Source organism: Gallinula chloropus (genome assembly GCF_964237585.1).
Source record: "Gallinula chloropus genome assembly, chromosome: 27".
NCBI classification, from domain to species: domain Eukaryota; kingdom Metazoa; phylum Chordata; class Aves; order Gruiformes; family Rallidae; genus Gallinula; species Gallinula chloropus.
In genome coordinates, this window is record NC_140112.1 from 4,665,328 (window position 1) to 4,717,408 (window position 52,081).

The 52,081-nt window shown below is 49.8% G+C and overlaps 3 protein-coding genes and 1 long non-coding RNA gene across 5 annotated transcripts; 3 read left to right on the forward strand and 1 right to left on the reverse strand.

Annotated features, from left to right (window-relative positions):
- Positions 1-271: 271 nt before the first annotated feature.
- On the forward strand, positions 272-4,599 carry LOC311201587 (specifically androgen-regulated gene protein). The gene is made up of 3 exons (XM_084276000.1): positions 272-367; positions 1,726-1,903; positions 2,395-4,599. Exons 1-3 carry the CDS (start codon positions 275-277, stop codon positions 3,627-3,629), a joined length of 1,506 nt encoding a protein of 501 aa, XP_084132126.1. The 5' UTR covers positions 272-274; the 3' UTR covers positions 3,630-4,599.
- A 16,424-nt stretch (positions 4,600-21,023) lies between these two features.
- Positions 21,024-22,867, forward strand: LOC311201482. 2 transcript variants are annotated; one of them, XR_014617862.1, is made up of 3 exons: positions 21,024-21,115; positions 21,551-21,632; positions 22,629-22,867. It is a non-coding gene; the product is annotated as an uncharacterized lncRNA (long non-coding RNA). The 2 variants fall into 2 exon arrangements; XR_014617863.1 differs by having other exon boundaries at positions 21,551-21,596.
- A 2,455-nt stretch (positions 22,868-25,322) lies between these two features.
- PIGR (polymeric immunoglobulin receptor) lies at positions 25,323-40,242 on the forward strand. The gene is made up of 11 exons (XM_084275981.1): positions 25,323-25,375; positions 33,087-33,179; positions 33,422-33,754; positions 34,404-34,733; positions 35,479-35,811; positions 36,270-36,584; positions 37,521-37,683; positions 38,201-38,316; positions 38,457-38,582; positions 38,693-38,751; positions 39,600-40,242. The coding sequence occupies exons 2-11, from the start codon at positions 33,101-33,103 to the stop codon at positions 39,717-39,719; spliced, it is 1,974 nt and encodes a 657-aa protein (XP_084132107.1). The 5' UTR covers positions 25,323-25,375; positions 33,087-33,100; the 3' UTR covers positions 39,720-40,242.
- A 4,314-nt stretch (positions 40,243-44,556) lies between these two features.
- Positions 44,557-50,366, reverse strand: LOC311201447 (interleukin-20-like; the record flags this gene model as incomplete). The annotated part of the gene is made up of 6 exons (XM_084275834.1): positions 44,557-44,634; positions 44,740-44,814; positions 45,254-45,406; positions 46,191-46,256; positions 46,368-46,566; positions 50,335-50,366. 6 exons carry the CDS (start codon positions 50,364-50,366, stop codon positions 44,557-44,559), a joined length of 603 nt encoding a protein of 200 aa, XP_084131960.1.
- Between the last annotated feature and the right edge of the window lie 1,715 nt (positions 50,367-52,081).

Here is a 52,081-nt window from a genome sequence, read left to right on the forward strand (position 1 = left end):
AGCCCAGAGCTTTCACTATTTCCGATTCTTTTGGGGAACACTTTGGTTCCAAGGGGCATCCTGGCTTTTGTAAAGCATCCTTCTCCTGGAGACAGCAGCCTAAGACCAAGCACATTCTCCTCCTCCACCCCATAACCTTCAAATCTCACCTGTCCTCCCTCCAGCTGAGCCAGCACGCTTTGCATCGCCCCAGGTCTCGCAGCTTAACGCCTCTCCTTTCTTCTGCTTCAGCCGGGATATTGCCCCCGCGCCGGACACCGCGGCAGCCTGTGATATGCCTAAGAAGGAGCTGGGGCTGGGGATGGCTGGCTGCAACTCTGGCAGCTGCGACAGCATGGTCAGCACGGCTTCCAACCACTCGCAGCGTGTAAGTAACCCCATTGCACCCAGCCCAGGCACGACAGGGGCTCAGCTCTCCTCTCTTGGTGGTCGAGGAGGGATTTTTGTCAAATCTCTGCTCAAAACTGCTCTCCATCCCTGCTTTGGGCCTCCGGGGGCCCTGATACAGCACCATGCCAAGGGCAGCGCAAGGAGCAAATTAATTCCTGCCCCAAAACGCTCCCAGACTTTCAATCCTGCCATGATTAAGAGGCCAAGCTCCTGCAAGGTCTCCTTGGGGAAACAATCCTGAGAGCCCAGCAGCTCCTGCTTTGCCTGAAGATGCAGAAGCAGATAGCACAGGCACTGGGCAAGTTTCCCAGCGAGGGGTTAGACCAGTTGGATAACTGGGTCAGACTGGCTCCAAGGAGGGTGGCTTCACCTGGAAGAGGCAGCAAGCTGTACTCCTCCCGGCTGACAAGAGATTAGTTTCCTAGTTAAGGCAGAGAGGAGTTTGGTCCATGGGTGTAGATGTGTAATTTTTCACTATCTGTCCATTAAAGCCTGTTTGTCTCCAAACGCTGATTCCAAGATTGATGGGCTAATTACATCCTGTCTGACTTGGAGCATAATTGATATGTGTAAGCACAATGCTCAGTCCTGAAACAGGTTTTCCATGGGATGTTCTGCAAACCAGGACCAAACCCTCTGAAATTTATTAGGGATGGAAAAGCTGGTTGCAATATTGCACAGTAAAAGATATGGATAGGTGTCTCTCTGCAAAACAACTCCACCTAGGGCACCTTTTCCTCTGGGGTTGTTAATCTGATGTGGGATCCATCCTCTGCTGGACCTCAGGGTTTTTTTCAGGATATATTGCATGTTATCACCCTGTAACTTGGCACCACCACAGTGTCCCCTGGGACTTAAAATGCAACAAAAACTAAACTTGATCTTGCTGTACTCCTTTCTAAGCTGGGGTATGACCAGCAGAACAAGGAGAGGCCACAGATAAGCCTTTAGTTTATGGCATTTAGAGAAGTGCCTAAGATTCAGCATGGCTCATGAGTACAGCTGTCTGTATCTACAGATCCCCACATCACCCATCTGCTCTTATCTCCAAGTAAACTACAGAACTAAACAGTAGCAGCCACATTTCCAAGTTAAGAACCCATTGTCTGATGTTCATGGTAGGGTAATATAAAAAAAGACTTTAACATATATATTTAGAGGATGTTGTCTAGTTTTCTGCAGCTCTAGTCCCAATGTTTGAACAGTTCCTGGCCAGGAGCTGTGCCAGGTCTCTCCTTACCTGTTTGTCAGGGCTGGGAATTATTATTCACCATGTCTCCTACCAGTATTATAATAATTATTATTATTACCTGTACTGCTTTTTTCCTTTTTCAGAGTGATAACAGCTATGACTACTTATCTGTGGAAGAGAAAGAGTGTTTGATGTTCTTAGAAGAAACTATTGGCTCACTGGATGCCGAAGCAGACAGCGGGGTCTCTACTGATGAGACTGACTACGTGGAGCCCTCAGAGCTGCCCGGGACGTGGCTGAAGAAAGACTCTGTTCCCCAGGGTAAGCTGGCATCCTGTGCTCCAGCCCTTGTTTGCAAGGGGGCTGCCTCACTGGGGTGGGTTCCCTTGGCAGGCAGGGAAGGAGCACTGCCCAGTTGCATTAGCTGAAGGGGGCTTGTTCGTGTTGCTCCACAAGGAGAGGTGGCTGTAGGCAGCGAGGCAGGAGCGCTTTCTGACTGCATTTTCCACCTCCTCACTTGCAAGAGCTGCCAGCAGCTGTGGAGGGGGCCAGCAGAACCACGGGGCAGAGTATCTTTGCTCGTGCTCCAGATTGCAGGGACTAATGAGGTTCCTGGCTCCCTGTGCACTTTGTCAACCCCAAACTATCTGGCTTTCTTAGCTGTCAAAGCAGATTAGCTGGGGTCAGGGGGAACTCTCTGGGCACAGGACACGGCCACGCTGGTTTAGCAGGCATGCAGAAGCGAGTCCTGCCCAGGGGCAGGTGTCCTGTGCACAGAGCAGTGTGTGACTTCACATTGTCTCTCTGTCTAGATCTGGAAAATGGGGCTCCTTCTCTAAGTGCCACTCAGCAGCATGCAGCTGAACAAAAGAGCAGTAAGAACATCTCCACCTTCTCAAGCTCGGGTCCAGCAGTGGTTCCAAGCCCGGGGTATTTCAGTCTTCCAAGGAGCATCACTGTGGCAAACACACAAAGAGCAAACGGAGCTTCTGACAGCAAAATGACTGCCCATGCAGGGGAGGACCCAGTGCCTGTTGGTAAATCTTCACCAGAGATGGCCAAGGAGGATGGGCTTGGCCAAGCCAACACAAAAAGCCAGATGAAGTCCCTAGAATCTTTGATTATCCAACCTCCAGATCCCTTCCAGGATGACCTGGTGAGCCATGAGTGGTCACGTACCAATCGCTCAGATGCCAAGAGGGAAACAGCTAAAGAGACCAAAACTTGGATATCATGGGGCCAGCCAGAGAAACCCATGTTGGAAGTGGCCCCTCAGGACCCAGAGGCCAAGCGTGGGCCTCCAACTGCCCCCAAGCCAAGAAAATTGCCCCCGAATATCATCCTGAAAACCAGCAAAAACAGCTCAGTGCCGCTTCCTGCAGAGCCCAGCCAGAAGGCAAAAGCACCCCTGCCACCCTCAGCCAGCTCCCAGCCCAGCTGTCCCAGTGATGCAGCTGCTGAAAAGGCAAATTCAGGGCACCTGGACCCCAAGGAGAGGGAGAAAGCCCGGCAGGAGGCATTGGAGAAGCTCGGACTGTCGCACAACAGGAGGGAGCCCAGCACCCACCTTCAACCTGCCACTCATCCCCAACCAAAGGAGATGCCATTCCCTGGCCCTGGGGAGCCCGAGGCACGCTCTGGGGCAGCAGAGAGGTTGGTGCCTGGTATCCGGCAGATGAACTTCAAATCCAACACCCTGGAGCGCTCGGGCGTGGGGCTGAGCAGCTACATGGCCAGCACCAAGGAGCAGAGCGTCAAGACCAGCAGCTCCCTGGGGAAGATGTCCTTCATCGAGCGGCTTGCCCCCAGCTTCCTCAGGAGCAACCGCCCCCGGCCAGCATCCCTTGGAGCAGGGAAGGACTTTGCTGGGCTGAAGGATCCTGGGCAGGTAGAGCAGGAGAAGAGCAGCAAGCGGCGATCCCACCCGCTGCAGAACTTCCCCAGGGCCTCCCGCTCCTCCTGTGTCAGCGTGACCATCTCCCCCAAGGGCACAACCGATGAGAACCGGCGAGAGGCACTGAAGAAGCTGGGTCTGCTGAAGGAATAGCTCTGCAGGCAGCAGGGCTGCTGGAAAAGGGGTGTTCCATCCTAAATCCACTGCCTGTCCCCCGGAGCAACACAAAAATAAGCATCTTCTGCCATAATCTCCTGCCCCAGCATCCTAGGAGCGGTTCCACCAGAGATATTCAGAGCTTCACGCCAAATAAAGTAACACCACGTGTACAGACTGGTTTGTACATAGCAAGTGTATATGAGCTATTTAATTTAAAGCATCACCCAGCACGTGGATGGGGCATGTTCTGCCATAAGGTCTTTAATGCATTCGGGAATTCATCGCAACAGGGAAGCCATGGAATCAGGGGGTTGCCTTATCTTCAAAGGGGTTACCTGTGGATAAAGACTCTCTGGGAAGAACTGCAGGACGCTGTCGTTCCTTTAGGGATTGATGGGTTTATGTTACATTGATCCAACGCCTCTGATGTCTGAGCACTGACCTGCCCTGTGCAAGCACCTCCCAAAAGCTGTACCAGCCACACACAAAACTGTCAGAGCAAGGGGCAACGGAGGGGGCTCAGCAAGTGCTCCCTTGTGCATGAGTGCTCCTCTCTAGAGTAATCTACTCAGCATTATTATGTATCACTGACTGCTTTGGCAGGGGGTTGGACCCAATGATCTCTTGAGGTCCCTTCCAACCCCTACAATTCTGGGATTCTGTGATTACAGCGCCCACAGGTGAGGGGCTGGATGGGTGCTCAGACATCCTGCTACTGGCTATAGCACTTAACAGCAAGACAAGCAAGCACCCGTGTTCACTGCGAAGTGACACCAAGAAGTGACACTGTGTCAGTGGCAGAACCAGAGGTGCTGCCTGAAAGGAGAGATGCAAGTCTGAGACATCCTTTCATCCCCTTGCAAACTCTCCTTGCACCTCTCGGACCCAGCTGACGCTGTCTATGTTTATGCTGTGCACCTTTTATGGCAAAGGTGGTTTGTTTCTATAATAAACTTGTATATGATGAGAAAACCACTGTGTAATATGGAATTACTCATGTTGCAGTCAAAACTAATGAGTTTTAACCTTCAATATGTCCAGAGTTGAGGAGCACAGTGACCTAGGCAGCAGCTGGGCACTGAAACGATAAGGTCTGAGCCAGGGACTTCTCCTTCTCCACCCAGGACCCACATGAGATGGGATTTCAAGTAAGCTTTTCCAGTACAATAAGCAGACACAAAGTCTGCTTTGGCATTGCCAGACTGGGACTGGTGACACAACCTGCTGCCTGTCCAGTCGACCCCTTACAACCAGCACGAGCTCCTACAAAAGGATCCACAGAGCTGAGAGGTGACCAAGCTCCCCCACAAGAGCAGGATGCAGCCACCAGCAGCAGGGCTTGACTCCGGGTGGCACCGAGCAGAAGGATGTGTCAGCTCTTGCGTCAGGTCCCAGCCCAGGAGTGACACAGCCCATGAGGATAAACACCTTCCTTTCTAATGGCTGCAGATGTACCTGGCCTGTGAAAGGTCATATTTTCACTCGCAGGATTAAACAGGAACACCTACTTTCAGGGCAGGGCTGGCCTGCTGCAAAGGGTTCAGCCCAGAGAGCCCAACTGCAGCAGGGGAAGGTGGAGGTCTGGAGTTCATTCCCAGAGGAATGACCCCAATCTCCTCTCCAGGGCAGCTAATTTAATCTCTTCTCCTTTGTTTACATTTCATACCAACTCCTGTTAAGGAACTTCACCTGTTGAGGAACTTAACCCTTACCAACTCCTGTTAAGGAGCTTCACCCCACCCCATCACACCTTAACCAGCAACCTTTGGGAGCGAGATTTCTGCCAGGGAGTCTGATCAAAGCCCAGCTTTCACACCCCACACCTATGTTACACTGTAGTACTCCCTGATTTTAACTAAATAAGCCAAGGATTGGAAGAGAGTCCTTTGCTTTGAAAGCAGTCTGGCTTTAGGAGAAGTTCAGCTTTTTTCACACCCCCCCAAAAAGCTGCTTTGAGACAGACCTTAATGCTCTCCTCCTTTCTCATTAGATAAACAGGGTGAGACTGCCTTTGAGTCCTGTTGTGCAAGTGATGTGCAGTGAGCCAGGGCGTTGGGCAGCACCACTAAGAATCAGCAGCGGGCGCAAAGGAGTGGTCAGAGACAAGGAGCATGTAGATGAGGACACACCATTAAAGCACACAAGAGCTGGCTTCAGGCTGCTGATCCCCTCACTCACACCCTAACCTGGCATTTTCCTGCCTCATTCACATCGGAGCTCTCACTGATTTTAAGGTCAGTCATTTGCACTTGAAGGTCTCCAGCCTGAGGAGCCTGCTGCTGGGTGGGAACCTCTCCTGCTGCCTGTCTGCACATCAGGCTGGTTGAAGCTTGCCAGCTCACACCAGCAGCACCCAACACTCCCCATTTTTGTTTGCAGGGGGAGCCAGGAAGCAGCACCAGCCACAGCAGCCCTTCATTCAAAGCCACTCAGATAACTGCAGGAGCACTCCCTCCACTCCACACAGCGAGGGCTGCAGGCAGCAAAGCTCTCCTGATGTAACCCATAACCCACAGGCTCCCAAGATGAGATTTACCTTCACCCCAGGCCAGTAGAGTCTCCAGCAACAAGCTGCTCTTCAGCCAAACGTCTGTGGGATCCCCACCATCACCTGGTGCAGGAGCAACAAATCCTGCCCCAGTCTGCAGACTGCGGGGAGCCTGAGCAGGTGGTGAGCTTCTCTTTTATAAGGGGATATGATGAGCTACTGGCTGCTGCAACTGTGCTCCTCCTGCCCACCAGCACAGCTGAGGTGAGATGATGCAGGGATGATGCTGTCCTTCCAGAGAGGCAAGGGAAAGGCTGCTCCTGCCTTTTAATGGCATCTGGGGGTGCCTGGGAGATGGACAGGAGAAAAACAAGAACAGAATTAAAATCCATCTCCAGGTTCAGCCAATTTCCTGGGCTCTTGTCTGGTTACCCCTGAAAACAGACATCATACTACTACTTGATTCTGAGCATAATTTGCCTGGTTTCTGCCTAGAAGGCAAAATCTTAGCAGACCCCAGCCAAAACCACAGCCATGAAGAGAGGTAATAATATTTCAGAAGTAACCTGAAGAGCTGGTAGATGTACCTACCCTGTCTCCTTAACACAGATTGTACAGGCTGTGCTTCCACAGCACAATGATGTTAGAAAAGACCCAAAGAAAACACTCAGCTTTGCATGTTGCACGGAGTATTCATCTACTTCTTAACTATCAGTCCCATGCTGGAGCAGACGTATCATTTCCACGTCTGCGTGAGCCTGTCAAGCCCTGCTATCCCAATTAAAAACATTCCTGTGCACATCTTTCATTACAGAGGTCAAATTCAGGAGAAGTGGTTTTGTTAAATCCTGATGGTATCAAAGAACATCAGTAATACGAGGCCACAGACTCCAGGAGAAATCGGTTGTCTTAATAACAGGTGTCGTCACTGTGCCGCAGCTCTGGTGTGGGTGTCAGCGGGGAGCCTTGGGGCTGGTGTCCCATGGGAGCTCAGGGGTGGGGTGGTCTGTGGCTGGAGAACATCAAACCTGGGCTGCGAGAGCCAGGGTCATGCTGGAGTCGCTCCAGCTCGGTGGGTGGGAGAGGAGTGTAGGTCTCCAGGGGTTTTTAACCACATCCCAGCGGGTTTGTGCACCAGCCGGTAGCTGAGGTGCTGCCCTGTCCTCGCTCAGGTGCAGATGGAGAGAAGGACCCTCTCCATCTCCAGCTACTCCAGCATGAAGGAGGGATAAACATCCCCTATTTCAAGGAGTATCACATCTCTCTCTCCTTCACAAAGTCACCAGGATAATCCCCATGTGTTGCCTGGCCTGTTTCTATTCCCCTTCAGCTCTTTGTGTCAGTGTTTACAGGGATGCACGGCAAGTGGAGGAGGTGTAGGAGGGGTTCCTATGCTGGTGCAATGCCCCTTTTCATTCCTGTCATCCCAGCCTGCAGAAATGACCACACAAGGAGGAAAGCAGTGGGACTTGGACCCTGGGTCTGTGTGGGACTTCAAGGTGGGGACTCACCTGTGTTTAATCCAACAGGCTGCCGCTTCGGCTGAACTTGGGGGTGATGTTGTAATCCACACTGGAAAGCTGTGAGCCTCCTGGGGTGGTGATAAACAAAGCAAGGCTTTGTGGAGTCAGGCACGGCAGAAATACCACTGGGTTCAGCTCATGTCACCCTGACCCAGGTCCCCATGCCCCAAAGCCAGGCGCAGAGCTGAGCCCAGCCTGCTCACCAGCCCCCAGCACTGGGGGCATCTCTCCAGTTTACACCACACAGTCATTGCAAACCCTGGGCATTCACAGTTATTAAGATGGGAAAAAAATTAAGGTACAGCAGACTAAAACCTAGGAGCCACGTTCCCTGAGAGCTGGTGTCCTCCTAACTCCCCTCAGCCAGGGCGCTGAGTCCTGCTAAGGCCACACACCCCCCCAGCTCTTGCCATGCTGCTCCCACCGTGCAGGGCTCAGCTGTGCAGGACTAATGACCTGCAGATATGGAAAAGCCAGACTGCAAAGCCGAGCTCCACCGAACGAATCCTCCACAGAACACATCTGAGCCCTTTACTGCTGACTCCTGCTGTGCTCCAACAGCTAGGGCTTTGTTTTCCTTCACTGGCCAGCAATGCAAATTGACCTGATTATCTTAAAACCCAACTAGAACCAATGCTCCTTGTTCCTGCTCCTAAAACCTGTGCTCTGGCTCTGCCACAGCAACCACCAGTTCAGCCTGGGTGAGCTGCTGGGCTGCTCCTGCTTCCCCAAAATCCCAGCTGCCCTTTCTTTCCAAATTGCCCTTAATTTTGCAGTCCTGTCACTGCTGCTCCTTGCATGGGGGGGTTACTCAGCGATAGCATATATGGTTTATTCCAAGGACTGCCCTAGCTATGTTTAATCATTAACTCCTCCAGGCACCGCAGAGCAAGCAGGGGTCGTTACGGTTTATTAATGACAACTCTGGACCACAGACAAGCTGTGCTGAGATGCTGACAGCAACATCAACAACTGTTTGCCAGTAAAACACATGGGCCCAGAGCGCCAGCGCAATGCCCAGTGCCACACAGTGCCCACCGTGACACTCAGGCTGGGTGCAGGGAAGGGATTCACCAGCCAGGACACACATTTGTTATGGGAAGGATGAGGAATTCCCATACCACAGCCCAGAAAACCAAATTCTGTAATTTGTTCATCATCTTCCCCTTCCCTGCCAGCTCCTCGCAGGGTGATGGCCCCTTTCCATAACCTGAAGGAGATGCAGAGCCAGGTCCCTCCAAGTACCCAGAGAGGTCTGGGATCAGCATCCAAATAAAAACCAACATAACTCCTACAAGAGCCATGTTCCAGCTGTGGTCTTGTGGACTGATGGGTGTCCCTCTGCTAATGGACCCACAAGAAAACCAGCAGAAAGCAGCTCAGCCTGCTCGTGAGCGCTCAGGGCTACAGGGCAGATGCTCCAACCTTCTCCAGAGGCAAACTGGAGCTCTGGAGAGAAGAACAGCCTCTTCACTGGGGCTTAACAAGTTAGATGTGAACAGCAAAGACCATGCACGGTGCTGGGAAGCACTGAGCCGAAGGAGCCGCCGAGCCCTGGGGATGAGCAGGGGACTCGTGGCTGTTCCCCCGCTCCGTCCGTCCCTGCACAGGACCCTCACCCTTCCTCCCAGACCCTCCTCTCCGGAGCTTCTTCGTGCCGAGAGCAGCTCTGGACCGGCTCCTCGGGATGCGCGGCGGTGCCCGGCAGCCCCACGGACGCGGGGGGGCACTGCACGCCCGGCGCCGCTCAGCTCCGCGCCCGGGACCCGGCTGCCTTTGCCGGGGAGGCGGGGATGATGGCACACGACACACACTGGGGATGCGGCGGGGAGAAGGGAGCGAAGGGTGCTGCTGGGGTGAGGGATTTCCACCCCGGGAGCCTGTGAGAGGCAAGGGAGGAGGGGGGGGGGGGTGTTGCTGCTGGGGGGTGGCACGCTCAGAGTGCTCCCCCTTGGGATGCAGCGGGGTGAAACACTCCCTAAGCGGCAAGGTGACTCATAAATAGTAAATAATAAACAAACCCCAAGAAGTAATAATTAAGAAACAATGCATAATACATAATAAACACCGCTCAGGGATGGTCTTTCCCGTGGCCACCCACATCCAGCTCAGACCTGCATCCTTGGGCTGGGACGGGCAGGGATGGGGACAAGGTGCAGCTGCCCCACTGTGGAGGCGACTACATCTGTCCCAGCAATAAGGTTATACAAATAGTCTAGGGCAGGAGAAGACAAGACAGACGCGGTAGGTAACCTGGTACCACAGTTAAAATGAATTATTAACGCCGCTGAGGAGTCATGGAAGCTTTGCCTTATCAGAGTCAATAAAACAATTATGAGAACAACCTTTGAGCACACAGAACACTTCCTAAACTCAGCACACAGACTTGCCCCAGACCTTCCGGTGTGTCTCCAGAGCAGAGGTCTCCCCATAGCAACAGCAGCTCCCCGCAGCACTCAGTCTGCCTGTCCTCACCACCCTATCGCGGGGTCAGCTTTACCCCATCCTCACCACCTCACACAGGGTCCTGTAGTGACACTGTGGCTGGGCTTCACCAGCTGTCACCCAGGCAAGGACAACTGGGGTGACCAGGCTGTTGGAGACCCCTCTTGTCCCAGGGTATCCTTACCTGCAGGTCAAGGATGAGGACCACCAGCTCAGCTCCGGTCCTGAGCTCAGCCGTGCAAATCCCTCTCTGCCTCAGGGAGGTGGTGTCAGCTCAGCTTCTCCTTTGTGCCTTTGAACAGAGACACGCAGAGGCATCTCTGAGCACCGAAGGAAGGACCCGCACCCCAAACCAGCAGCTTCCCCTTCAGCATCGCATGGCAGGGTCTCACCAGAGAGGATATTTGTCAGGGGTTTCAGACTGAACATTCCAGGCACATTTGCAACAGGGAGAAACCAGTCAGTTTTCTTAGGGGATTCCCACTATCAGTTGTGTGCATCACATTTTATTGGTAATATAATAGCAATCCTATTGCTTTACTAGTGATGTGGCAATAAATGTTCTTAGACAGATTAATCCTGCTGAAGCCTAATCAGTATTGGGAAGTTAATTGCCCAGGTTTGGTGCAAAACAGCAATCATAACTGCACTAGGAGTAATCATATCATGACAAAGAAAACAGGACTGCGAAACAGAGATTTAACTTCATCCAGGGGGATGCCAAAGTAATTGACCTACACAAAATGTCATCTGCCTTCAAAGCTGGCTTGCACTCAAGCAAGGGAAGAGCCTTTGGACCCCACGAGCGCACCACCAGATCAGAACAAAGTCATTACTATCACCCTGCCACGAGCACTGGGAATCACGTGCCATTTCTCACACATTGGATGTTATCCTGCAAGCCCTGGAGATCTGCAGAGTGGTGGGACCAGCCTGGGTCATTCTCAGAACTGCCATGAATAGGTTTTCTTCAATCAGTCATCTTTTATTTGAAGGGAAACGAGGCCAAAGTTGCTCACAATAACCCAACTGTTACTACGCCTACATGGCTTTCAAGTAACCATCACCACCTCTGCGCTTCTCTCAATGGATTTTGGTTGCAAAGAGAAATTGTGTTGTGGGTCCATGAGCAAACTGCCCTTAGTGGCATCTTCAGGTCCTGAGAGGCAATGAGCAGGATTCTCACAGAACAACCTGTAGCTGCTCACAGTGAGCATCCCTCAAACATGCCCCGGTTCTGGTTGTACCCGTGCGGAGCTCTGGGTTCGATGGTGGGTGATGGTGCCTTTGCTGTGGCAGTGAAACCCAATGCCTGGCAAATTTTAGGTATGAAATGGTTAGAATGCAGCAAGATCTGGAGATATTCAAGACTCATCTGACTCCTACCTGTGCAACCTGTCCTAGGGAACCTGCTTTGGAGGGGGGGGGTTGGACTTGATGGTCTCTGGAGGTCCTTCCCAACCCCTACAATCCTGTGTATCAAATATTTAGAGAAAATAATGACCACAAATGACAACTTTTTGAGTGACTTTACAGATACTTTCAAGTACAGACCCCATGCCTTGGCGATACACCGACTTCATTTCCCAGCTCTGATCTGGCTAATTGGCAATTTGGTTCAATCAGGCCACGCTGCCATGATCTGATACAACCCCAGTAATGGGAGAAGACTGCAACTGAAACTGCCTCCCTGGGAATTACAACAGGAATGCTAAGGGGCATTTATCACTGTAGAGCTGGCCTGGTGTGTGCTTGACCACCAGTCCCTTGAGCTTCCTGGGACCAGTTCCCATCCACGTCCAGACCTCGCCGGGGGAACAGTTCAACATCAGAGGAGAAAGTTGCTGTGAGAGTTGGGGATTGGTGGAGCCCTCCAAGCAGGGACTGGCAGTGCAAGAAAGCAAACAGACAAACAGGCCAACCCTTAAGCAGGAACCTAAAACCTCATTTTACAGCACTGGAAAGGGTCACTGGAGCTGTGCTGGTTACGGAGCTGATGTCCTTGTGGGAGAGGCATGCTATGCAGTGCAAAGGAGGCCTTACAGGGAAGAGAAAGACCTGCCTGAAAAATAACCCATCTTTGTTGGTTAAGCAGCGCTTGTTGCCAGCATGGCATCACCCCTGCCTCCATTCTCACTGCAGAGGTTGCTTTTTAGCAGACTTTTTGAAGCAGAAACCATATTTTTGCCCTGTTTTCACAAAGAGCATGGGACCAAAAACAGGGTGTGAGTTAGATGGAGCTCTCAGGCTCGTTCAAACTGCAGATGTTTGCGGAACCACACACCAAGTTCTTACTTCAAGTGTAGTTCTGCCTGGAAGCACTTCACAGCAAGTAGCATCTTACTACTCTTACTTAGGAACTGTTGCTTCTTGTTAAAACTCTGCAAGGTGGCTGTAAAGCAGGGGATTTCCTCTCAAACTCTTGCAATTTCTGCTCCAGGCCTCTTCACTTTTTTATTTTCCCCTTTCCATGGTGCCACCTGCATCATCACGTGGCTAAAAATGACCATTTTTGGCTTTGATACTCAGTGTGTTGGTAGCAACTCTGTTATTCCTGTAAGTATTTTGACCATCTCCCATTTGCTCAGCAATGGGCATCTAGACTTGTGAAAGATTTTCGGTGCATCCATTTTTAAACCCTGGACATCAATATCATAAGGAAACAATTCAATCCCAAGGCCAAGCCAAGCCTAACTGAACAGCAAGCTGCAAAACCCACTTGATTAAATTAAATGCAGGTTGGAGCCAGAGCAGGAGAAAATTCCCAGCAACAGAAGCATCACGATCTGAGGTAGGTGATCCTCAATTTGCCCTTATTGTTTGGAGTGCAATGCTATTGCACAGCCATTATATATGAGCTACATCTCATTGCCCATGAGATGTAACAGATCTGAAATTTAAAATCATTGTTTCTTGTAAAAAGGTAAAGTGCCTTTTCTGTTTTATTTTCTTTTTAAAGCTATAAATTAGATTTCTGGCTTCTAGTTGTACACAAAAATAACGTGGAGAAGGTAAATTCTGATGCAAACCCATAGAGAGAGACTCTGTTCAGCTACAGATCAGGGCTGGCTCACTTTGGATGGTGGCAGGATAATGGTTTAATCAGGTGCAGAAAATTGAGTGTATAAACATTTTCACAATACAAAATGGGAATGAAGATGGGGTGAAAACCCCAACCATACATGGTTTGCTTCTTAGGAGAGCCTGCATCCCTGGGATTTAGAATTCTAGCTCTTTTTTTTTCTCTTTCTGCTTTTTTTTTTCTTGAATGCCTATTTGTTGGTTAGAAAATTCACGTGAAGTTGGAGATTCAGTGAGATTAGACCTTATCTGCCAGCTCTGTCCTGCAGATAGGAAGCCAAACTGACTCTGCTCCATCAGCGCTCAGCCTACACGTGCATTTTCATGCAGACCCCACAGAGAGCTCAGCTAAAGCAGCTCAATAACCTGCAGGAGGAGGTGAGAAAGACCGAGCTGAGTGTGTGTTATTTCAGCTTCCATCTAACCCATAAACTGCTTGACACCCGGGCCAGCTCCCTGCTCACAGAGCCCCCTGAGCATCAGCCACCATCTCGTACCTGCATCACGTCATTCACCACCAGCGTGGGTGGCCCAGGAAAGGCAGCTTTAGTGCTGCAAGGCTGCATGGGGGTGCCTGATGTTATCCAAGATGAGTGGATTAATTTTTCCCCTGGAAAAACAGCCTGAAGGCCCCTCAGGGTGGTCACAGCAAGCACAGCTCATGCTCTCCAAGTCTTTCTGCTCACACTCTGTCTGTTGCTGCAGGGTGGGAAAAGGAGCTGGGGGGATAAGGGGCTTGTGCAGGAGCTGTAAGTGATCTTCAAAGATTGCAGCTGGGGATGGGGGGACTGTCTAAGCATGGCACCCACCTCCTAATGGGACAAAGAGCTTGCAGGAGCTTCCCAGCTCTGCTGTGCATGGACTGATGCTGGGCAGCGTGTAGCACGCAGCCCAGAACACATCTGCCTAGGAGAAAAGCCTCCTCCAGATGCTGAGCCCAACATTGGGATCACATCAGCTGGGCCAGCATGTGATGAAATTTTGGCCTCCAGCTGACAAACTGGCAGCTCCTTCTTTGTTTTCAGCATGCCAGGGCTTCTCCTGCCCCTGTTCCTAGGCCAAAAACAAGGAAAAGGGGGAGTGCACTTGCTCAGCTGTAGCTGTGCACACCAGAAAAGAGGAGATGAATGTAGGGACAGTATTTTTCCTGATTTCTGGGTGTAAATAAGGAATTTCAGCTTTTCCTGGGCATTTTTGTTAACTCAGGTCATCCAGATTGGTGGGCAGTATGGTGGTGAATAAAACTCACCATTTTTTAAACTGGCCACTCCCAGAGAAAGATTTTCACACAGTTTTGCCCAGTCTGTGTCCAGCTGCAAGGAGGAAACTCCTGAGGCTCTGTTGAAGTCACCTCAGTGTCAGAACCACGCAGAGCTGAGCTGACCCCAACCTCTTCGGAGTTCTTTGCTGAGGTCAGAGAAAGTTCTTTAGCACAGGCAGATGTGGTCAGACACACACATCTCCATGGGAGAGCTACTTCCACTGCCCCACAGATGGAGGAAGACAAGGGGGAAGACAGAGGGGAACCTGCCCAAAGAGGATGCCCAACCAGCTGCACTACTGCAGTGCTGTGAAAAGGGAAGGGAACATTTCTGCAGTCCCATCCCACACTTCCTACCGCAGAGCAGCAGCGAAGGGGAGAGTTGGATGGGCACTGAGCTTGCAAGCTGGGAGTTTGCAGCTGGGGGAGATGCACATCAACCCCAAGCCCAGGCATACAAGGAGCAGCAAGCGATGGGTGCTCGTCTCCCACTCCTCTGCAGCACTGAGGGCAGAGCGGGCAAGCGGTGGGCTTCCATGGGCATCCAGCCCAGGATGCTGCTCTCAGCAGCTGGCAGGACGCATCGCAGTGCAGGAATAGGGCACTTAGCTTCTGTCCTTTCCTTGTTCCCATTTCCTGCCTGCTTTGAAGTGATTCTCAGGCACTAATGAGTATGAAATAAACTGTGTGATTTGCTCCTAACCAAGGTTTTAACTGCAGTGGGGGTTAGGCAACCATCAAGCAAAGAATTTCAGTAGAGACTTTGGGATAAAACACTGCAGCAATCAAGTCAATTTTTAACTTAAACAAGGAAGTAATCCCTGTCTGAAACAGAGACACACAAGCAGTGTTTCTCTTGAGATCCGAGAGTGGATAACAACAGTCTGTACAAAGATAAATTGCAGGGAAGCAAAATAAAAAAAGAAAGAAAGATAGATAGGGTGTGGAGATGTTTAAGGATGTTGGCATTCCTGAGACCCACAGAGTTTCCTGTTGTTTCCTGAGCTGAGGAAAAAAACAAACCAAAAAAAAAAAAGAAGAAACCAAAAGAAATGACTCGATGCCCCAGACCCGTCTGCGGGCAGCTGTCTGGGTGGCTGGGCAGGACCAAGGCAAATGCCACATCTCATGGCTGCTGCCGGCTACCCAGCGCTGGGTTTGGCAACCACCAAAGCAACCGTTGGTTGCCCGTGTTGCCACACGCACTCATGTGGGTCACAGCAAGACCTGGCCCAGCAGTGCCGGCGTAGGCCGCGCTTGGCCACGGCACTGCAATGTGTCCCTCACCAGCCCAACAGAGCCCGGCCTTCGTCTGCCAGTGGGCCCATTATGGCCAGCAATGCCTTTGCTACCTGCATAGCAAAGGGTTTAGTGCAGAGTGTGAGTGCTGCAGAGTACTGTTAGCACTTCTTTGTTTTCTCTTTAATATTCCCTTATCTCTGGGCTAGGCCATGTCCCAGGCTGGGAGCCGTGACGTGCTCTGCTCCGGAGGGCCAGCAGAGCCATGTGAGCGGTTTACCTTGGCAGCTCCCAGCCACCCTTTCTCTCTCTTCTGTTTGATAACACAGACATCAGCAAAATCCCCTCTCCAAAGCGAGATTCTTTTGGAAATTCGCCAAGCGAACGTTCGCGAAGGCTGGACATGGCGGCTCTCTTTCTCTTAGCAGCTTTGCTGCAAGGTGAGTCACCAAGAAACCAGCTTTCCAGCCACTTAACACTGGTGAGAACAGGCAAAGCTAGAACTGGGGACACGGGTACATCCCTGGCTAAATCCTCATGCCACACTAGACACCTCCACCTGCAAAGCAGAAACTGGATGACCCCCAAGCCCACTGGAAGTCTGCAGAGAGCTAGCAAAGGCATGGCAAGAACTGGGAAGGAGAATCCCAGCTCTTCATTGCTTGGCCCTGCAGGCAGCTGCTTGTGCATGTGCAATGACACCACAGGCAAAGAAAGTTGCCAGATCAGGCAGAACTTGGCAGTGCTGAAGGTTATTGTGAGATGTTTGCTGTTATCTGCTGCCTTTGACTTTTAACTCCCGGCAGGACTGTCTGGGGTGCTGGGGGTTTTTGTGTACCCTGTAAGGGGCATTGAGGGTTTCCCCACAGGTGCTGTGGCAGGGGCAGTGACTCCAGGCTGCCAGTTATCTTCAAGTGCATAACATGGCATTCAAGGAACATAACACACCACACCCCAAATAAACTCTGAGCCAGATATCCCACTGGTGCCACTCCAAAACCAACAGCTCCTGTTTTTTTCTTTCCTTCCCCAAAAGAGCCAGTCTCAAGCACCTTGTATGGATCCAGGTTTCTGACAGGTGAGGTGGGAAGATCAGTCACCCATCAGTGCTTCTACTCCATCACACCAGCCAATAAATACGACCGCAAATATTGGTGCAAATTGGCAGGAAACGGGGTTTGCAACACCATCATTTCTACAACCGGCTACACCTCGAAGGCCCACGCGGGGCGAGTGTCTCTCGAGGACATTCCCCAGGATGGCACCTTCAGGGTGACAATGACAGACCTTAAGGAGAACGACACAGGGACCTACCGCTGTGGCATCGGCACCACCAATAGAGACCTGTACGTCAGCCTGAACCTGATGGTTTCAGCAGGTATGGTGCTGGGGGATAGGGGCAGCTCCACTCTGCCAGCAACCCAGCTTGCAGGGAGCGGTTTGGGGCTGGATGCTGGAGCATCAGGACACAGCAGGTGCAGTAACTTTTTCTACCCCATGTTGTTAACTAGATATTTATGAAGATGGGGTATAAAAGGACCAAGATTTGGCCAAATCAGCTGTTCATAGTTGTAATGGGACACTTTCTCCACCTTAGCTGTTGGCTGTGTACCAGACAGTGCCATCACATTCTCTCCCTACAGATGCTGGTGCATCGGGACCAATTGAGCTCATCCGAGGGGAATTCCGTGGGTCTGTCAGCATCCTCTGCCCACCCGGGGACACCCGAGGTGGCAAGAAGAGGTTCTGGTGCAAACTGGGGAGAACGAGCTGCATTCTCATAGCTGACACTGACGGCTATGTGGGAAAGAGTTTCCAAGGACGAATCTTTATCACTCCTCAGGAGAGCTCTGGAGCTTTCAAAGTCTTGATCAATGACTTAAAAAAGGAAGACTCAGGGCTGTACAGGTGCGGGACAGGAAGGCTTAACGCTCGGGACAGCTCACGGGTGGTGGCTCTGCAGGTGACCGCAGGTAGGAGGGGGCACTGGGGGCTGCATGTGCCACAGGGGTTCCCCACAGCCCCGCATGAGGATCACAAAGTGCTAACACAGTCCTTCCAACCTGCAGCCTCCGCCCCCAGCAAGAGACCAAAATTTCTGAGCAGCACAGTCGGAGGCTCGCTGTCCCTGAAGTGCCACTACGATCCCAAGGGGAACTACGAGAAGAAGTATCTGTGCAGGTGGAAGGATGCTCACTGCTCAGTGCTTGTGGATGTGGATGGGTTTGTGCATGAGTCCTACAAAGGGCGAATACGAATAGCCAGCAGTGACCAGGAAAAAGGGATGTACACGGTGGTGATGAGCCACCTGCAAGAGGAGGATGCAGGATGGTACTGGTGTGGAGCTAAAAACGGGCACACGGAGCACACATCCTCTATGAAACTGCTCATCTGGAAGGGTAGGTGGTGGGGTGGCTTGGAATGTAATGCATCCCTTTTTCTTTTCTAAATCACTCTTCCCCCTTCATGGGCATGAGAGGAATAGACTCTTCTTTGTACTATACCTAACAACATCATGGAAAACATCAGCTGTGCTCTTTGTCTTACCCTTACTGGCAAGTAACAGGTGATGGCAAAGGTTTCAAGAGAGCTTTCAAAAGAAATTGAGTATGTTTGAATTATATTATTGATTATTCATGATGCAAACCCCCCAGCCTATGACACCCTGATCCTAGCAAGTGCGGTGTGGAGTCGTGTGCTTTGCTCTGAAGATAAGCCAAAGGTTATCTTGCAGTTTTAGAAACTGCAGCATGTAAACACAGAGATCCATGTAACTGCTCAGCTGGCAAAGGCAGAAATAGGGAGGGCAAAGTATTAATGAGTTCTCATTAGCACTCCTAAGCTGCTTTGTGAGACTCAAAGGAGAGTAGAAATGCTTGGAGTTAGTCATGTGCTGCGTATCTTTTTAATGCAGAGATACAAGGTGAAATGTATAAATGGTTGGTAAATCCAGCATGCTGTCTCAGCAAAAAAATATGGATATTCAAGCCTCAAAATCATTTTCTCCATAGAAAACCGCTCTTTGCAAGAACCAGAAACATCCACTCTTGTGAAACCCACTTTATCATCAAGCCTGACCACCTGCAGCACTCCCACACACAGGACCAGCACGCCCACACACAGGAGCAGCACGCCCACACACAGGAGCAGCACGGGGCTGACATACGCAATGGGCACCGTCACCGAGAGCACCAGCACCCTGCCGCCCGCCACCTCCCCCAGCACCCTTGTGACCTCCCCGAGCCAAATCTATGATGAGAGGTAAGTTCATGGCCAGGTTTCTCATCGTGGTGGCTCATGACCCGTCTCCCCCAGTTCTCCAGGGGCCCTACATAGGCTGTGCATGGGTTGAACAACACCAAAAGGAGACATTATTAATCAGAAAAACAGAAGGGAAGGTTATCTCATGCCCATCTGTGGCACGTATCTTTGAACTCATCTCTAAATCTTCTGGTGCTGGTTGCTCCTGTAGATCAGATGCCAGAGTCAATAAATGTGCTCCTGTCTGTTTTCATTTGCCCAGCATGGAGACAGAACATTAGGTAATATTAGGCTTGAGCAATAACACTGGTGAATAAGTAGCTGCCACATACTTCGACTGCGAGCATTATCCAAGTCCTTATGGGCAGTCAGCAACCCAGGTAGTGTTTGGGTGCTCTGTGTTGCGTAAGGAGCTATCTTTGGACAGGGTTAATCAAAAGGCTACAAGGGATTTTGGCCAGTAATTTTTTCCACAGCACTTGTCTACAGAAAGCCCTGCAGCTCTACCCCAGTGAAAGTGGTTTCCCTGGTGTATTTTCCTCCCGTGCTTCCTGTTGCACAGGATGGCTGTGGGCAGCTCTTAGGCATTTCACCCCAGCTATGGCCACCATCCGACGCCAGGTGTTTAGCCTAGCTGGTGTCATGTATCAGATATTGCCACATCAGCCATAACTGATGATAAACCACAAAGTCCACAAATCCAGCTCAATACCCTGAGCTGCCTCCTCCACCCACCTTAGGGCTTGCGTCCACCCAGTGATCCCCAGCACAAGAAGCAGCATCCTCTCCATCCCCAGCCTCCCTCAAGCCTTCTGTCCCTGCCATCCAGGCAGAAAAATGAGGGAAGAACATGTTACCACTCATGAGTCATGCTCCTGTATAAAGTGGTCAGATTTTGGAACATTCTTCACAAAACTCTGCCTGCCTGTGGAGCTCTGATAGTATTGAAATCATTTCTGCAAGGAGATGGTACACAGGCAAGCTCCAGCAGCTTGAGGACCTATGAGAACTCACAAGGAGCAAGCCCAAATCTCACCTGTGCATTTAGAAGATGAAAATAGCTCATTTTGGAGGGGCTCTTTGACCTGGCACCATAAACCCCACACAGTAGAGCAGGGGTAGCTGTAGAAATTGCTTCCTCATAAGCCAAACTCCAGATGATTTACTCCTTACGTGACTTTGTTGACTGCTCCCCCCTGATTCAGAGTTCATATCTCCTTCATACCCTTTGGTGCAAAACCACCTGCCTGCATTAAGGTACTTCAGCCACCCCACAGCTGAATCAAAACCCCATTTAATTCTGAGGGTTCATCTTTCCCAGCTCCACACGTGAACCACGTCTGCTCCCAGTTGCGCTACCAGCCCTCATTTTGCTGATTTTCATCATTATCACTCTTCTTGCCATTGCCCAACTAAAGCTCCAGAAGGAGATTGGTAAGTTGGCCAGGTAACACCTTTTGGGTTGCGGTGGTTGTTTTGCAATAGCTCTGCTCATGAGTCCCAAGGGCAGGAGTCTCACCCACAGAAGATTTCCATCTCTAGAGACACACATTCATTGTAAAGCGCAGCCTGAAAGTCCAACTACATTTACAAGCCACCAATGTCCTAGAGAACTGGCTTTGCTTTTCTATTTTTGTATACTTAAATAAAAAGCAAATAAAGGAAACAGATGATGTCCTACTGAAAGAGATGATGAGTTTTTTGCATACTGAAGATTTATGGCTCTGCAAGTGCTCGGAAATCCTGAAGCATAAAGGGCAGGGACCCACACGGTGTGAACAGCTTCTCAGGGCCAAATCCAGCCTGCTCAGTACAAAACTGACAGCAACTTGCCTGAAAAACCCTCACTAGCAACTGATTATTCAAAAATACATGCATACATCTGATTCTATCATGTCCCTAGAGACAAATTTAGGGGCAAAACTGTTCAGCAAGGGCAGTGGTGGGGGAAAAATCTATTTACAATAGTGAAACTAGGGAACAATGGGCCTGATCCAGTGTTGGTTATGACATGCTGGTATATTTAAACAGGCATTAGAGGTGTTCCCTTCACTGCATGCACACATTTTTGTTTTTAAGGAGGAGAAAGAAGCACCATCCCAAGCCTGGAGGCAGCGCCCAGTCAGCCTGGCCTGAACCCCCTGAAAGAGCAAATGATGGAGGAAAAAGTGCCAAAATGCAGGTCAGGCTCTGGCAAACCTAGGTGGGTGTTTCCTGGAGCTGGCACTGCAAGTGTCACCCCCCCTCGGTAGAAGCATAGAAGGCAAATTTCAAGCAATGGGATTTGCAGCTTAGTGTATAAAATACTCCATGGGGGAGATAGCCAGGGGTTATGATCCCACATCCTATATGATTTATGCTCCTACGCCTTTATTCCTTCCCAAGAAATGTTGAACCACAGCTTTCAAAAGACTTAGATTAAATCCTACATGAGGTTTATAAATTTATTGTAGGGCTGATTATAATTTCTCTGCTTACGCACAGCAAATATGTTATCACTCTTCCTGCTAGCCTGTTCCAATAAAACCTGATTGCTTGTGACCTCCTGTAATACTGCACAGAAGCCAGTCTTGTTCACCTTGTTGCAATCACATTCTTTTTTGTCCTACTTGTGCAGGATAATCTATGCTATCCTTGGAAGATTCAGGATGACCAGCTAATGTGTAAGAGTCTATGTCTTCTGGCAAAACATGAAAACAGTAAGCCTGTCTTGGAGCATTAGAGAGGAGCTCATGTAGGAAATATCTGAGTAAATGCTTTAAAGTAGATCTGATTTATAGAAATTCCTGGCAGTGAAATGTGCTTTTCTTTGTTAAAAAAATGAAATAATCAAACTTAGTGGAAATAGTCAAACTTAGTGGAATAGCAGTTAAAAAAAAAATCAGTGATGGTATTTCCTATTCTCATTACAACACCCTTAGATCCAAACTCTGTATGTGAAGTCAGTTTGTTAAGGAAAGAAATAAGCAAGGTGACAGTTTACACCTTCTGGAGTGAACAACCATCTCCATGTACACTTCTACACCTATATTCGCATGGCTTTTCCCACTTGAAGCATCCACTGGCTCAATCAGAAGCAGATCTACAGATGTCACGTTTCTTGAAGCTATTTTAGCAAATGTACTGTCAATGCCAGAAGAAGCCTTCAGAGGGGCTTTAAACTCAAGGCCATTAGGGTTGAAATCTAGAATATTTGGTAAAATCTAGAATATTTGGTTGAAATCTAGAATAGGGTTCTCACAGTCCTAAAATGGAATAAATGGAAAGAAAAAAGTATCCCCAGTCCCAAAGCCTTGAAAATAAACTGCCAATATTCTGCAAAAAACTTCTAGAAATAAGAGTGCAACCCAACCACTGTTAATCCTGCCCTTTGTCTCTAGAGGTCTGGTTTGGGGTAAAGCCCAAATTAACTCTCCTCCACAGCTGAGCAGCAGGTTGAATCCAAAAGTCCTCATCCAAGCCAGGTTTTTCTAGCTCTGTTCTCAGGGCTCCCTGAAATACCAGACCCATTTAAAACCATCAAATTTGGCATAAAACCATGAACAGCCACAAAACCACTTCTAAAAAATGTTGTGGAGCAATGCCAGATCACAGCTTCTCCTCTGGCCTGTGGTTTAGTTTGGGTTGGTTTGTGTTGTGTTGGGTTTGGGGTTTTCTTCAGCGACCTTACAGAGGAAAAAAATATACTTTTCAAGGTGACAGATGAAGACTTGAAGCAGAACCCATTTCCATCAGAACCCCGAGAAGCAGAACCCACTTCCATCAGAACCCTGGCGTGCATAACCTCAGAAGTTTCCCTGTGGAAAGTCAAGGCACAGCTATAAACAGCAAAGCTCCTGGCACTGCTTGCTGCCCACCTCTCCCCTCACTGCCCTGTGTCTAGAGCCGAATCCCTGCAAGCTGCCCAAATGTCCCTTGCTACCTGGTTTGTAGAAGAGAGAATAAAATATCACACCTGTAATCAAGCTATTTGTGTGCACCCCTGACTGCCTCTTGTGAAGGCAAAGCTCCCCGAGGGAAGGTTAAAGCTAGAGATGGGATGTGGGAAAGGAGGACCTGGCTGCAGGTTTGCTCAGTGCTGTACAAAAAAATGAGGATTTTATGGTTTTCCTTATTGAAAAGAGCCTTATCCATTGCAATAGATAAATTTTGTAATGCATAAACCATACCTAACTTCAGCCTATCAAAGGCACCCAAATCCTCAAGCGCTATTTTTTCCCCTCCACCTCCTCCACAGACCCATCCACAGCTTCAAAATCAAATTATTTCACCCCAAATGCAGCTCAGGCCCAGAGAGGAGCTTTGGTTTGTATGCTCACATTGCACGTCATGCTGCAAACTCTGCTTCAGCCCAAAAAAAAAACCAACAAAAAAATATCAAGCTCAAAGTTGTTTGTTTTCTGGGGATGCCAAAGTGCTTTGGAACCTGTGACTTGGCAGGAGGACACTTCCTTCTCTGTTAAAGCAAGGAAATATATTTGCATGAGACATCTGATCGGTTTTACCAGAAACCTTAAGGGTGAAGACAGTGGTATGGTCAAAGAAACTGTTCAACCCCTTAGAGTGACATTTCTTCTGGAGGCACCCAAGCGTTTCCAGATTCCCATGCCTGGGACTTCCTCCTCCCCTGGCTGTGCTGCCTTCTTCCTCTTGAAAACACATCTCCATGTGAATTGCAGGATTGAGGCAAGTTGAGGGAGGAATCCAGCATGCTGGAACCCAAAAGGAAAGGTGTCTGTGTGAGCAGAAGGTATAGGAAAGCCCATGCTCCCACAGATGTTGTGGCCATGACAACACAGCTCTATGTCCAAGAACAAAAAGTAATATCATCAGCATTGATGGGAAGGACACAGCTTGTGAGGGAACATCTGTTCCCATCTAGGAGAGATGGTGGTGGTTCTCTCAGTTCAAGATCCCCACTAGACCACCCTGTGCCAGCACGGCAACAGCCCTCCTCACCTCAAAAGCACCTTCCTCACCTCAAGAGCTGCACGTTTATGGAAAGAAAGGAGCTGGATGCTGTCAGCTAGAGGAAAGGTACTTCCAAGGCTGGCATTAAGAACCAACAAGTTCACTGAACATCCTAAGCACAGGTCAGGCTCCCACCTGCTCCCAGGCACAGTGGGAATGCCAGGAGCTGCCATCCTGATTGAGCTCATCGGCTTTCAGGGACAGCAAGCAAAGAAAAACTGTGTGTGACCCCCTAGTTAGAAGAAATGACTGCTTCTTCATCATTAGCACAAGGTGAAGCAAGTTAATGATTCATCCCACGCAACACAGCTACTTCAATCGCCATTAATTTGACTTTCTCCTGCAGTGCCACTTCCGACAGCCCCAGACTTCCCAGGAATTTTAACCTGGGCCCCTCACATGCCTACAGTAGGAAAGCAAAGAAACGAGGTTGACGATGGCAGCAAAGCTCCTGCTTAGTGTTTTTTGTTCTATAGAGCTCACAATGCCATTGGCCCACCAGGACAAGACCAACCCTCACCCCCACAGACTCCTGCTCTTCCCATGAGCCTGAGGGGAGGCAGAGGGGCTGGAAAAGGCAGGGAAGGGAGACATCCCATCTACTGGGATGGTCAATCAACCTGGGGCTGCTTAGGGACACTGGTTTCCAAAAAAAAAAAAAAAAAAAACAACAACCCTATGTAACCACTAAAAATAAATAAAAACAACCCCAAACCCACTGGGGTTTGTCCAGCTTTGCCCTAAGAAAGCTATTCCACCACTGGATGGGGTGTCATGAGATCAGAAGCCAGGGCTGTCCTTGCAGTGAGGGGGTCTCCTGGCAGGACTCAAGGGTGATGTTGCCATGCCCAGAGGAGGGGGCTGGCTGGACCCCTCTGTGCATTCAGACCCCAGCAGGCACCCAGAGTCTTTGTGCCAAGTGTAGGAACCCATCTTCAAACCAAGAGATCACAGCTACTCTAAGAACCTGGGTCCTATCCCAGTGGAAAGCTGTCTCACAGGTACCCTGCTCCCAGCAGAGAAGACCACCTTCTCCAGCTCTGGTGCCAGGCAGCCATCAGGCTCCTTCCTAAAGGAGCCAAAGGTGCCCAGGACCGTGTCTGGGAGCCCACCCGTGGGGTGGCTGTTGTGCCATGGCAGCGTGCAATCGGGGGTAAATGAGTGTGCACCCTCAAAGCAAGAGTAGCTGGGACGGGCATTGGCTACTCCGCTCTCTGGCGGGGAGATGTTCACCTGCCAGAGCTTTTGGATGCTATTCCTTTAAGGCACAACAGGTGGAAATGCAGTGCTAGAGGTACGAGGAGTATTTAACACAGCCTGGCACTGCCCAAGCCCAGTGTCCGGCTGCAGGAGGGAGGCAGGACGCTCCCAGGAGGTGCTGGGGTCAGTCACTGAGACTCTGGCAAAGCTGGGAGAGGTCAGTCAGAAAGAAAACGAAGCACGAAAGTAGCCTGGAGAAGTAACTCAGAGTGTAAGTAATGCTTCTTCGTTGTCATTCTGAAACGGGAAACCTTTTGTACTACTGCTTTGAGATGGGGAAGGAGAACTACACAAGTCTTGAGACACTTTTAAGGACCAGCACACGAAAGGAAGCGGCAGTTCTGAACCAGCAATGAATAGGGGTGGGGGTCTTGCTGGTGGGGGGACTGATTTCTTTTTGAAGAAGGTCAGAAGCATAGTGTCAGGCTTGGCAAGATTAGGTTTTCTTCTCTCTGGTAGGTTTGGGGTTTTTTTAATCTTTCCTTTCTGACAAAAGGTTCATGCAATTATTGTAATGATAATTAAGTTTTAAAATAGCAAACAACGAAAGTTAATAACTATTTACTGTGATAATCGGAACTGTCACAGCTTCATCTATGGTCATTAGTCTTTCACATCACAACAGGGAGATAACTAGTGTGGGTTTAGAAATTTAAGAGGGGAATTGTCATAGCTGTGTCCTAAATGAGCTCGGAAGAGCTCTCAGTTTGTACAGTGAGGAGGAAGACAAACAGTAACACAGAGTAAGTGAATGGGATGTACGTGGTGTCCTAAAGCTGAAATAAGGTGACAGACTCACATTTATGCCCACAGCATACTCAGCAAGACCCAAGTACTTGCTCTGCAAAGCAGGCATTCTTTTAATTATTAAAAAGGACTTTTTTAAAGAGTCCTAATTAAAGAGGACTTCTAATACATTGCATTGGAAACGCAGAGCAATCCCACATCTTAACAGCAATTGTGCTCCTGCTCACAATTCATGCCCTGGTGCTCTCCATCCATCCATCCATCCATCCATGGTCACGGCACAGCAGTGTCAGTGCTCTGGGATACAGCAAGCTCCTGCTCTTCACAGTACAGATATTATTAAGCTACAATAACAGCTTAATAAGGGCTGAAGCTGCTTTCACTTTCCAGCCCAAGAGACAAGAAACAAAAAGTAAGAAACAACTGACCCATAACACTCTTATCTGAAAGGCAAGAAGCCGGTGATAGGGTGTCTAAGACCTTAAAGGAATGTAAAGTTATGTCACTAGTGTGTGTGTGGTACATCTGACAGTGTGAAGGAGCTGAAAACCAGGCTGGCAGCGCGATCGCAGCAGGGATTTCAGTCACTGCCACAAAGGCTGGCTGGTTACTCACTTTTGTTTCCCAGAGTATATCACCTATACAGAACTGCATTAAACTGGCATTTACAAACATTCTCAGCTAGGAGCACTGCAGAAATTCCCAAAAACTGATTTCTTAGCAAATCCTGATAGTCTTAACAGATCTGCCCAGCTGCTGCTACTCACCGCATCTCAAAACCAGCCCCTCCTACTTATCCTTTCCATGCTGTGAAGGAGGCATCAGTTTGGAGTGCAAACTTTATTTTCCTGCATATTTAGGTCAGCTTGATCCTTTACCTTGGAGCTGATTGTTCACTCCTAACTCCATGAAAACAGAGCAGGCTCTTGGCTCTTCCCCATCCCGCTACAGCAAACAAAACACATAGTGAGGCCATCTACACGGTGATCTCCATGAGCAGCGTGAAGATGTAGGTAGCCCCAGTCCTGCAGGCAGAGGCAGCAGCTGCTGTGCCCTTCTTCCAGGCACACAAATCTTCTGAAGCTCCATAAATCACCCCCAGCACACGTGCCGGTGCTTCTCCGTACAGTGCTGCTCAGCACTGCCCCTGCCTACAGCAGTTGGCATCTGTACAGCTTACCCATGGTGAAGGTGCACAGATGCACCTTCACCTTTCTTTGAGAGGAGGAAAAAAAATAACATATGGAGAGGAACAAATATTGTTTCACGTGTATTTGAATGCAGAGGGACTCCTGGGTTAGAATTACAAGTGTGGCAACTAAACCTTCATATTTTGTTGATCCCATAGCACGTCCTTGACACTGGTCATTGTTAAGAGCAATAGTTAATAGCTAATGGATTGGACTGGGCTGGTCCCTGGCAGGCTGCGTTAGGAGTGGACTGGCTTCTCAGAGTGTAACCTTGCAGCTGAGTAAGCAGAATTTGGGAACTGAATTCTAGTTGTTCATCCCCAGCAGAGCAGCTGCTCCCTGGGGTTTGCGTAACTCAGGTGGCCAGGTCCTGATCTCTTCAGAAACACTATACACCTGAGGATACTCCTCCTGAGGAGCAGCAGCCACGAAAGCACCACAGAAACCCAGAGAGGCTCTTGTAAGGAAGGACAGTTGGTAGAGCTGACCCAGTCTGAGAGGATGGGAAGATCTCTGTTCCCTCAAAATTTTCTGCAGGGAGCCCAAAAGTGCTATTTCAATATTTTGGCTGGCAGTAGGGCTGGAGAGAAAGGTCACTTTCCAAATTAGGCTACTCCTGACAGGATTTCAGTACCAGGGGCCAGGGAAGCATCCACATAGGGCAGACTGGGAAACCCATCCCAGGGAGGTCTCGTATCATAGACCAACCTGAAAAAGCACCATGAGCCACTTTTTTATGGGTAGAGACACTAAAGCCATCTCCATACGGGCGAGACAGTGTGACCATGAGGCCTGAGGGCTTTATACACAGCATTCTATATATACACATCCACACACCCCTCCCCAGGGCTTTACACCCAGCATCAAAGCATTGCTTTGCCCCTCAGTGGAGGCACAGAACGCAGCGATGCTTCAGAGCACGGCAACACACCAAATAAAACCAGATCATGCCATTCCTTGTCAAGACGATCCTCAGATGACAGAAGACATTTAGCTGCACCGAGTTGGAAAGCAAGAGCTCATTAGCTTGTCAAGGACTAATTTTTCCCTTTGCATGGTTTTTCACACCAAACCCACACTGCAGCACGTGGGTGTCACTCGGCCATAAGCAGTGAAGCCACGAGCACGCAGCAAGGTGCCGTGCTTTGGTGGCAGGAGCACACACAGCGGTGTCCAAGTTGCAGAAACAAAGCCTACTGAGCTTTTACCTGTTGCAGAATAGGTACATATTTGGGGTTTATTAACGCTTCAGCACTCCCCCGGTTTCTTACATGCTCACACACCTACAGAGTCACCACTGGTGACCTTCCCAAGGTCACAGTCACAAAGACAGCCACAAGCCAAGCACGGAAATGGGTGGCTAGGAGAACGCCAATGCCATTTGCCCAGTAAGGGCTGTATCTTCTGTTGTAAGCCATATTACAATGAAATATTCTGATTTTTTTAGCAATCATCTTGCTAACAATTAGCCTGTCCTGTTCTGGTTCTGTGGGATATAATTCTTTTTGAAATCCCCATTGCATTATGCACACAAACAGCTTAGGGAGCACGGAGCCACCACCACCAGCAAAGCATCCCAGGCAGGACAGCACCATTGCCCCAGTCCTGGTGGCATCAGTGTCTGGAGGCTTGTCTTGAAACTCCATGCGTGCTCACAGCCACTGAGTACAGCTGTAGCACAGGGTTTGAGCTTTCAGCCTTCAGAGCCTGGCATGGTGGGACAGGGAAGGGAAAGCAGCCAGCAGCTCTGATGACACAATACAAAAGCAAATTCACAGAAACAAGATTTGGATTGCATCAAAAAAGAAATCCCCAAAGAAAAAGGAACACAGCAGTGGTGGTAATCCCAAGAGGACCACGGTTGCGACAGGGAGCTTGGGATCCATGCCAGGAGGGGACACAGCCCTTCAGCTGCAGGAGGGGCTTCATGAGCACAGGCATCCACATTTGTGTGACCAGAAGCTTTCCCCATGTCTGCTCCTCCACACATCTTGTGTGGCAGGAGGAGTGTGGGAGACATGGTACAAGCTTTTCATTTCTACCCCCTTTCACCTGTTAAAGTGTTTTAGGCTAAACCCAAGAGGCAACCCACCATCTGCTCAGACTCCTCAACAGCAGGCAAAGCTGGGGCCCGAAATGCCAATGGAGTCAGCTGCCCCAGAGCACTGCCAGCCTGGCACTTCCCACCCACAGCTTCTTGGCCCAGAGCTGCAGGGCAGCTTCTCTGAGACACTTTCCTGGTGGGAATCACTGGGTTTGCTCCCTGCTTTCCCTCCTAACCAGTTCATTGCACCACCTCTCACTCAGTTTTTAGTGCATCAGGTTTAAAATGCTGCTGCAAAGCATCAGACTTAACACCTTCTTCACCGGTACATAGATGGCATGAGCTGCGTTTTCAAGTCTCTCTTGCTCTGTCAGCCCCACAATCCCTCCTGCCTGGCAGCTCTGGTGCAGGCAGCAGCACCTACAGCCATGCAAAGTGGGGTGCAGGCACCAATCTGCTCAGCACATCAGCTACCGAACAGGGTCCTGGTGACCCATCCTGCATCAGCATGGTAGGACCAGGGTTTTCCCCATGGGAGGGGTTTCCATTGTCCATCAGTCTGTGGGGACAGCATAGTCTCATGCACTCGGTCCTTTCTGCTCCCAGAGCAATCAGAAATCCAGCCCAGGCAGCTGGACACACAGGTCAGTGCCCACAAGTGGGAAAAGCAGGAGATGTGGACGTGAGTAGAGGGAAACCCACTGTGGGAATTGTGGCTGAACCAGCCACGCCACACAGCCCCCAGGTAAAACTGGTGGAGGATGATCAGTCACCTGCAAAGTCAGGGCAACTGTTCCCATATGGGGTGACCCCACTCAGCTCCTGCCAGAAGGAGAAGCTTCGCACCAGTCACCAGACCCCCCATGAAGGATTGGGGAAGCCCCCAGCACCAGTCATGGCATCATTGCCCAGGGCAGATTTTTGCACCTTTCTCTGAAGCAGCAGGAGCTGCCAGGTGTGGAAGGCACATGCCAACCACTTGTACACCTATAAAACCCCAAATGGAGCTGCACCTCCACTGCCAGCTCTGGGAATTCACTAGCACATCACAGAAGAGCACTATTTTCCACTTTTCTTTACTAGGGAAAAGCTGGGATGGGCTGGTGAAAAGCTGAAGCTGCTCTGACACTTCACCCTTTCCAGCAACACCTCTTCAGCAGGCACCATCACTGGGCACACAGCAGGATACTGCAGATCACCCAGGACACTTGCACGCTGCTTCCCAACTTGCTTCCCACAGCATATGTGGCATTTCCCTCCAGCTTCAAGCCTCATTGCTCTTCTGTAGCCCCCTGCAAGCCTCTACTGTCCCATTTCACCTCTCCTATCACCCCTTGTCCATCTGCAAACCACAAATACAAACCCCTTGCACAGACACTTACTTGCACTGGCTTCTACACGTGCTTGGCAGCCTTTTCTCTTCCTGGAGCTCCACAGTTTAAACCTTGTGCTCTGACTGGAGACAGCAAATCCAGCAGCAAACGCTCTTGGAAAGTGAGAAGGAACCAGAGCTCATGGTGAAATTCTCCTCCAACACATCCAGCAGCACTTGCTCGTTGTGGTGACAAGCAAAGCTCATTGGTACCGTTTCTCCAGGGTAGGAAGCATCCCTCTCAGAACACAACACAGCACCAGCAGCGGGGGGGGGAGGGGGGGGGGGTCCAGCCACCCAGCTCCAGGGATCAGCATGGAAATACATCACAGGCTTCTTTACATAACCAGTGGCTGTGCTTGCTCTGACTTGCTCTACATGGGAGTTTTCTCCATTCATTCAGTGAGGAGGGGCAGGTTTTTACAACATCCAAGAAAACAGGTCCAGAGGCGACTCAGAGCTGCAGAAGTCGCAGGTGTTGGTTGCACAAACACAGGGGAACTGCTGCTCTTGTGTAGGCACAAGTGTGCTCAGAGAGATGCAGAAATCCTTTCCTGCTCTGACATGCACATGGAGACCCTAATGCCATCCTCCCTACACGCATCTTTCTGGACACTCTGCATCTTTGCTTCAAAAAAGAGACCTTGATAATCCTTCCCTATGTGAAAAACAGTGGTGCCAACAGCCCTGAGGCACCTGGTTGCTTTAGGACAAAGCAGGCTAACAAATTGCCCACATTTTGCTAAGAAAGGGAAAGCTGAACTGGGAATCCTTCTTGCACTGCAGAGAGGGGTGGGAAGGCAGCAAGGTGACCAGCAGCCACAGGAACCTCTGTGACCAGAGGGCAAACATCAAGGCCCTTTTTGTGCCACGCTGTTTGATTTCTGCAGAATTTGTTGTGTTTGCCTTGCTGGCTACTTCTGGGATATGTATGAAAGAGCATTTTTTTCATGCCCAGTTAATTATTAGCTATGGACAAGTGGCCACTGAGCAATTAGAAATCACAATACAAGGAAGAAAGAACAACAGAACACCTTTCATCTCAACAAGGAAATAAAAGCCTTTTTCTTCTGCCGGGAATTACCCCTAATAAAACTGTGTCACTTGACACCCTGAAATCAAATTCCTCCAAATGTCTGTAAAGACTTTCCTTGGCACCCAGCATCTTCTCTGGAACCTGGAGCATGCCAATAGATCAACAGCCACGGTCAGGAAATGCTCATTCCACACCATGCAGTGTCCAACACCTCACCCAGGCCAAAGAAAACAGTTGAATTAAAGTGAATTAAAAGCCTCGGCTTCCACTGAGCCATTGCTCAGTCCAAAACCAGGGGCAGGTCAGAAATAGCCATCCTGAAGAGCACAGACACATTTCAGAGATGGGCACAGCTTGGTTTGGTATCCCCACTAGGTACCACAATTTGGCTGAGGGTTAATTTTGGTGCAGGAAGGATATCCAGGTGGGACAGGGCTTTATTCAGTTTAAGATTAAGATTCTTAGAGTGTTGGGGGCTGAGGGGTAAATCTCTGCATCTCTCTGACTTTACCACCAGTTGGGGAAAAAAAAAGTACAGATGAAAATATTTCATTTTTTCTCTTTTGCATCATCAGGGGGGAAAAAAGCAGAAATTAAATGCAGGCTTCAGGCAGGAACTTGGCTCTGTGGCATCAGGAGAAAGTTTGGACAATAAATTTTACAATGAGGGTGAGGAGGAACCTGTACATGGTGCCCAGGAATGTTGTAGATGTCCCCTCCCTGGCAGCATTCAAGGCCAGGTTGGGTGGGACTTTAGGCTACGAGACCTACTGGGAGATGTCCCTGCCCACTGCAGGGGGATGGACTAGAAGATCTTCAGAGCTCCTTTCCAAACCAAACCACCCTGTGAGAGCAGGTTTTCCTAAGGAGCGGTTTTGGCACTCGGGCTCACAGGAGAACAAGCCTTCCTTTCACTGCATGAAAGGATATGACCCCGGTTATTCAACTGCCACAAGCAGCATTATCTCCTGGCAGTGGCCTGGCAAGCAGCTGAGCTCTGGGTTGCCACCTGACTCATGTGTGCCAGGGCTCAGCAGCTCTTCGGACCATTTTTGGGTGGCCTTGTGATGGGCTGTGATTTACAGGTGTAAAACCAGGTGCTGTTATTTCTGATTTTGAATCAAAACTCTCCTGATTTGGCCCAAATCACTTTTTTTGCTGTGTGCATCACCACTGCTGGTGGCCCGAGGGACACTGTCCCACAGGCACTCCAAGGAGCCAGGCACATTGGTGGCTTGTGGGCATTGCATCAGCAATGGGTTTGTCATAAGAACCCCTCCATATTTTTACAGAAGGGATAATTGGGGTGTTGGGATGAGGGCCCCAGGCAGCCGTGATGCATGAAGCTGTGCAGGCAAGAACCATCACCTCCCTCTCTGCCATTCAATTGCTTGACAGAATCAATTATACATTGCCCTGCTCTGCAGCTCAGAGCGCCACAACCCTCATATCCTCCAAGTATGAGGATTATTAGAAGACTTGTTCAGTTAATCATTTCATAAGTGTATTTACAAACTCCTGTGCCTTTTCCAGGGAATGCAAGAAAAATGGCTTTACTAGTGTTCATCTTCCTGCTCACCTTCCTCCCAGAACCTGCAGTCAGCGGACACCTCCCCAAGGCAGCAAGTAAGTGCAACCTGTCTGGGACACAGGTCTTTGGGTGGTCTGAGACCAGAGGTGGCATTACCAAGCTGGGAGCAATGTTCAGGGAGCGTCTCTACTCCATCACTGCCATGGGATGCTTCAGACCACACAGCGCTGCACAGCCCTGGCTCCACACTTGCCATGATACACCCGACCTGCTCTGCAGTCCCATGGGGTTGTGTAGCACAGCCAGAGCTTACAGCCAACATGTTTTCCTCTTGCAGTCTCAAGCCCTGTGTTCGGACCACGGCAGGTGTATGGTCTGCTCGACGGGACAGTCATCGTGAAATGCTTCTACCCTCCCACCAAAACAAACAGACATGACAGGAAGTACTGGTGCAAGGAGTCCTCCTTGGGCTGCGTGACCGTTGCCTCCACCAATGGCTACGTTGCTGCAGACTACCGAGGCAGAGTCGCCATCACTGACTACCCACAGGCAGAACACTTCCAGATTAACATCTCCGGGCTGGCGATGGCAGACACAGGCAACTACCAGTGCGGTGTCGGTATCAATGGCAGAGGGCTCTCCCACAAAGTCAACCTGGAAGTTTCTAAAGGTAACTACAGTCTTGGAGCTCCTTAAAGTATTATTTTCTTATATTCCTCCCCCCATCCCCCTTTTTAAAAAGACTCCATTGCAAGACACTGGGCAGACTAAGAGCTAAAGATGCTCCATGCTCTCAGTTTTCACTGAGAGTTTTTCTGGCATAAAGATCAAGTTAAACAAACCGCATCTTAAGGTCATTAAAATCAGTTAGAAACATCTGACCTCACTCAGCCCCTGAAGTCTCAGGAGATGCAGGGAGAGGAGAGAACTGCCCATCACTCCCACACTCCCTCCAACCCAGGGCTGGGGCTCTGTGAGCCAAGCCTGCACACAAGCCACACAAGCACGGCATGCAGGATGGTGCTGCGCTGCTGAGCAAGGCCCAAGGTGCAGAGCAGAGTGCAAACTCATGGTACAACCCCTGGCAAGGAGGCTCTGGGAGAAGCCCAGCTATAACATGGGCAGCAATAGAAGATGCAGTCCTGAAATGTGTCAGAGGTGGGACATGGCTGGTGGGACGTGCTCCAACCAGGAGTGGCACGTGGTCATGTAGTATAGCAAAGTCTAGAGAAACCCTGTGCTAAATGATTCCTTCAGAGGTACAGGGGAGCTGCACCAGCTACTGAGCAGCAGGTGCTGACTGGTGTCTGCACACACAGGTCCACATATACCCGAGGGTGCTGGGCTCTTCTACGTGAAGCTGCACAGCACGGTGACCATGGCCTGCAGCTTCGGGGAGGAGGCTGCGAGCATGAGGAAGTTCCTCTGCAAGATGAGTAAAAGCAGCTGCTATAACATCATCGACAGCTATGGGAACATTGATGAGGATTACAGAGGGCGAGTCCTGCTGACCAACAAGGAGCCTCCAGGCTCCTTCAGCATCGTGATAACCCAGACGGGCTGGGAAGACTCCGGTTTGTACCTGTGTGGGTACGGTGTCTACGGGGAGCAGGGAGAAACGAAGGAACTGGATGTGCACGTCTATGAGGGTAAGTGATTGCTAGTGTTTCCCCCCTTTCATCTCTGCTTCCCTTCAGAAGCATCACTAGCAGTCCCACTTCATTTAACAAGAGCATTTGGAGTCTCCTTCTCTGGAGATATTCCAATCCTGTCTGGATGCCGACCTGTGTGGCCTGTCCTAGGGACCCTGCTTTCTCAGGGGGGCTGGACTCAATCTCTGGAGGTCCCTTCGAACCCCTACAATTCTGTGATTAGCTTCCCTTCTCAGAGTGCTATCATCCTATCCTCTCACCTAGATGCCTCTTTCTATTTAACTACTAAGGCTTTTATCAAGACTTGGCCTTCTTAGCAGTTGCTAGCCATCTGCCTCAGCCTGACAAACCCACAACTCCAGAAGGGAAATTCATCCCACCAGTTTGGGACAAGCAAGCTGTCACTTCAAGTCTTAATTTCTTAAATTCCGAAGTGACAGACAGAGAAAGGAAAAGACTTGCCCTTCTCCTAGCAAAGCAAGCAAAACACTTGGAAATGTCAGTACACCAAGACAACCACCACCCAATGAATTTGGGAAAAAGAAAGGCCTGTCGGACCCTTTCAGGTCAATACCTAGCAGTGCCAGGATGGTCTCCTGCAATCTGCAACCCCCTGAGCTTGGCCTAGTCTTGCTTTAGCCAAAACAGCTTTGCTAGACCTGATAATATTTATTCTCCTGGGAGAGTGCCACACAGGCAAGAGTTAGACACAAATAGCTGCTCATTTCACTTTTATCTCCAGAGACAAGCGTTCCTCAAGGAAAGCCCACAATAATTGGAGTAAAAGGAAGTTCAGCAACTTTTGAATGCCACTATGAGCCTGTGAACAGGCTCTCTGTGAGCTCGGTGAAGTACTGGTGCAAGTGGAGAGAGAGCGGGTGTGCTCGGATCATAGACAACACCGGCTTTGTGGCGCCCATCTACGAAGGAAGAGTGACCATGTACGACAGCCCAGGGAATAGGACCATCAGTGTCATCCTGAACCAGCTGAAGGACAGTGACAAAGGCTACTACTGGTGCATGACAGACGAGGAGAAGGAGCAGCAATCATCAACGGAGCTGAAGATCATAGACGGTACGGGCCCACGTGGCAGCAGTTTTCCGCCTGCTCAGTAGGTACAAAACAGCCTCCTAAGCACCCCCAAGGAGCGGATCCGGCTTTTGGGGAAAGAGGTGCAAGGTCCAATTCTGAGCTTTTATGTCACAAGGCAAAACGTTGTGCCACATCCCCTCCCCTTCCTCCCCCCCCCCAATAGCTTTAAAATGGAAACACAAGGTTTCGGTTTTATGGGAAAGCGTGCGCGAGAGTTTCGCATGTAAGTATTTCTTAAGCCTTGCAAAAACCACCCAAGCACATCTTCCACCCCAAGATGCACACACAGCATCCTCAAGATTAATTTAGCAATGCAAGGAGCGCTTTCCCTCCCCTACATCCCCTGGCCCACCAGCCTGAGCTGCACCAATGCCTGTTGCCCGCCATTCCCACCACTGAAAGCACTAACTTGAGCCTTGATGTTCTGTTTGCCCTCACAGGAGAACCTGGACTGAAGGGAAAGACAGAAGTGGAGGCACAAGTGGGTTCACGGGTCGATTTAACTTGCTCTTACCCGTGCAAGTACTACTCCTACCAGAAGTACTGGTGCAAGTGGAACAGCACTGGCTGCAAGCTCATGCCTTCTTCTGACCAAAGTCACCCAGGGACAGGAGTTACCTGTGACACTGACAACAAGACAGTCATCCTAAGCTTTGACTCAGTGACAAAAGATGATGAAGGGTGGTACTGGTGTGGAGTGAAACAAAACAGCATCTTCGGGGAAACCATGGCAGTGCACCTGCAGGTGACTGAAGGTGAGCTCTAAGGCAAAGCCAGGCAGGGACTTTGCTGCTCCTCAGGGCTGTGAATCAAGCCTTCTGCTGAGAGAAGAGTCCTCTCCTTATCCACTAGGTTGCAGCACCTCAAAACAGAAGCGCTCTCATCCAGGCAGCCTCTGGGACCTGGTGCTAAGATCACCCTTGATTTGCACAGCCCATCACAGATGTTGTCATTCACTCACTGCTTTCTGCTTCTCAGTCAGAAAATCCTCACCCTGTCTAAAAATCACTTGCTTCCACACCATCTTTACACCTTACCCCTGCCCTTGCTAATTATCATTATTACAATCAGTAGCATTATTTAAATTAAGCATCTGGCCCCTGTCAGGTGAAGGGCTGCACAGAGGTCAGAGATGCAGCTTGCTCCAGGAGCTTGTTATCTTAATGAAGAGGAAAATAGTAGGGACCAGGAAAGAAAGGGCTATCAGAACTCCCCTGGAAGCAAGGGGCTTAGTCTCAGCTTTGGTGCTGTGCTTTTCTTGGGGAGGGATATCTTTAGGAGCAGAGCAGGGGAAAAAAGGTATAGCACAGGCTGGTTGTGTGGACAGTGTCTGAAGTGGATGATGGTCAAAGTGAAAACAGAGAGAAACAGACTCATTTCACCACCTTTGGTGGGCAAAGAGCTGGAAAGAAAAGCCAGCTGAGTGCTCAATGCTTGCTCTGGAAACACTAGAGGCAGAACTTAACACAAGACTGTTCCAAAAGCAGACAGAGAGCCCACAGGAGATTCTTGCAACAAATTATTTGGAATGAGGTTCTTCTGTACCCTTAAACCCCACTTAAAGAGCCTTTTGTGTACAGTCAAAAGTTGCTGCAGTTCCACGCACCCCAAACACCCCCAGCTCGGTTTTGTGTCACCACCTCCATGCTGCTGCTTGTGTGACCAACTGCCCTTCTTCCCTGGGAATGTAGGGACCAGTGATAGGAATAACCTGGAGCTCATGAAGATTGATACTCCCAGCCACGCCGAGCCCCCCAGCCACGCCGAGCCCCCCAGCCACGTGGATCCCAACTCTATTCCCCGAGAAAGAGCCTCCAGCGACGCTGCAGTGCAACAGGCAGCGGCTTCAGAAAGGTGAGTTTCCTCTAAACCTCCATCATTTATCACTTTTGGGTGTTTCTGGAACTTGGTACCATGTTTGCACATCACAAGCGTGGTTTAGCAACAACAACAAAAGATCTTGTCCCTAAAGAATTCAGCTCAAAACAGAGAAGCAGCAGGAAAGTTACAGCAAAAGACAAGATGTACTTGAACTTAATCTCTAGCCCAAGTAAGAAACCACAGTCCCAGGGGGAATTATTAGAGATTCCAGGTGCAGGAAAATTAATTGAAGACTGTGGAGATCACAGAGTTTTCCTTTTCACATTTATATCAGAGCCACGGATGTAGCTGTTCTGGCACAATCTCTGTTCTAGATTTTTATTTACCCCCTGTGACGTGCTGGGATGCAGGTCATGAACTGAACTGCACCGTGCCCGCTCTGATTTACCACCTCTTTAGATTTTGGACATTCAAATACGTTACTCAGACATGGATAATTAAAAGAAACCACATTTCCCAGCTTAACAACACACCTTTCCCTCCATTCCAGCTCCCAGAGCCACGGCTCCAACACACTGGTTTTACCTCTGACCCTCACATGTGCTGTGGTCCTGGTCCTTGTGACAGCTTTTGCCATCTTTAAATACAGGCAGCTGAAGAGATCAGGTGAGTCGCTGCCTTTTCAGGTCTCCCAAGAAACCCCCACTGTCAAGGCAAAGGCAATGCCACACACACACATCCCCTGGTGCCCCCTCAGTGCAACGGGCGGGTGAGAGACAGGGTATTTATCTCCTCCCTCTTGACAGACCTGGTGTCCGTGGGGAGCTACAGGACAAACATCAGCATGTCAGACTTTGAGAGTGTGAAGGAGTACGGGGCCAACAACAACCCCTGCATGAAGGAGAGCCAGGAGACACAGATGGGAGTGGATGGTAGGTTGCTGGCTGGTGGCCCCCTCCACATCCCTGAGGTGAGGGGTCTGCAGAAGGACCCCAGAAACCAATGCCTCCCCCCAATAACCCTTCCCCTTCTCTCCCCACAGAGCTCATCACCCCTGCAGCCCCCCCTGAAGACCCCACCGAGACAAAGAAGGCAAAAAGGGTAAGAGAAGGCAGGAGAACAGCCACTGACCTGGGAGACACCACTGCAGCCCTCCAACTTCTGCTAGGGGAGCTGCCCCTCCCTCCCAGGGGCTTATTTATACCCAGCTGCTCCCCTTCTCCCCTGGGCTGGGCCACCTGCAGCAGATCAGCTTGGGAAGGGGGGATTAACCCTTTCCCACCCCCACATTCCCACAGAGCAATGGCAGCAGTCATCTTGCTGCCAACTACACCGAGTCAGCCCCAGGCAGGGGCAGAAGGGTTGGGGATGGGTTGTGCTGTAAATACCAACCACAGGGAAAAGGAGATGGTCAGGGGCTGGACCACATCCCCCCCTAACTCCCAGCCTGCCCCCAGCACTGTGCTCCCATGCAGGCAGTGGTCTGGGGGGCAGAGATGGGCAGGGAGGACTCTGCCATTGCAAGGGGCTGTGGATTGTTCCTGTCTCCCCCACTGTGTCTCCTCTGCCTCCCCCCTGCCTCCCCTCCCCTTGGGTAAGATCAGGATTGAGTGGCACCCCTCAGCAGTAACTGAAAGAGCCAGATCCAACCTCTTCTTTATAAAAACTCCCAAGCAAAGGGGCTATGTAGGGGTTGGATGAACCGGAGCGATAAAGGAAACGGTCAGGAAACCAGTAAAGCCCAGAGAGATGAGCTGGGTGCCAACACAGGGGAACAGGTATGCCATGGTGGCCCAGTTTCATCGGCACTGGCCTGACCTACCAGACTGTTCCACTCACCCAGCCTGCCCATATTACCCCAAGAAGCCCATGTTAGCACTGTCCTTTCCCCTGCCATGTGCTGCTGCCCGTCCCCAGCCAGCTGACAGTGTCCTCCCATCCTTCCCCAGAGCTCCAAGGAGGATGCTGACTTCGCCTACTCCACCTTCCTCCTCACCTCCAGCAGCATGGTGCAGGACAACTCCGGAGAGGACAGCTCTGTCCCTGATGTGCCCCCCCAGAACAAGTAGGGTGGGCTCTGAAGGCGAGGGACCGAGAGGCGGCAGCGGCTGTGAGCGGCTCGACCTCGAGGATCGGAGCAAGACATCAGCAAGCAACACTGTTTATTGCTACCACGATTTGCTATAGCTTGACTTTTTTTTTTTTTTTTTTGCTTAATTTCAGCTTGGAGCAGTGATTTAGGAGGAATTGTTCAGTGTCAAAGCAGGGGGCTGGGCTGGGGGCGTGGGTACAAGCCAGCAGGTCAGGCTGGGCAACGGCAGGAGCTCGAGTGGCTTAGCCCACCGACAGCCCCAGCCCACCAGTGCCCCTCCAACATGGGGAGGGGGGGTTCTCTCAAAGGTCAAAAGTAATGTTTTTATAAAAAAAAAATCTCATTTTCTTTCCAAGGCAGCTGGAAAACCCTCTGGAAGTACAACCTGTGCTTTTGATTCCTCTCAGCTTTCTCACCCAGAGGGCAGCGCTCGCCGACCACGCGTGGGCTGACCTGGGTTTGTGCAAAAGCAATAAAGAATGGCACTGGCTTTCAGCAGAGCAGGGGGACTCGCAGTCCGTGGGAGGGCATGGGCAGAGCGCACCCAAAGAGGCACAGCAGGATGCAGGTGGGGAGGAGGCGGGGGGGGGGGGGGAAGGCTTTCCCTCATTATGGCATCACATCTGGTTTCTGCAAAGAAGAAACCCACAATTAGTGGAGATACTGTTTTGAGCAGTGTTCCTCAGGTGCATTTTCATCAACAGCAGGAACTGATCACGACATTAATTCATATGACAGCCGATCAGCAGCCTATGTAGCTGCTTAGGCAATAGGCACCAATGTTCACTGGCACTGAATCCATTTCCAAATTCCCCAGAGCAGCTGAACCCACAGTCTCCCATTTCTGACTTGGAGTTGGAACAACTGAGTCCAATCCAGGCTCCTCTGCCACAGAGGAGGCCTTGAAAACCCACCCCTTACTTAATAAACCTGAGCCACACATCACTCAGACATTTTCCCTGCCTGACTTCATGTTTATCCAGGCAGAAACGAGGATGACTGTAATTAAATGTTGTTTCTTGGTCTTATTTTTTGAGAGTGGGTGACTAAACAGAACTCAATCATTTATGGGTGCACGGATCTCTGAACAGCAGCACGAGGCTGCTGTCTGCTGGCTAGATGTGGGTGCAGAGAGCTGAACACCCCGCAGGTGATGAAGATGTTGTGACAAAGCAGAGAAACACTATTCCCTGAACACCAGGAAGGGGTTAGGTGAAGAGAGGGGCTTACAGAGGAGGGTCTGACAGGGATAGAGAGAAGGGGAGAAACTGAGCTGTTTGGGAGAGAAGGGGTAGAAACTGAGCCTCAAATTCTTGAGCCTGGTTCAAATTCATGCAGATAAATTCAACTTCCTGCTGGTTATGTGCAACTCTGATAGCAAGGCATCAAATATAAAAGATGATGGGCATGACCCTGGGCATCACCCTGGCTGGAGCCTGAGCTGACAGCCTTACAGTAACACAAATACAGTTCTGTTTCAGTAAAACATTGCCTCCAATTTACAATGGAGACATTACAGTGGCTCAGCAAGGTGCCAGGGAATGGCTGTTTGAGCTACCTACAGAAATGGGGTTTTCATCCAGGATAAACCCCAGATCACTCCTGAACCACAGACCTCCCTGCAGCAAGCCCAGGGATGGGCTCTGCTCACAAACACTGCTGGAGTGTGTTGTTCAGGGCAGCCCTCGCATCCTCATCACCTTCCTGATAGCAGGGCTGGGAGCTCCAGTGCCAACTGGAGCTGTCCTGCCTCATTCTCCCCCGTGCATCCCCTCAGCAGCACAGTGGGAAGGGGCTTGGATATGGGAAAAGGTGTGGAGGGGTCAGGACAGGTCTGCACCCGCCTGGAGTTGCTGGAAGTGAGAGAATGATTCTGGTGCAATAGGAAAGGCGTGAGCTTGGAAAGCGTCCCCGGGGGTGAGCAGTCATAAAGCTGCAGGAGAATGCTGAGGTTTGGAAATCTCTGGGAGGAGAAAACCCCTTCTGCTCTCCCTTTGCAAATCCGCTTCCTCTTCAGCGTGCACACCGGCACCCTTCTCTGGGCTCAGTTCCTTCCCCACTGCACTGGGAGCAGTGAGAACGAGCTGAGCTCCCAGGCGAGGTGCAGAGGCTGGGTTAGGGTAGGCTGAGCATCCTGCCAGCCAGCTCTGCCTGCATCCCTAAGCCCCGGCAGCTGCCTGCTCACAGCTCCTGCCCAGCGCTGGCACTTCCATCTGGCACCTCCTTGGCAAAGGGGAGCATCCCTGGGCTGCTGCAGAGCTTCACGGTGGGTGGGAAGGTGGTTTTGACATGAAAGCAGTAAAACATGCATGGGTTGAGACATGCAGCCTTTCACACAGCATACAAAACCCAACAAAACCTGAGAAATAATGATAATAATGGTGACAGCATAAGCTGAGGATGTGGAAGAAAGCCCACACTTCTCACTCAAGCTGTGATCCAGAGCTCACCACAACCAGTGGGCAGGTCCACAGGGCCTTCACCCCATCCCCTTCACCACAGCGTTGGCCAAACCTGCTGAAGGATTTCCTTTTACCGGTGACAAGCTGTGGTATCTCATTGCATCACTGCTTCATTCCTCATGCTTTCCCTTTAACAGAAAGTCATGGGACTTGCAAGATACATCTCTCTTAAATGGTTGTTTTCAAGGGTGATGATGTTGAAAGATCAGCTTTCGTGAGCACTGGCAGAGCGTGGAGGGATGTATTCACCCCTCATGCCCTGGCACCAGAACAAATGTAAGTCATGCTATAAAAACCCATGAGAAAGCAAATGAAGAGAATCAAAGCCCTGGGCAGCTTTCCTGTGGCGTAAGGAAATATTTGAGAAAGACTAGTGAGCAATGGAGAGCTTTCCTTCAAGAGTGAATCACCAAATCAGCGGGAAGCAGCTGCACATGGGCTCCAGGCAAATGCTGGTGAGCTCAGCCAGCTACATCAGCCACCTTTTGGGAAGGGACAAAGCCACCCCCTCCTCTGCAGCTACTCATTCTGCGGGTGTCCAAGGAAAGGCACATCACCCACTGGCCTGGTGCAAGGCTCTGGTGATGCTGGCATATCGCCAAAGGTCTTGCCCAGAGCCCTCCTGTGATGGGGATGAAACCAAAGCACTAAGTGGGTTCTCCTCCAGAACTTGAGGAACTTATCCCATAAGAGCAAAATCCTGTTAAAGAGCCTCTTCTGCAGCTACAGCCTTCCCATGTCACCACCAGAAGTTCCCAAGCTCTCAGTCCAGCTCTCAGTCCATCCCTGCTGCTGGAAGCTAAGCCCTATCTGTGCCTTTTTGGGTAAGAGAAAGAGACCTGGAGAGTGTCAGGCTGTCCCATGGGAACAGAGGTGCTGAGAAAACATTAGTACAAGCCTGAAGGATTCAGACCTAGAAGCAACAACTTGACCCTAAGAGCAATAAGGGCTGCTCAGAGCCAGGGGAGACCATGCACAGCCCTGGTTGTGCCCGTGTGGAGTTATTGGTGCACCTTGCATCACCTCAGTTGATTCTTGGAGTAAAATGCACTAAGCCAGACATCCATCCTCCAATCTTACTCAAGCCTTATGCCTAGTGAATGTAGCAGTAAGACCCTATCACTTGAAATAGTAAGACTGGAGTGCTACCTGGCACATCAGCATCTCTCTGCTCTCCAAGCAGCTCATGCTAATGCAGCATTTACCTGGCCCCAGGAGTGCATAACACCTCCTGGCAGCACAGAGACATGGTGTGGGTGGTCTTGGTTCATTTACTAACACACTGGGCATCTGCCATTGTCAGGCATCACAGTGATAAAGGTACTAACACCTCGTGGGCAGGCACAGGGGAAAAGGGATTTAGAGCATGCATGACCAGGGGGTACCAGCAACGTGAGTGTGGACTAAGAGAGTCCAAAATGGGTGGAACCAATCCAGAGTTATACAGAATGCACAGTAAAAATGGTCTTGTGGGTAATCCAGGGTGGTTTAATATCATTCAGGTATAAACTTTGGTGTCTCTGGTATGGCAGGAATGATGCATCAGCTCTGGGATGCTGGCACTACCCAAGTGCCAGTATCTGCTGTGAAAGGCCACCACAGCAAATTGAAGAAGATTTTACTAACCAGGAACATGCAATTCCTCAGAATTTTGATAACCAGACTCATCACAGTTTCAAGTGGGGTTTATTTACAGTAATTACAACAGATTTCCACAAAGCTTACTTCTGAGTGTCAGTAAATTGCACAATACACACAAGAACCTTTTTCTATTCAGCAACCACATAACTTGCACAGAAAGCTTTGTTTTACTGATAAGGCAGAAAATATATTCTCAAAAGGAAACACAGATTTCTAAGCCTCACCTACCTGCTAGGACCTATTCTTGGAAGCACTTCTCACCCTGTGCACCTCGTTGCAGCCAGAGCAATCGGCAGCAGCCCTGATTTACGAGCACTGCTCTGCAGCATTAACTACACCAGGGGTTGTTCCAGCAGGCACTCAGCACATTCTCCACGCAAAAAAATGTATAATTTCAACAATATACCTAATTAAATGATCACAGCTTATGTCTGCCAGCAAGAGAAACTGGTGTAGATTTTCCCTTGGAGAGCATCCTTTGATAGAAGTCAGCTAAGCAAAGTGCTATGCTAATTTGATTAAGCTCTTAATTCAGGACTCCACTGATGCATTCGCCTATGTACCTGGCTAGCAAAACACTCAGTGTCTGGCTGAACACGGCTCTAATCAGTGAGAAACCACACTGATAGAGAATGTTATTTTCCCCTTCACCTGTCCAGCAGCTTCATTAGCCTCTGCATTCATTTGTGGGTCGTTAATGCCTTCAGCTCCCTAAGGAGCTTTCTCCATCCAGTCCAGCAGGATGTCCAGCTCACCCAGGGATTTAATTGCTGCAGACGTGACGTTCAGCTGCAGTGATGGAAAGGAACAAGTTGTAAGCAGAGAGAGCAAGTACACCTCGGTGTAAAGAGAACCCCAGCATCTGCATTAATTACTTAATCACAATCAACTTACCCCTTCATAGTTCGCAAGGATTTGATTAAATTTCTCTGTGGATTCCTGGCCACACAAACACTTATTTTGCTCGTGCTAGAAAAACAAAATAGAAATTGTTAGTTTGGGAGGTTAATTTTTTAAAATAAGAGATTGGTTTCTAATTATCCTGGAAATTACAGACTGAGAGCTTGTTAAAGGGTGGAAAAGGCTGCAGGTCCTTAAATGGGACTTCAGCTAAGGACAGACTTCACTTCAATGGAGGGACAGGATAAATATTGCTCTTGAGAGCTAATGTGGGACAAGCATGTGTAAAAAGTTCTCAGCAGACACTGGCAGTCTTCACGTCCTGCTGCTTTGCATCTTTCTTGTCGTTTTCATAAACAAAGAATTCGTAACTTTGTAACACCCTGAGGTTTATTTATACACAAATCCCAGCAGACAAAACTAAGCTGCAGCAATACAAACACTTCAGGTTGTTTATATACCAAATCCCAGCAGAGAAACCAAACCCAAAGCACTAGACCAGACTTACACAGTGCCCCAGCTTCCTCTTCACGCTGAGGAAGGAGTTGGCAATGCTGCTGATCTTTCGGTTGACGTGCGAGTCCTCGGTCTTGCAGTGTTTGAAGACTTTGTCCACATAGAAATTGAAGAGGTGATGGGTGATGCAGCATCTCTCTGAAGACTGAGGGAATACATTTTCTCTTTAAAAAGTCTTCCAAACTGCTTTAAAGCTGGAGCCTCCAGCCCTTCTGCCCCCACATCCCCCAGAACAAGCCATCTCTGACACCTGGCTTGGTAGATGAGCACAGCAGGTTCTTTTGGCTCATATAAAGCTTTCTTCACTGATGCTTGATGTAAATTGATAATATATAGAGAGGAAATAATTTTAGATGGATTTTCCAGGAGATCCATTCTCAGCAAGTCTCATTGATGAAGTGATTTTGTTGCTGGGTGTTTAAAGCAGCAAGACCTGAAGTGGTGGCCCATAACTGGTGCTTCAGAGCTTAAGAAAGCTGCAACCCCCTTATTTCTAACATATTCCACCTCCCCAGATCACATTCTCCTGCTTTTGGGTTGTCTGATATCGTTCCACCCAAGTCCCAGCTCGCTGACCGAGGTGTCGGGGAGCCGCAGCTCCAGATCCCGTAACCAGAGCATCACATGCAACAACAACAACACAAGAAGATCTCTGCCCACCATTTCTGGAAAGACAGTCAGGGTGAAAGCCCGCTGCAGGAACTGGCAGCGGGACACCCACCTCTTTTCACATTCGTGATCCACATCACTTTATCCTCCCTGACCTGCGCTGGCTGCCAGCGTCGGTGTTTCGCGGGAACTCAGCAGAAGTTATGGTATTGAACAGCCTCCCCAAGCACCCAGCACTGCTACACCCCATGACTGGGGTGAGGATGCCAGCGGGTCAAAATTACTCAGAGAGAAACCAGAGCCACGGTGAGGACACCTACCTTAACCTTGTGCAGGGAGTGTGGGTACGACAAGATGCTCAGGGTCCTGATGGGATCTCTGGCTTGCTGCATGGGAGAAGACAGAGGTGGTGATGTACATGCTGGCTGCAGAGGGGCTTCAGGAGCAGCCAAGCAAAGAGCTTCCCCAGCTCCACCAGACCCTGGCACGGTACTTACGATGTTGGCTTTAATTGCAGTGAAACCAGACCTAATCTCAGTCACACTCATTGAAAACCTGCAGGGTCCGAAGTGGAAGATTCTGTTCCCAGCCACCAGCATCACATTCAACCAGCACGACATGGAGAAGAGGCAGAGGAACAAGCAGGATCCCTTCATACTGCTGCAGGATGCAAACACGACCAGCTGCCTGGGACACCTGGCCAAGGAAGACAATATTTTGTCTTTCCAAGATAACACCATTGTGATGCTTATGAAAATATACAAAGTCTCATTAACTATATATTATATACTATATAATACTATATATATATTATATAGTACATATAATACAATATATTCTAGTATTATATATTATATAATATATTGTATGCTATATATACTGTAAAATTATTGTAGTGTATATATTATATAATATATAGTATTATATACTATATAAAATATAGTATACAAAATGTGTATTTTATATAATATATAATATTATATATAATAAATATAGTATTATATATTTATATAATATATAATAGTTTATTTATATAATATTATATTTATATAATATATGTATATAGTAAGAGAGACATTTCTTTGTTCACTCCCCACGTGCAACATTAAATATAAATAGGTATAAAAGAAAATAAAGCCAAATATTTAATGGAAGATCCCAAAAGATGAAGGGGAAAAAAAAAAAAACCCTTAATAAAAGATTGTGTGTAAATAGACAAAGGTCTCCTGACAAATTTTCATCAGAAAAATAAATGCAAATTAAATTTTTTAAATCTACTGGCTCCAAAAGAGCTGGGGGTAACAGACAAAGCAGATCCTAAAGTCAGCTTAGAAAAGAAAATGTTTTCCCTCAGAAGGGTGAGTTCTGTTAGCACTGAACATTAAGGTAATTAATGAAAAAAACCCTTTCAGAGGCAAATTATAGGAACACAAGGAAATATGCAGGACCATGTAGAGCAAAAGGATAAAATCATTATTTTACCTTGTCCTTTGATGTGGGTCCACCTGTCTTTGACCTGAAGAGCTCCGAAGGAGGCGTTTTTATCCAGGTATCGGGAGGAAATGACTCTTGGATTAACTTTTGGGATTTTTCTTGCTTTTCCCAGCAAGTATTTCCCTTTGTAATTTACTGAATTAATGAGGTAGTGAGGGACCAACTCTCTCACCCACAGGTGTTTCCCTAACCTATGGAGGCGGGAAATCTTGGCATTGCCGTATCATTTTTCAGTCGGGAAGAAGGATGTGGCCAAAAGGAGGGACCATCATGGGGGTGACATCCCCAAAATGCCAAGGGGCATCCCCCAGCACAGAGCTGCGCTGCCAAGACCACCAACACCCTCCTCCCGGAGAGGGGATGTTCCTGGCTCCCATGGAGGTGTTGGGAAGTGGAATAGCATCACCTCCCCCCAGGATGCCAGTGGTCCAAACCCCGCAAGGTAGGAGGGTTTCTGGTAATAGGATATGGCGTGCTATTAAACCAGGGTGACTCAGAAAGCTGGCAAGATCTTTCTCCATCCCTGTCCTGGCACATGGGGCCTTCACCTGCCGGTACAGGGGACCCTGCTTCTCAGGCTCGCTCCTCAGGTGGGTGATGCTTCTCTCCAGCTGCTCTTCCCTGGATCTGGGGCTGCCCAGGTAGGGCAGGGAGGGGTTTTGGGGTGATACAGCTCCCATCGCGGTGCCAGGAGAAGTTGCTCGGTCTTCAGGAGCACAATGACTTAGGGGAGCATCGTGTGCAGTCCAAAGCTCTCAGCCTGCAGAAGGACAGAAAGCTCACTCACACCTTTACCAGCCCACCAGCCACCAAGCTTTTCCCACAAGCAGAGTCTTACCCCTGCCCCAAATATTAGCTGTGGAGTAAACTGATGGAGCCAAGGTCCTTGAGCAAGCCAGGTACATTGTCACACCAATGCTTCAGATCCAGACTGTCCCCAGGGACCCAGGGTTTGGCAGCTGGGGCATGCCATCACATGGACATGGCAGTACCAGGGCAAAACCCAGGCTGGTTCACCAAGATTTTGGTTTGGTTGTTTCTGTAAAACCACCCCTCCCCCTCTCCAGAGAAAGGTAAGTCCAGTCTACAAGCAAAAATGAGCAGTTAAAAAATACTTCCTGGGCTACCTGTACCCAGTGGGGAAAGTCAGATGGATTTAGAGGGCACAGAGGTGGCAAAGACACCCCTCTAATCCCACAGCCAACCTCTGGAGCAGCTGCAATGATGCTCTGAGTGGGAGCAGCAGCCTGAGCGTGTGGCTGTTGCAGGTCTCCCTGCTGTGCCAGGGCTGTTCCTTAACGTTTCGCTGGGTGAATAATTTATTGATAACAGAGCTCAATCTAGAGCATATATCCATCATCAGGGGAAGACTAGGCAAATAGCTTTTATGCCCAGGCTAGTCACAGGATTGCACAGAGTATTGCTGAAACTACCCCATATGCACCAAACGTGCCTCCCTCATCCCTGTGCCTTCGCCTGCCAAAAGGCAGGTCCAAGCCTGCAGCAGGTTGCATTTGCCCTTGCTGAGGTGTTGGAGGGATCCCCAGCAGCCCATGGATGAGTCTCTGCCTTTCCCCCCCCTCCCTGCAATTCCCAGCTGCTGCCTGGAATTGCAGTGAAAATTTTGCTTGGAGCAGAGGAAGCGGCAGCAGCGGCGTTCCCGGGGCAACCCAGTGCACACCCAGCCTGGGTGAGGAAACAGGGAAAGAGGCAGGGAGTTCTTACTTAATTATGTAAATTGCAGATGAGAAGAAGGGAGATTTCTTTTCTTTTTTCCTTTTGGTAACTGAACTGACGCTCGAGACAGGTCAGCCAAGCGCCGGCAGGCAAGAAACAGTCATGGGTTAAAAGCTGCCAGCCAGGCTGGTCAAGGGAAGATGCTGGGGTGACAGGGGAAGAGGAGTAAAATGTCACATTATCAGGGTCCTGGCTGGGTGTCTTTTGGCCTCACCGTCCTGTCACCAGCCATCTGCAAGGCACCGGCAACAGCACAACCCTGTGTGGGCAAGAAGGAGAGTAACCATCTCAGAGACAGGGACACAATCAAGGCACTTGCAAATAAACAGTGAAAACCTACATTTGTGATTATGGTGATGGATTACCCCAAATGCCAGACCTGGGGGAGGTTGGAAACCTTCATTTTTCAGAGCAGCTGGGATGGCATCAGCAGGGATCTTGACACACATTGGACTGGAGTCCAGAGCAGCCAGGCTCAGCTTTGCCCAGGCAGCCTGCCTAAGGGAGGGACTGCAGCCACATGAAAATACCCTCAATTAAACAGCACGCTCTGGGAAGGAAGAGGGAAAAGGAGAAACAGGGATTTCTGAGAGGCAGTGGTGCGATGATGCTGCAGATGAGCTCAGCCAGGGAAATGGGAAGCGGCTCCCCCGGGCGCTCTCGGAATCGCGTGCGGGCAGCGCTGGGGAGCGCGCTGGGTGTGGGGACATGGTCCTTTCCCTGAGAAACCTTCCAGGCAACTCCCAGCTGCAGGGAGGGCTCCTCCCTCGGGATTTTGGGGTAGGCACGTGGTGACAGGGCACGCTAAAGGCAGTTGCGACCCAGACAAGCCAAGGCAGAGGAGCGGGTTGTTAGCCGCCCGCCGCTGTGGTTAGGGAATTAAAACCGAAGCCCCGTGTATCGTTAGCTTGTCGTTTGTACAGACTCCAACTGCTGCCAGGAGCGATGCTCAGCCTCACCCTGCCACGCAGCCAGCCCCGCTGGCATCACTGCAGAGCTGGCATCACTGCCATGGTAGTGGAAACATCTCGGTAACAGAAAGTGCCAGGCTGCTGCAGACAACTGGCTTGTTGAAATGACTAACAAAGCAGACGTTCCTGGAGAGCCTGGGAGCAAGACAGGAGATGAGGCACTTACTCACCGACGGTTACATCAGGGAAACTCAGCGGCAGCATCTCCCAGCCCTGCTCCAGCACTGGCATGGGAGAGCCGTGCCCTGTGCACACCCCTTACCGTGAGTTAACCTCCACCCCGCTCAGCGCCATCCACCACTGACCCAGCTCCACATTTAATCTCTTCGATATCCAAAAGCTTTTGTTTTATCTGGGGAGGGAAAAAAAACAAACAAACAAAAAAATCCTTAAAAAAATGGATCAAGCTGCTCTGCTCTGCGGGAGCCACACTGTCAAGAACTGACCACAGGCACAATTCAACATGAGGTTTCCAGTAAAGTGTTTCAGAGTGATAAGGTACCAGTTTCAATAGTGCACTTCAAAGTAGTTTCATGCTCTATAGAGATCTGATAATACCTTGCAGACCATTCTTGGTTTGCCATTCTTTGTCATTACTCACATTTCACAGCAGCTTTAGGTACACCAGTGTTTCAGATATGGGGCTGATAATGGTTTGTACACAGATCCCCAGAACTAGACAATGTGAATGGCAGAAATGCCTCCAGTAATTTTAATGAAAGAAAAATCAAGGCTTAATGACAAAGCCTAGTAACCATATCAGACCTCAGGAGCTCTTCCTGACATCCTACAGGAAAAGGATCCACAAAACCAAACCCAGCTTGGCTGCCTGAAACAAAAATTCTCATAGGATTTTACATCTCTCCTGGTGATGCTGTGGTGCACAGAAACCCTCACCAAAGGAACACGATTCTGTTTCTACAAGCAGGGGAAAGTGTTTTCACTTGGCTTTTATGCACTAGAGTAGTTTCTGACATACTTGCAAGTGGTGTAAATTGTCGGGCAGCCCTACCCTAATCCCAGCCGGGAGCTGAGGGCAGGATTGACTGTAGCAGCGATGCTGAGCTGCAGCTCTGAGTAGTCCTCAGTGCTGTAAAAACCTGAGGTTTGATTGCCAAAGCAATCAGCTGGTCCTCCAACCCAGAGCCCATTTCAAATCTCTGAACGAACATTAATCTCTCTCAGCCCTCTCGAACCCCAGGGACCCACAGCAGCACCCAAATGGGTGGCACCCGCCCCATCGTCACTCTTTCCATCAGTTTCTGCACCGATGCACTTTGCTCTTTGCGATGGAAACGTGCTCAGCAGCTGCCAGGTCCTCTCCCAGCTTCTGAAAACCTGGCTGCTCTTCTCAGTCTTAATTAGCGCAGCTCATTATCGACAGAAACCAGGGGCTGGTGGTTACCTTGTGGGCTCACTCAGCCCCAGCTCTGCAGTGCTGCTGACAAAAGTAAAAAGAAAAAAAAAAAAAAAAAAGAAAGAAAAGAAAAAAAAACCAAGAAAAAAAATTGTTTTTCTCAGTAAACTCATCAAATGAGTCAGAAAAAAACTCTGCAGGGAGCTATCGACTGAGAGGTGTGGTACATCGTGTGCCCTCTTCTCAGTCACGTTCCTAGCCATAACCACTTGAATAATTCTGAAAATCAAACACTCAGTACTGCCTTTTAGGGAGCAACAGGCTCAGCTTAATGAGACTCCAACTGCTCTTCAGCTGAGCACAGGAGACGTCCGAAACCATGGGAGCAAAATTCAGTCTGTTATCCTGGGATTCCCTCCCAGAGAAGCTCACAGGGTCTGAACCTCTCCTCGTGGGCAGAGCAGCTCCTTTCCCAGAGCTGAGGGGCTTGGGGAGAGCCTAGGAGGGCATCCCCAGCTCCAAGCCAACCTCTGCATCCCCCCCAGTTTAGGGCATCACTCATGGGATATTTTTGCCATTTGCTGCTACCTGCAGCTCAGCCCAGGATGTCCCCAGGTAGATGTCCCATCAGAAAGGAGACATCTTCCCCCAT

Coding starts and splice junctions, on each gene's coding strand:
- LOC311201587 (XM_084276000.1), top strand. CDS start 275: ATGCCTAAGAAGGAGCTGGGGCTGGGGATGGCTGGCTGCAACTCTGGC. Junction 368..1,725: donor CTTCCAACCACTCGCAGCGT/GTAAGTAACCCC, acceptor TTCCTTTTTCAG/AGTGATAACAGCTATGACTA. Junction 1,904..2,394: donor GAAAGACTCTGTTCCCCAGG/GTAAGCTGGCAT, acceptor CTCTCTGTCTAG/ATCTGGAAAATGGGGCTCCT.
- PIGR (XM_084275981.1), top strand. CDS start 33,101: ATGGCTTTACTAGTGTTCATCTTCCTGCTCACCTTCCTCCCAGAACCT. Junction 33,755..34,403: donor CAACCTGGAAGTTTCTAAAG/GTAACTACAGTC, acceptor CTGCACACACAG/GTCCACATATACCCGAGGGT. Junction 36,585..37,520: donor GCACCTGCAGGTGACTGAAG/GTGAGCTCTAAG, acceptor CTGGGAATGTAG/GGACCAGTGATAGGAATAAC.